Source organism: Xenopus tropicalis, chromosome 7 (genome assembly GCF_000004195.4).
Source record: "Xenopus tropicalis strain Nigerian chromosome 7, UCB_Xtro_10.0, whole genome shotgun sequence".
Classification (NCBI taxonomy): Eukaryota; Metazoa; Chordata; class Amphibia; order Anura; family Pipidae; genus Xenopus; species Xenopus tropicalis.
The window spans coordinates 39754528-39826616 of record NC_030683.2 but is presented as its reverse complement, the minus strand read 5'-3'; the positions used below and the strand labels follow the sequence as shown (position 1 = coordinate 39826616).

General features: G+C 38.2%; 1 protein-coding gene across 1 annotated transcript; it reads right to left on the bottom strand.

Moving 5' to 3' along the window:
- Nucleotides 1–15665: 15665 nt before the first annotated feature.
- LOC100216241 (uncharacterized) lies at nt 15666–65215 on the bottom strand. The gene is made up of 3 exons (NM_001142208.1): nt 64633–65215; nt 33416–33526; nt 15666–18573 (listed from the first exon to the last, which is right to left on the bottom strand). Exons 1-3 carry the CDS (start codon nt 64802–64804, stop codon nt 18377–18379), a joined length of 480 nt encoding a protein of 159 aa, NP_001135680.1. The 5' UTR covers nt 64805–65215; the 3' UTR covers nt 15666–18376.
- Between the last annotated feature and the right edge of the window lie 6874 nt (nt 65216–72089).

Sequence of the window (72089 nt, the reverse complement as noted above, 5' to 3'; positions counted from 1 at the left end):
CATTAGCAATATGTAACAATGGTTAAGAAACTTAGGGAATTGGTTAGAATAGTGGTTGGGCACTCAGCCTGAAGTCTATTTGCTCTCCTAGATACACCTAGGAGCTTAGCTTGAACCATCAGTTAGGGAGACACCTTGGATGACAACTTGATGCCCTAGCTATACTTGTAGTTATGGCTGAATAACAGACACACTTTTTTTCTAAGCTAAGGGGGAACCCATGACTAAAAGGTTGGGCCACAAAGGGTAGATTGAAGTAAAAAAGTCCAACAGCAGTATCCTCATAGTGGAAACCCATGAAGACATTTAATTATATAATGGTTTGCATACATACTGATTTACAGTCTAAAACTATTGATAAGCGACCAGTGGATACTATCTCACAGTAGAGTTGAAATGCTGACCAGTTTGGTGGTGCACAGTTCAATGCCAATGTATCAATTACAGGACCACAGTAACACATTATTCTGCAAGTAACTTTGAGCCTCTTTTTGCATTTTCCATCATAAATGAGCCCTAGTTTTGGGCAGCAAACAAGAGAATCTCCTTTGCATGGTGCCTACAGCCTGACAGTTACCAGAATCCCCCAGAGGGAAATTTAAATAGCTCCACCGGCAGTTCTAAATATGACTTATAAAATGTTAATCATGTACTAATAAAGAAGAATATTTTACATGTAGTTGGTAAATTTTCTTTTTTTTTTTAAAAAAAAATCTGAGCAATATTTTAGGTTTTTCAGAAATTGCAGAATGCCCTATACAGCTCAATAAAAGGTATGGGACCTGTTATGCAGAATGCTTGGGACCTGGGGTTTTCTATATAAGGGATGTTTCTGTAATTTGAATCTCCATACCTTAACTCTTCTAAAAAATAATTTAACCATTAAATAAACGCAGTAGGATTGTTTTGCCACCAATGCTGCTAAAATACATCTTAGTTGGGATCAAGTAAAATCACTGTTTTATTATTACAGAGAAAAAGAAAATCATTTTTGCATATTTGAATTATTTGATTAAAATAACGTCTATAGGAGATGGTCTTTCTGTAACTGTGGATAACAGGTTTCTGGAAAATAGATCCTATACCTGTACTTAGTGCAGTTGACCTCCGCTATCCTTAAAATGTAAGGGAAATCCTTATCACCGGCAAAAAACTGACTTTAAAGTTAGGCCTCATAAATCCCTCATGATTCTTTGAGCATGATTAGTAAAAGTAACTGTAGGTGCAGAGAGAGATGTTACCTTCTCTCCAGGTGTGACAGATATTCTCCAGATGCAGTGTGTGTAAGATGGATAACCCAATGGATAACCAGGGGCAGAAAAATTCCCACCTGAGTCCTGTAATGTCTCCCCGCATGCTAAAACAACAGACAGAACATGACTACTACTATCAACTGAAATAATTTAAGCAATAAGCAATGCAAAACAACATGAGAAATCAGTTACATTTCCGAGTCAAATAAATTCCTGAATTTAAAAAAAAAAAAAAATCAGTTAATATATTTATTTCTAAGAATATTTCTTTTTTCCAGTGTGCTTTATTTAAGCATACTCATATTATAAGAAGCTGAACCAATGAAAGAGTATTCAGTTGCAACAGACACTGGCTTTTTTTCTCTTATTCTTTTGTCCAATGACAACTTGGTAGAAAGGTGATGACCTTACTGTGGTCTATTGTGCTCCTTTTCCTTTTCACTTTTTATTCTGCAAAAAGCTTTATCATACCTGAGTAAACAGCCCTAGAAGCTCCCTTTTTTTTTTAAGATAGCAGTTGCCATTTTAGCGCGGTCACAGTAGCTTCTGTGCTGCAACTCTGGCTGCTGGCAGCCAAGATTACACAGCATAGTTTGGAGAGGGAGTGAATTCTGATGGGAGGCGGGAGCAGGAGAAGGGAGAGAGGAGAGAGCTACGCAGACTCGGGCCTGGGGAATGAAGGATTTTTCTGAGAGAGGAAGTCTGATACTGAACATCATGTTTACACAAAAGAAGGCAAAAAATCCTGTGTTTCTTTTGATAGAGGATTCAGTGCACATTTTCTGTGAGTGCTTATAGCTGTATTTACATAAACCTTTCTGATAAAGCTTACTTAGTTTTTACCTTTTTCCAGTGAATGTCTCAGGGAGAGCCATTCACTGGAAAACAAAGTCTCACCTATAATGGGTTTAAAGAATGCATCTGGGAGATCTAGGAACTCAAGGATGCTGATTATTACCATTGTCTCTACAAAACATGTTTCCCCTAACACCCATTGTTATGAACACAGTAGGCAGCATATGTGGGCGTGCCATCTATACATGTGGGGCAAATTTACTATTAGTTGTAGGTTGTGTTGAAACAATGATATAAGAAAATGTGTTAGGGATATTTATCCTTCTCATATATTAGATTGCTTTCTTTTTTCCTATCAGATTTTTTAATAAAGGATATAAAGTTTGCTAAGTTTTAGGTGGCAAGCATTTTCTTACATTGACATGCCTGAACCTGATCTTCTATTTCTACTAATAATACATTTGTCCCTTACTGTGCAAGGCCCAAGGTGTGGGGCAGGGGATACAAAGAAGCCACCCAGAGGAATGTCAGAATGTGTGAATGAGAGTCCATGACATTAAGTTGTGCATATTCTGGAAAGTGGAAGAGCCAAATAAAGTCAAAGATGCTTTGCAAATACCAATTAATTTTTTTAGACTGATCCAGTGAATGATATTCAAGATACCAGAAGGGAAAGCTCCAACATGGGTGCCTAAACTGACTTAGACAAAAGAAAATACAACCTGTGTGCCACAAAGTGTAAAACTCAGTGAAGGGGCTCAATCAAACAGTGGTGTAAGTTTTGCCAGGTCCACTTCAATAAGTACCATGTAAAAATAAAAAAATCAACTGGAGAGCCAAATGCGTTCTGTGTTGTTTATTGGTTTAGAGATGCATAGCACAGTGGTATGCACCTCTAAACCAATAAACAACACAGAACATTTGGCTCTCCAGTGGATTCTTTTATTTTTACATGGTACATATTGTTACTTACACACACAACTACCCATGAATACAGGGTTGAAGCAGCAGTTTTGGGGGAGGTTAGATCTTGGATGTTAAAGAACAGTCATTGAATCTTTAATTCTAAAGGTAGGAACTTATGTTTGCCAAACAGCAAAGAAGGGTGCCAGTTCCTATTTTGGGATATATCATAACTGCCGGTGATTAAAAATATGGTGAAAGAAATGGGGGGAAATGACTCACGCTTATCTCTAAGCACCAAACTGAAGGAAAGATCAAACAAAGGTTTTCTGGTCTTCACTACAATGTTACAGGAGATCAAAATATGTTCCCCATTAGGGATATAAAGGTTGGTGTGTTCAACAAGAGAAGAAACACTGCTGCAGATATGTGGGATTTAAGCTTACCCAATCTGTAGATTAAAGAGAATGAACCTGACAAAGAGAGGGTTGTGCCTCCAAAACATTTATGCACAAGTGGTCAGTATAAAAGGGGTAAGCTCCCCACCTGTATGAAACATGGTTTGAAAAGACTAGTTGCTATGGGTTACTGCTCATGGGCAAACTTAGTGGCTTTTATTACAAAATCGCATACAAATCTTTTACTAATGCTCTTCAGTAGAAAGGTATTTTGGGGCTGCAGGGATACAGAGATTCCAATGCTCTTCAAGAATAAGTAAGCCTTTTTTTGTGATACAGTTTTCTACCTGTTTGTTATTATTTAATTATAACAAGTACAGAACAATAACATTCACTTTAATGGTAAAATTGTGTATTATGTAGCATTGTAATGGGCTGAATGCATTATTAACAGCCTTTTTTTACTCTCTCTCTAAAATAACTGGTGGACCAAACACCTAACACCAAACACATATGGAACACCACAAGTCTGTCTACATATATACCTGCACCATGCAGTAATGTGCAGTAAAAATGGATGTAGTTTACCTGGACATTTATAGAGTTTTTTTGCCTGTGCAATGTCTCCTTGGCTAAGACGTATGCGTTGACCAATTGTGGGTCGCACAGAAGTGTCAATTCGTCGAGGAAGTATAGTATCCAGAAACACACCCCTATTAAAACAAGAGAACAAAGATGTTAAAGGAAAAGTAACACTAAAATTTAAAAGTAAAAGTAAAAAATCTATTCTACCCATCCCCAATAATTGCCCTATCCTGCACACCATTTATTATTTTGAATGCTTTATTAGAAAATACCTGCTAAAACTTGGCTTCCAGTCATTTGAAATAAGGTGATACGACGATGCAGGGAAGAATCCACTATGCGACACTCGTTTTATCGATCCTAGCCTGACTCCCATACAGAAGGAAGGCTAGAAACGATCAATCATTCGTCACATAGTGGATTCTGCCCTGCATCGCCATATCGCCTTATTTATAAATGGTGTGCAGGTAGGATAGGGCAATTATTGGGGCAGGGTAGAATAGATTTTTTTTCCTTTTCCTTTAATAAGAGAGAAACAGGATACAAATGTTTAAAAGATCTCCACCCAAAACATTCTGGGTAATGAAGGAAAATTTATTTCTTAACACCTTTTCAATATACATGAATTTAAAGTTGGAAGTGTAAATGATTTTGAAAAAAGTATGTTTTTCTCATTCTCAAGTGTTAATACTGCTGCAGGTCAGCTGACTTTAGGTACACTGTTTCAGTCACAACCATGAGAGCAGAAAATATAAACCAGCCTGCCACATACTGCTGCTTTTAGTTGCAGCTACACATTGCCAAATACATAATATTACATTGTGTTTCATTAGACAAAAGACATTATTTGTTGTAAGTGACCATTAATGTGCCTAGCTGTCCAGTAAATCTTTCTGGGCAAAATTAATACTTTCACTGCAGAGTGCTACAGTTTTCTACCTGTTTGTTATTATTTAATTACAACAAGTACAGAACAATAACATTCACTTTAATGGTAAAATGGTGTATTATGTAGCACTGTAATGGGCTGAATGAATAAGACAACAGCGATGTCTAACCAAGACTAATTTTACATCCATGTATTCAAATAAAACTTAGTTTCTATTTCAGTTATTTTGTATAATATTGAACATAAAAGGTCTTAGAAAAATCTGAGCTGAATGCTGCTAAGAAAACAAAAAAGCAGTGAGGTAATTAGTAAATCAGCAGCCTACGAAGGGAAAAAATATACAGTTGTACATTTCAAAAATACCTAAAAGAAAATTATACAGACACAGTTCAAAGTGGCATACTCCTAACAAAATCAGCAGTGCTCTAAAATAGTAAAGCAACAGTCCAAAAAGGTTTGGAACAACATTTAATATATTTTCAGCATTGATTACTGGGTCACATATTGTACCAAACTATTTAAATATCTTTTTTTTTTTTTTGTAACTTAGATTTTTATTAGTTTTCACAGGTTTTTACAGAATAGCAAAATAAAGACAATGGGTATGTTACCATTCAAATAAACATAGATATAGGAGGAGGGGGAGAGAAAGGGAGAAAAAGAAAAAAAGGAATAAAGGAAAGCAGGTATATTTAAATATCTTTTTTATATGTGTGTGTATATATGTGGTCCAAAGGGTGCGCACCATATGTAGCCACAAAACTGGGTGCTAGTACAAAAAATACACAGGAAAAGGGACAGCAGTCCTAAGATTTAAAGAATTGCCAAACAAAAATGTAAAACAAAAAAAAACTAAATATAAATAAAAAAGGTTTATTACTCAATGTTTCGACCTCACACAGAAACCTTCATCTGGACTGAAAAATAAACAAACTTTAAAACCTCGGTACAAAGGAACAGACATAAAGTAACAAATTTTGGTGTGAGCTATAATTTAAATTTCTAGCAACATAAGAGTGGCAACATAAGATATAAAAAGAATAAGGAATTCTGATATCTGAAGTTTGTATATTCCTATTCCCAATTCAAATTGAGCCTTTTTCATTAATAAAATAACAGCCAGTCTTAATTAACCAGCAAAGGACATTGCAGGTGCAGTAACCTTTAGGAACAATCTATAAAAACAATAAGGTGGGCAACTCCATAAATCCACAAAAGCCATGGGAAAAAAAGGTTTTGACGCCATTCTTGTAGCCTTACACGTTTCATGCTCAAAAAGGGGAATGCAATTTATAGGACTATTTTTTAGTCTGTGCATTGCCTACAAGATCTCTCTGTAGAGGCTACAAGAAAACCTGTTGCAGAGACTCATTTAGAATCAAGTTTTAAAACTATTTCAGTAAAGTTACATTTGAAGGAAAACACTTGAAATAAATGAAGGACTGGCCGGATGCCATTGCGTTGCCAGTCAAAAAGGTTATGATACATGATTAGGAACTGCTGATTTTTTCCCAATAGCTCATTCTTCTGCTCTTTAATTCATTCACATTATGTCTGACTAGACAATGCCTCATTCATGGTCAATTCTGACAGTGTTGTCATCCCCAGAGATGATTCTATTATCTCCTTTCAAGCCATAGGAAGATTAATATCTTCAACTCCTTTAAGTCCCCTACTTGATGGGTGATGAATTGCTGGGGTTTGAAGGCTTGGACACAGATGGGTTGTAACACTAGGTAGAGGCTCTTTTGTTAGTTTACCAAAAGCAGGAGGTCCTAAACATTACATGGCTTGCTAAATGTCAGTTTTGAACAAGAATAGATTTATATTCTGCTTGCTTTGGCTTTTCATAATCTTCAAAGAGTCTGAAACTCCCACCACAACATGATTAGTGATTTCAACTATAAAATGTTAATGTGTCCCACATTTTTCACATTTTTAGGATGTCTTTTCTTCAAAAAACGCAGTAGCTATCACCTATATTATACTGAGTTCTAGCAAGATTTAAATATTATATATGAACTTATGAAAGCAATTAGCCCTAATATATACCTGCTACTACCATTATTTAAACTAAAAAGATCCAAAGTACTGCAGGGCAACTCTTAAACATTGTTGTTGTCAGACAAAAAACAAACCAAGTAAAGCTATAATACAAAAATAGATATCAATTTTATACATTTTATAATAAACACTCAAAGGGGATAGGGATACTTACAGCATTATGTTTTAGAAATATGTCCTACTATTATATCCCTGTGGTTACACTGATTAGCGTTTGTGTAGTTTATTTATCTAACTATAGTATTTCTTGGACAAATGGAAACAACAAATATATCTATAATATATCTATTTTTAACCCTTTCTGCGTGTGTGATATCCTGGGTATGACTTTGGATATGGGGCTTAAAGGCTACCCCTGCTTTCTCACTAAAGCTCCTGAGTTAAGGGTAAGTGCAATACTGTCTTACTACTCAGTCACACTGATTGCTGGGGGACAAATAATTTTAAATGCACTACAGACTTAGAAAACTATTAGGCAGTACAATGAGGGGCTGTTATGTGGCACATAAGCTTACATATTTTGGCCAAAGTGTGGTACTAAAACCCATTTTCCAACGCAACCAGTAAACTGGCAATAATTCTCCTTTTTTTGTACAAATAATGACTTTTTATTGTTTCTAGCAGCTGGTCAACTCCAGAATGTAGGTTAGACTGATCGCTGGCACAAGCGGGCTTCTAGCAGCTCGTCAGTGCCACAGCATGGGTTAGATTTCTTTCTATGACTTTGGAAATGCCCTATTTAAATCTTGGATTGTTTATTGGCAAGATGCGAGAGACAGGAAACTCAGAAGTCACATTCTAACTGGGCAGTTATCATAATACAAATACAACTGAATGATACCTTGGCAAAGGGTCTATAATGTGCAGTGGTTCGGACTATACAAATATGTGTGAACACACACAAACACACATAGCTTCTGAATATTTATTACTGCAATATTAATTTGTGTCTTAGTAGACAGAGGCAGTTTTACTAAAAAAAAAAAAAAAAAGAAAACAGAAAAATAGAAAAAAAGAAAAAAAGAAAACAGAAAAATACAATGAGTAATTTGAGTTTGAATGAGTAATGAGGTTTTTGATTCCCTTTTTCTATTATTACTACGTACAGTATATCCCAGCATTGTCTCCAGTAGCTATCTACAGTTTGTACATTTATATTAGGTACTGAATATGTAGATTCCTCATTTTCTTTCGATTAAAATGAAAGTACATGTTGTGGTGTACACAGAGGACCAAAAATTCCAGGTTCTTGGTTACTATGTGCATTAGAAACACACTGAAAAGATAGTAACCACTCAAGCATTTTCATGCCACATTAAATGAGGAGCTTCTAAGGCAACACAAAACTGGCATTGAGTGAAGAATGAACCATAGACTTACATGGCGCCACATAAAATGTAGGCGTCGCGCTTAATTACACAAGTATAAAATAACAAATTCTATGAAGAACATAAAGGACATAACCTTAGATTCCAACCTTGAGAATGTGTTCCGGGCATAGTGCATGATACTGTCAAAATCATAGGTTTCTCCCAAAGAATTCACTTCACCTGGTTCCATTTTTAGAAAGTTATATTCCTGACCTGCAAAGATAACCACTTGTAAACACAATATGGATAATTGTTAGGAAGTTTTATTAGGAAAGCCTTAAATCTGTAGATGTTTTTTTTTGCAATATGTCAAACATAATAAACATTTTGGATTCTTTTCCTATAAGCCTAGTATATTTAAAAATGGTATAATATTATACATATAATATATTAAATAACCAGAGGTACAGACAAGTTGAATAAAAAAAGCACATAAGATAAGCTATGTTGTGCTAGGATTACCACATTTGAGAATGTTAGCCTTAAAATTATTTTTTTTTAAATTACTTAATTTTACAGGGAATGCTGGCAAAAGACATACTGAGAGGCAACAATTAGAAATGATTTTAGATGACAATCCCCTAGTGGTTGCCTACATAATAGAAATGCACAAGACACATTGTGAACACTCACAAAATATGGGTTGTGTTACAAATAGCTAAATTCCCTGCACTGATGTAAAAAAAAATGTATTTATGTATTTAATGTGCCTTTATAAAGTTACCAAGATTCATTGTGTCCTTATGATTCCTAAATGAAAAAGGAAAAAGCAAATGGCTTGTTGGTCAAAGCAGTGCGGTATGGTGTCATTGGGACCCGTATAACCAAACTAAGCACAACTGGCACTCTGCATAGCAGGGACATTTTTCTGGTTTCCTTTTAAAGAAAGATACCAGGTCTATTCTACCACAGATATTACCATTGTCTAAAGGTCCCCATACACCTTCAGATCCGCTCGCTTGGCGACATCTTCTCCCGAATTCCCCCACCTACGGGTGGGCGATATCGGGAGAATTCAGGCTAATTCGATTGTCTGGCCCTGGGGCCAAACGATCGAATTATGACGGGTATAGGCAAAGTCAGTTCCCTTAGACTGATTCGGCAGCTAATCGGCCCGTGTATGGGCACTACAGACGGGCCTGCCCGACCGATACCTGGGGGAGATTTCAGGCCAGATCTCAGTCAGGCAGGCCCATCGGTAGTGCCTATACATGGGCCGATTAGCTGCTGAATCGGTCAAAGTGAAAGGACAATAATACAGTTATGCTTCCTGAAAATGTTAGGCAATATTGGACAAGAGAAGAAATTAAATCAATTAAGGGGTGTGTATAGGAAGGAACAGAAAAAAAACATACAAAATAAATTCTATTAAATAACATAGTTTCTTATGCTACAGTTGTGTAATGTTTTAGTCTTCTAAAATGCACTGCTGAAACATGGCATTGGCTGTTAACTTTCCTCCAGCAGAACTCTAATTCCCACAATGCCTTGTATTTTTTCTGATTAATAGACCTGAAAAGAAGGAATATCAGAGAATTGTGCAAGTCACTGTAGGAACGGAACTCTTGGGTGATGGAGAGATGAGTACCTCAACCTACGTTTGTATCTCAGAAAACAATACAAATATCACTTAGCACTACGCAACCTTATTTACTGCACAGCTGCAGATAGGTGATCTGGTTCATTTAATGTGCCAGCCTGTATGTACTTCCCCTTTAAACTTACTCACCTGGCTGTATGTTCTCTCGTATTATTGACACATGTTCATCCCTGTCTGGCCGGGTGTGTTCATGCCAAAATCCAACAACATGTCCTAATTCATGGACCACGATGCCAAATTTGTCGCAGTTTTTGCCTATGGATATAGCCTGGGGGCCTCCTCCACGACGACCTACATATGAACAGCAGCTTAAAAAATTTTAAAAACAATTATCAAATAATTCTCTACATTTAGCGCCTTGCGCATATTTTGTGTCTTACAGGTACAGTAGAGATACTATGCTTTGTCAGACTAAGTACAAATGAAAATTACAAGTTTGGCTTTTATTTCCATTGTCCACCATGCCTCTTTCAGAGAACAAACACGTCCAAAAACTATACAGTCTATTTTTATAAAATAAAAGTTTGAATTATCATACAAATGCAACAACAGCTACCTACCAACATTTCTTGAAATTTCTATGTGAGTTATAAAACCTATAATTGGCTTTGTCTCATATCTGCTGACTGTCAAAAAACCCCTACCATATACGAATAAATTTTAATGAAGATACTGAAAAGGATAACTAGGGTGAAATATTGGCTGAATCATACAGGAATTTAAAAAATACATATTAATAATTTTATTATTATATATAGCATAGTATATAGTATTATAGGTATTATAATTTCATAAATATTTATTGAATACTTGCACTTACTTCCCCTTGCCATGTCTTGGTTACCGCTCCTCAAAAAATAATAACTGTACATTTTTGGAAATACACTCATGTTAAATTAGTACTAACAGTGCATTTATAGGGTATAGTTTATTGTATGCCCTAAACATATCTTGAGGACAGATGTTAACCTGCTAAGGTGCAGTACAACATATCTGAAAATCTGATTGAAAAATCTTAATGCTACAAACAGAGACAACCTGACCTAGGCCTTGACCTAAACCCTGCTAGCTTCTGGTAAAATTACACTCCTTTTCAGGACCATAAATCAGTATTGTCCCCAAACTAAAGAGGGACAATCTGGAAGGTCTGATATAGCACATACTTAAGGCAAACTTTTAGCAATAAGGAGAGTTTCTGTAGAACATGTCCCTTCTTTTATACTTTTATATAACTTTATTTTTTTAATGAAATTAAAAACAAAGTTTATAACCTTTGGAGAATAAACTTAAAAAGAAAATCTTCAATATGTGTCATAAGTTTAAAAACATGGAAACCAAGCAACACAGTTTGGCATTGGGAAGAGAGTCTTCATACTTACCCACATGGTCTGTATGTAAATACAATGAAACTTTCCTCATCAGTTCTTTCCACAAAAGTCACACAAGTGTGTTTTTCCCAGTGCCTCATCGCTTGCTTAAAGATTGCTCTCTGAGTGCCTAAAAATGTGAAACCAGAATTAAAATGTGAACAGTGTTTTGTACAAGTATAGGATCTACTATCCAGGATGCTTGGGTCCTGGGATTTTCCGGATACGGGATGTTTCCGTGGTTTGGATTTCAATACCTTAATTCTGTTAAAAACATTTAAAATTTAGATAAACCCAATAGGATTGTTTTGCCTCCATTATGGATTCATGCAGCTTTGTTACCTGGGTTACTAAGATGGGTGGGTGCCGGAACACCTACAGTGAGGACTAATTGAGAAAATATACTGTATATACTCGAGTATAAGCCGAGTTTTTCAGCACTAAAAATGTGCTGAAAAAGTAACCCTCGGCTTATACTCGAGGCATGGGCAGCTACACGTTACCTTCTGGCTCCTGTCTGGCAGAGTTAACGCGCTCCTTGTCCTCAGTTCTCATGACGTGCTGTCCAGCACTTCCCACAGCGCAACGCCTTCGGAAATAACTCCGACATCTCCTCGGTCTCCGGCCCTCGTTACCCTGGCAACAGTTACTTCTGGCTCCTGTCTGGTGCAATGTGTAGAGTTAACGTGCTCCTTGCGCGCACCCCAAACCCCCAAACTTCTGGCTCCTGTCTGGTGCAATGTGTAGAGTTAACGCGCTCCTTGCACGCACCCCAAACCCCACGTGGGGTGCACGCAAGGAGCGCGTTAACTCTACACATTGCACCAGACAGGAGCCAGAAGTAACTGTTGCCGGGGTAACGAGGGCGGGAAACCGAGGAGACGTCAGAGTTATTTCAGAAAGGCATTTCACTGTGGGAAGTGCTGGACGGCACGTCATGAGAACTGAGGACCGGGTAGGTGTATACAAATATGTACAGCGCAGTTACACTGCCATCACAGCTAACATGGAGATTCTGCTTTTATAAGCAGCCTGGTAGTGCTGACTCAGCAGCAAACAATTAATTAATAACTTTGGCATCAGGCTTCATTTTTACCAGCCAGGGGGCAACCCTAGTGGAGCTGTGGCATAGGCATACAATGTATAGTGAAGGAATGCTAGGTGAGGGTAAGGTTGGGGGAAAGACAAAGTCCTGTCCTGATTTCTAAATGTGTAAATCCTTATAGGCAGTTTTGGCCCCAGCAGCTCAGTTTTCATAAGGCCGGGCAGGTTTCAATTCTAGACACAACAAACAGGTCCTGGACTGAGAGAGGTGAGAAAAGGTAAAACTGGGACTAATTGTGAGCTTAAATTGGTGATCCAGGGGCTAAGTGTAAGGGTATTACAGCCAATATACCAGCCAATGCTGGAGCCAGTATTACAAATTGACTTATACCACAGTTAAATACAACAACGTGCCTTGCCCTTCACCCAGGGAAAAAAAATGTCACAACTCTTTCTTCATTAAATTATCACGTAAATCAGTTTTTCATGGACACTCACCCCACTGATCCATTCCAGCATCAAGAATTATTTTGCCCTAGTAACTACTATTGTAGTACTGTGGTGGGACTTTTACACTGGGGTCCACTGAGTACACCCCCTCACATGAACTGATACTGGTACTTGATAATTAGTATGGCAGCTTCCTTAGCCTTCCCAAACTTGCTTTTGTCTGCTGCTGTAGCATTTTTCTTTCCCTAAAATTATCTATTATTTATTTATCAGTTATTTATTTGATTATTGAAACTTAGCAGTAGCGGCTGCATTTCCCCCCCAGGCTTATACTCGAGTCAATACGTTTTTCCAGTTTTGTTAGGTAAAATTAGGTACCTCGGCTTATACTCGGATCGGCTTATACTCGAGTATATACGGTAGTTTAGTGAGCTGTCTAGAGGGCAAGCAGACCTATGACAGGTGAGAGGTTTAATTAGAATTGACTTCTTTCTTGCTAAACAGTAAGTAAGTCCACACAAAAATTTTTTGCTTTTTTTTTATCAAAAAACTTGAGACCTCAGAAGAACCTGTGCCTGTGCTATTGTGTATGGTATGGAAGCTTATGATATAAATAATAATGTGCATGTGATGTAGAACATATACCCATGCATCAAAATAAACACAGGACTGCACAAAAATGTAAACTCCCTGTTACCTGTAAAATTTCCCGCTATGGCATATGGTATGACTCCACCAGGCCAAATCCGTTCTGTTCTTGATGTGGCGGCCCGGCGAACTCTATCATTAGATTTTTGCACTTCGAATGTATTGTTTATTTCAGTTGCAGGTTTCTCTGTAATGAGTAGTTTCAACCTGGAACCTAGGAGAAACACGTAGAAAATGGCAAAAATGTCTCAGCTTTTGCAGTGACTTTGGGTTTTAGCTGTAATGATAACTATTAGAAATCGAATTAAAACAAACAATAACATTTTTTTATGCTACATTTTTCTATTTTGGTAACATTTTTCTGTTAAGTGTTTAATCTGGGGGTATAGTTTAAATAAAGGACTTTAAAAGGACTGTGTGGATATCATTTTGTGGATTTTTCTGAAAAGTGACAATTCCCTTAAAAGGAAAACTTGGGGCAGGACAGCCATATGTAAAATAACGAAGTTAAAGGGTAAGGAAGAGTAAGTAAGGGTGTGACTACCTTTCAAGCTTATTATTTAATGTTTTTGCCTAATTACATTATGTATGTATGTCTCTATCTATATAAAGCATGCGCAAGCTTTGATACACTTTGATAACAGTCATTCACCATTTTGGTTACATATCTTTCTTTCTTGATGGAAGACATCTAAAATTCTCCCCTTAGGGAGCAATGATGTTAGCAATATCTACAATTTTGCAATATGCCATTTGTAGGAACAAAGCTCGTTGAACTTGATGGACTTCAGTCTTTTCTCTTCAGCAGCTTGCAGAGAGAAAGAAAGTTCCTTGTTAAAATACAAATAAAACAAGTTTGTGCTTCTAGCGTTATGTTTTTGAGTCCTAATATTACGGAGGAGCTGAGGTGAAGTTCTGATCCATTCTGTCCATTAGCTGCATTGCATCAAAAGAGAACTACAAGCCTTTGCGTTGTTACTTGTGTCAATACCAATGGCAACAGATAACCAGTATATAACTAGATATATATATATATATATATATATATATATATATATATATATATATATATATATCTACATAGAGGGTAGGGTATGTCTCTTCCAGAATGCAGACGAGGAGAAGACACGTGCTAAGTTCAGTTAGGCTCAAGAAGCCACAAGTACTGGAATTAAAGAAACATCACCTGGGAAAATGGAGGGTGGCTTGACAAAGCTCTTTGTCTAGGAAGGAGGAAGTGGGGAAAAATGCCCTTTTGTTATTGTTCATACCTTAAAAATATCTTTTAAACACTAATCATATCCACTAGAATTGTTTTGTCACCAATAAAGATTTATTACAGGTTAGTTAGGATCACGTACAAGGTACTGTTTTACTATTACAGAGAAAAAGGTAATCATTTTTATATATCATTATATATATGTATAATTTTTTTAACAATATATTTTCAATAAATTTTTGATAAAACATTGAAGGGTGTGCTGGCCACAGATGATTATTTTCTATATATACATAATTTTGGCTATGCACCCCGCAGAATATTGAGCCTTGGAGTGCGGACACCATTTGGATTGATATATATATGTATATATATATATATATATATATATATATAGACATACATACACACACACATTTGTATTGTAGTTTATATCTAGGAATGTGTGACAAGAATACTAACAGGGCAGGTTGCATTAGTCTTCGGGGGATTTGAAGCAAAACCATTTTCCATGGATTTTCCATGGATTTTTTTCGTTTCCTTATTTTTTCGACATGCTACCCATAGTGGAGGAAAACACAATCTTTAATTAATACTAGGTATTAAAATTAAAAAATAAAAGTAACTGAGTATTGTTTTTAAAATCTAAATGGTTAATTCCCCTTTAAAGCAATACTGTTTCCTGTTTTTAAAATAATTAAAAAAAAAAATCATCAAATAATAAAAGCATTAAGTGTAAATTGTAACAGTAATTCAGGGCCTATTGTATACACCCTGTGTTCTCATTTATCTCCCTTCTTATAAAATCTTTCAAGTTCACAAATTACTTCCTGGAGCCAAGGAGAACCAATGATTGAAACCATTTAATTCAATTATAGACTGATTTTATGAACACTGAAGCATTCTTCTTTAGTTGGTGACTATATTCATCCAGTCTTGCTGAGTCAGTCTTTGCCACACAAACTGTCTCATAACCTACAATACATTTTGTTGCTGACTATGGATTTTTTTTTTTCAGAATTTAAGGGGCCAGCCATTTAAATAGCTTACTGAACTAAATTAAATAATGCTTTTTTTTTCTTTTTTTTATATTTTATAGCAAGTTAAACATCATATCACAATTCTCTAGATTGCTGGAATAAAGAATAAATAAAGAAAGAAGGTGCAAAAAAAAAAGAAAGGAGAAGGAAAGAACAAAGGCATAAACAAAATATTAAAGGTTTTATTTGAGCCCGGGGTCAGTTTTTGCTTTATCAAAGATAGTCCTGTTGAGGAGGGCATTAGCTCCAGCTAAATTAATCCTACATGTTTGGGACTGATAAGGTATTTCTCCATTTAAGGTGGGCGGTCTGCAGCAGTCGATTGTCTGATTGGTGGCTATAACAAGTCCCATAATAAACAAACTTTGTTAAAGTTTGTGATTGGTGAAGGGCTGCTAAATATTCCGTGCGGCGGATGTCCTGAATTGCAGTTTCTGGTTCTGTTTTTGTTGGTTTCTTCCAGTTCCGGGCAAGTAGCCATTAGGCTGCAGTTAGTATTAAGTTAGCCAGTTTCTGGACATGATTTTTGAGTTTTGAGAATGGGAGGGTCCAGCTGCAGGTTTCTCCCCAGTAGCAGTTCTTAGAAAGATAGTACAGTTCTCCAGTAGCCACTTATAACAGGGCAATTCCAAAATATATAGTCTATTGTGCCTTCTTGTCCACATTGCCTCCAACATGTGGAGGAAGTATTTGGGTATATGGCATGGAGCCTTGTGGGAGTCATGTAACAGTGCATTAGAATTTTATAACTTGTTTCCTTATGTATGACACAAACTGAAGCATTTCTAAGATCCCATATCTCAGTTCATGTGGAGAGTGGTAATTCTTTTTCTATAATTTGTTCCCATTTAATCGTATATCCATGCTTAGCAAAGCTCTCCTCTGGGGAGGTATTAAGCAAGCTATATATAGAAAGAAAAGGCCACTTCTGGAAGTTCAGGTGGCAACAATTGCATCAAATGGATAGCGTTCCAGTGGTAGTTGGGTTCCTCCCAATTGCTGGACAAAGTGACGGATCTGATTTTATTGATAAAATAAGGTATTGGCAATGCCAAATTTTGTCTGGAGATCCTGTAATGTGTACATTTTGCGAGTTCTTGCATCATAGTAGGGATGTGGTTTTCCAGACTGTAGAGTAAGATTTGGCAATGCCCGGAGGAATTGGATTTCCAAACACTGGGGTTAGTCTATATGGTTTCTGAGTGACGTTATAAAGACTATCTACATATTCCATATTGAGAGAGTCCTTTTATGTCAGAAGGTATATGTGTGTTCCATAACAAGAAATATTGTATGATGTTACATTGTCCTTTTCCAGAGCCACCTACTTCCCACACTCTGCTCGCTTTGACCATGCGCAGCTTGGTGTAAATGAGCCTCTAAGTAATATTTGTGTACATCAGGGGCACCCAAACCCCCGCGCGAGGTGGGGGTGTTTAAGATTTTGTGGGTAATTCTATGTGATTTGGAGCCACAAATAAATTTTGTTATTCTCTTTTGTATCATTTTGAGTATGGAAAGGGGGACTTGTACTGGTAGCGTTTTGATGTAGTAGAGCAGCCTAGGGAGAGAGTCCATTTTTACTGAGGCTATTCTACCCAGCCATGAATAATGATTTTTTTAAACCATAGTTTATTTTCAACACTTTTATCAAGATTTGGTTGGATAAAAGTTTGGAAAGCCCTGATAAAATATAACCAACAACTTTGTTTTCTCTAGATATGGAGAAGTACTAAAGGATCAGGCTGTATATATACAATCTCTGATTCTGATTAAATACTATATATTATTCTAATAGGGGGTTGCCAAATATAGATTGTGATCTATCAGTAGATCTTGAGGAGCCCAACATTGTCTATTTATAACTAAGTCCATAAGAACATTCTTCTGGATACATCTTTAGTTTTATAAAACAGTAAGTCAAAGAACAAAAAGAAAAAGAAAGCAAAAAGGATTACAAAGACACACTAGGCAATTAGTCGCCCTGCAATAGATCACCTCTATCACCGTCGACTCATCTCCATATGTTTCCACACTGGTGACTAGTTGCCTATTGTGTCATTGCCCTAAATGGAGCACATTCACAATAACTTTTGCAAGTTTAACAATGGAAAACCCACACATGGTAACTTTACAAAACAAGACTTGCTACAGAAATCATGGGCGACTCTGTTCTCATATATTTGCATTAAACAGGGACTGGCAAGGTTTTATTGAATGTTTCATTAAATGACAATTTTTAAGAATAAGCCACTAAAATAATAGATTATCACTAAATGACCTACTTCCATGATAACTGCTCTTGAGAATTTTGCAGAATGTTAATGTTATTTTGCCAATAGTAACTGAAACCCTCCACAGGAAAATGATCAGTTTCCAAACAATGGACCCAAAGCACAAAAGCATCGGCAGTAAAATACTGCTAATGTTCACTTTTAGCCAGATAAATTGGCCACTGACTTACTTCTGACATAAATAACTTTCTGGTAAGCATCAATATGAATTAATTTATGTAATCTCATGGCTGAAGTGTTTAGTGTAATTTACAGGAGAGTAACTTTGTGTTCAGAGGCTGTTACCAAGAAGCCGATGTTTTATGAGTTGGAGGAATTCAGTTATGGTTACTGTTAACTCCCAAGCTCCCCCTTTCCAAATGTTCTGGCCTCATGTTTGTTGGTTCTATTCGTTCCCTGACAGGCCTAACTAATAAAGTGAGAAATAAACTAAAATAACAACTCACACATAGTAAAATTACATAATTTTGTCATGATGTATTGTAACTAAAAACCACACAAAACATTTAATTATTTGACAGATTATAAAAAAAGGAAATAAAGATACCCAAAGGTCTGGGTGGGGTACCACATTACCCTTTTTGACTTTTTTGCGACTGAGGTTTGATGAGGTTGCATTCTGGTTTCGGGTCCCCACCTTTTCAGGGAAATTATCTAGGAAAAAAAATACATTGGAATAATAATATCATGATGTGGGTTTACATCATTAAATACAACTGTTTTTAATTTATTAATTGCTACCATTAAATATACCATAGAGAATAGTATTTTGGATTCATTTGTTAAAGTACCAATCAGATCAGGCTGTTTTAAAGCAGGCAGGTAATATAAGCCACCCCTCTCCCACTCACAACATATGTTGTATACATTGTATAATATAAGGAATGATTTCAATAAATCATTCTATTAAAAAAAAAACATCGATTTGCTAAAGAATCTTTCATGTTTGCTTTTATGCATATTCCTGAGAAATGCTGCAATGGACACTGTTTCGTTCACGGATACTTTTAGCCTTTCCATGAGTGTAGTCTAGTGATTCCCAACCAGTGGGGATCAAACAACATGTTGCTCAAGCTACCCTTTAATGTTGCTCCTAGTGATCGCCGGTGGGATGGTAGTTCGGGGAGATTAGTCGCCCGTGACAAGGGAGATTTGTCGCGGGCGACTAATCTCCCCGTGTGCCAGAGCCCTTAAGTGTGCTGCCTACAAAACCTCTAGTTAACTCATGGCAACCTATCAAATTTTTGTTTTAATTGTTATACTGGCAGATGGCTTTAAAAAAGTTCATTAAGTTAGTTGCTATGTGTCCTGTTGAATGAGCCTCATGTTCTGAGAGCAACTAGTTTTAAATTATGCTCCATTAGTTTGGAACATGCAGCCCAAAATATCTGAAATTTATAAGTACAAATGCATACTGTAAGTCTGCAAGGTAAGCTTTAATTAAAGATTCTCTTGTGTACAAGATTATGAAATATAAAACATAAATGTATGTTTGCAAAGTAAAAAAACACATGCAATCTGTTTATTTGCATTGTTTTTAAAATATATTTAAACATTATGTTCCTCTGATTGTGTGTTAAAATGACAGCATGAAATGAAGTGCTTTATTTCAGTGACAATAGTTCTGAAGATTAAAATCAACCACTTCCAGCAGGCAGACTCCTGAATAGAGAGAATACAGGGAGGGCTTGAGTGTAACTGGTTTCCTTGGCTATAATTCTTCCATTCAGAAGGGTTCATTCACAATTCTCATGACTACTAGCATTACCATTGTTTTTGTTCCACTAGTTCATAATCCACAACCTGGTGAAATCTGGGTTATACAGACCTCCTTTTATTGGAAATTTAGACATGATCTTGGATATTCTTGGGCTACAAAGTAATACGTAAATAAATATATAAAATACAAACATAAAAAACATGTTCTCTCTAATGAAAATACAAGCATGTTTGTGGTCAGGACTCTACTATTTAATTTAGCTTAAGAAAAGTAATCCTTTAGAAAACAATAGGGCTGCTATCTAGAGGACATAGAAGGCTGCTGCAGGGAGCCCAATGAATTTCACGTCTGGACAGCAGTTTTCTAATTTTTTTTTTTTTTTTTATTATGCTGCAAAATCTTGGCCCCCTAGTACCTGGGCAGGCAAAGCAATACCTAAAATCTAGCGTTGCTTTCAAATGGCCAATTGCGTTTGTCATAGGGGTGATATAGGGACAACTATTTTGTTTGGCGATGCCCAAAGTGGCCCTTCTTGGTCTCTCTTGACCACAATTGCAATCCATTTTTAGCCAAAGAAAGAACTTACTCTTAAGGATATTGTTACCCCATAATTGTATCACTTTGTTTTCTACAAGCTTAAATAGTTTTGTGTTATTTCTTCAACATAAGAGATTCAGTGCAGGACAGACCCATCTGGAAATATACAACTCCACAGCCCAGTGTAGTCCTTACTTAATGAGATGTAAGTTTACCGCTCAAAGTGATTCTCAATTACATATACTGTATATTAAGGTAGTCAGTAGTTTGGTATCATATATGCCAATAAGCTGCCAGTCAGATAAAAATGGGCATTAAGGGCAATAACTGATGGGCTGTTTTGCTGCCCAAGTCAAATTCATGGACAACAAAACATCCCAAAATACCTTATCTTGGCCCACAATTTATAAAGTTACTGGGGGGGGGTGGGGTTAGTGGTTACATTTCCTTTAAAAGGGTGGTTCACATTGGTATCTTCTGGCATACTAGCAACTGGTCTTCATTTTTTTTTTTTTTTTTTTAATTATCTTCTACATCCTTCCAGCTTTCAAATGGTGGTCCCTTACCCACTCAGCCAAAGAGCTAGTATTTTATTATATAGCTGCTGAAATTCCAAACTGGAGAGCTACTGAATAAAAAACTAAATAACTGAAAAGTCACAAAAAAAATTTAAACGAATTGCAAATTACCTTAGAATATGTTTGTCTATGTCATACTAAAAGTTAATTTAGCAATGGACAACCCCTTTAACACTATATATGTATATATATAAAAAGTGACTGGATGCACAGAACAAATAAATTATATGAAATATGAAAAAGAACGATGTCAAGGCTTTCGTAAAAATTTAACTCAAATACAATAAAAGTGATTATTTTATTCCGTAAAGCTTACTTAACTTTTTCACTTTCTTTGGTAAATCAGATGCAGGTTTCTCGAAGCATACTAATAAGCTTGGTGATGTAAAGAGTAATAGATCATTCATACCTCCCAAATGTCCTGATTTTCACAAGACAGTCCCGATTTTAACAGCTCAGCCCACAGTCCCGAGTTCTTATTGAAAAGTCCCTCATTTCCCTTTGATTTCCTGGGGGAGCGTGGCGTACCACGTGAAATGCGTAGGGAAAACTGGAACTTCTGCTTGAATGACTACTTGTACAACGTTATTTATTATGTTTGAGAGTATACCCAATTGGGATTTTTTTTTCTACTAAAAAATACTTATTTCACTATCCAGTATTCCTGTTTTTATCCTGAATGCTTTTGGAGACTTCATGTATTTATTTGGCTTATATCCCCCACATCTGGTGAGTAGGCAATCTGCACTGCACTTTCACTATTTGACTTTATATAAGGGAATACTTCACATGCATCGAAATGAAAGTTTTAGCAGCACATTTACTAGAATCTGATTTGTTTCTGGGCTTAAAACACGATATGGTAAAAATGTGGTGTAACCACGATAATTTCCGAAATTCGAAAATGTCACGAAAATGCTTTTATCGTTCGTACGAATTGCGTTCCGAAAGTCACAATATTTTCGTGCTGAAAAGTTCTTTAAGCCACCAAAACCTTTCTGGTTTTGATGCCTTCCATGTCTGGCTATGAAAGCCTTCCATAGGACTCAATGGTACTCGACAGATCAAACCTGGCAAAAAGATAGTCTCGAGGAAAGTTTAACCAAAGCTTTAAAGAATTCCAGAATTTTCGTAGTCTTTGCGCAAAATACGTTTTATTTGTGGAAATTTAACGAAAACTGAGAAAAACTTGTGGAATTTTAACGAACTTTTCCCATACACGAAATTATCTCAAAATTGTTTAGTGAATGGGCCCCTTATTATCTTCTGAACCAGGTGAATTATTTTGCACTTCCCACAGAGTTTGTTTTCAAACTTTAAATAACCTGCCAAATTTTTCAAAAATGGGAGTGGTATTTAGAGGGTGTGGTTGCAAGAATGGGCATGGTCAAAAATTTTTACTGTGCTAGGCATGCCATTTCTTTTTGTCCTCCTTTATATTTTTATATCTAGTGTTGGGCAAAACACAAAACCAAAGATAGAGATGAAATTTCCCCTCCCAGACAAACACTTTGAGACCAATTCATTAAAGCATGAAAAATTAGCATTTTTTCTAATTTTTAGAACTTCTTGTATCAACCACGATAATATCGTTACAATTACGCAACTTTTTCGCGTTTTGCACTAATTTGCACAAAAAAGTCTACAACCATTTTGGAATTCATTCAAGCTTTGGGATCGTGACTATCTTTTGGGCAGGTTGGAGCTGCGGAGTGCTATTAAATCCTATGGAAGGCTTCCAAAATAATGCATTGAAGTTTCAAAGCCAGAAAGGTTTTTGAGCCGTTTACGATCGTTCAGATATGAAAATTTCTGGGACTTTGGATCGCAACCACAATATTTTCGAACGACCAAGAAAATAATTTTTGCAAATCAGAAATTATCGTGGTTACTCCAAATTTTTTTCCAGTCGTGCTTTTAATTGGTGAAAATTCGTGCTTTAATGAATAGGCCCCTTTATATACTGCAGGCTTAACTAAAAGGTGTGTTTAAACCAATAAATACATTTCAAATTCTTATTTTACAGGGAAACCCACTGGCTGGAGCCTCATTATGGGGTTTGCCCAAGCAATCACATAAAATCTGGAGGCTTACACTTTTATTGGAAAATTAGACATTCTCTATCATTTCGAGGCAGTACCAGAAATTGTTTACACAATTTGTGTAATATATAATATAATATATATGTATATGTGTAATACTGTTACTGCTCCAAATGCTTAGGTATCAATTGCTTTACCATAAATCAAAAGACGGCTCCAAACGCATTAGACAGCAAGGATATCCACTTGAAAAAAATTGGCTTTATTAATCCATTAAAAACATCATTTGCTTTAAACTAAACCATGTATTCCATGTACCCCAGTTTAATTTCTTCATATGTATGCTCTTATTATGATAATAAAAAATATTCTCAACCCTAGGATAACTGGTAGATCAGCCACTTCATCCTCTCAGTATTCAGCAGTTTCGCAGATGAAACGCTTACTGTGCTTTATACTTCTTACACTGCTTTTCTGAATTGCATAAAAAGGACAATTTTTATGCCAGAAACAAACTTCATATAAAATTGCTCATTGTTTTCTTTTTTATTTGCTATTAAGCAGATTAATATCTCTCACAGCGTGCAATCTTAAGAAGCTGATCTAATACATCAAAAAAGCAAATAAGACGTGTGTACATTAGTCATGCTAATGAGCTACCAGGGTGTTAATTGCTGGAGTGTATCCAATTAGCATAATAATGCAAGGCATGTAACATACAAAATGGAACACTGTGTCACAATATGACCCATTACAATAAAACGATACTCCCACTTGCCACTATTTGGCACATACTGTGTCTATATATTTCATACATGGGTGGAAGTGAAAAGCTGAACAAAATAAACAGTTCTTTGTTAGAGTACACAAGCATTTCAGTGGCATACATATAATGAAAACAATTTGAAAATAGTAATACACTGAAGTGACCAAAACTTTAGGATTTTGAACAAAATCAACAGTTCTTTAGAGTACACAACCATTTCAGTGGCATATACTGTGTATAGTTAAAACAATTTGAAAACAGTAATACAGTGACCAAAACTTTAGGATTTGTAATTATAGTGATGACAGAGCACCTAATGTGTGAACTTTGTCTATGTCTAAAATTACTTTAAAGTGTTCAGCACAACATACCTTTCTCCCTGCATTCAGTTTTTATTTTGTTTCTAAATCACAAGCAGCACAACTAAAGTTCTTTTAGCTACTTCCTGGTCTAGCTTGATGCTCCGCCCCCTTTTCTTTTCTGATCTTTCCTCTCTTTGGCTGTAAAAATGGTCAAAGAGGTGCCTACTGTACATGCCTCTGATTTCCATTGGAGAAGCGACAGTAAGCATGTGCAGTGGGCATATTTACAGTCAAAGATGGAAGGAGAGCTCAGAAAAAAGGGGATAGAGCTTCATGCTAGAAAGTAGCTGAAATTAGCTACTCTTAAGCTGCTAATGATTAAGAAAGGACATACTATTGGCTGTTGTAAGAAAAAAATCTGTTTTTTAATTCTTGCACTAAACAGGACAAAGACTGAAACAGAGAGCTTTATATTCATCTTCCTGGTTCTTGTAAGCAACTGCAGGAGGAGGAAAATCCTGATATGGCATGTGGTTGGGAAAGGAAAGGGGTTTGTTGATACAGAGGAAGAAAAAATTAAAACAAAACAATGATCAGTGAGTGCTTTAAAATAGGAAAGAATTAGGAAAACAGAGATGAGAATAGGAAGAATGCATTTTCAACACAAGTCCCATTTATTATGCTCATTTTATACAAAGACGCAAATAGATGTACACTGTCCCCTTACATGCCAATAACATTGCACAGACACACTAATCAGCTCATAGCAGGACATCTCCTGTTTACCTTCAGGTTGTGTTTCCTCATAAGTGTAATAGCAATCACACTCAAATACGACCAATCAAATACAGCTGCTATGCGACACATAGTACCCAACTTAAGATATGAAGGCGCAAAACATAAAATCTTAGTTAAGACATGAAGTTGTTCCTTTTAATATTTTTTATTCTAATCTTATTACATAAAATATGTACCCATGACTTTCTAATATAATCAATTATTTTAGTTCCTCTTATACCAGAGGGCTGTTGTATAGGTTCCCATGGCCAGCAGCTCTATGACATATATGATAATGACGTACAAGATAGAACCCGCCTGTTCCCACAGATCTTCCAAGGTGCTACAACCTGACACAGGATACTTTATGCAACTAGTGTCCTAGATGCTCAGGCAGTGCACCCAGTATGGCCTACGAACCACAAGTGTAAAAATAGGAGGGATACAGTGAAGGAATATAAAAGGTAAGTGAAGATTAGGGGGCTGTAATACTTTAGCCCTTAAATTCAATATTGTTCTTAAATATTACATTTAAACATACTATAATAATATGAACTTTAAGACAGACAATAGACTCTTCAATGACACAATTTATAGTTTAAAACATTATTTTCTGAGAATCAAATCTTCAAACAGATCTTGAAGGGAACCATATTTTGAAATATAAACCAATTATTTGTCATCCTTAAGAGTCTTAAGTGGATTTTAATGTTAGGCCCCAAACAAATTAGCTGATTAAATTACACAGTAAATTAAAAATCTTTTGCATGTCTTAAATTGTGACATAAAATGAACCGGGAGATTGAATTGCAAATTAGCCAGTAGCGCACATTGCAAGCCTGACCTTTGTACTATTGTTTTAACAAGCAGAAAAGCTCTTTTCAGGCCTGCAGTGGCATTCTTTCCCAGGGAGCTGCTTAACTCTTTCCAACAGGGCCGAAATTAGAGATGTGGGGGCCACAGGCACTGCAGAAAAGCTGGGAACCCAATCTAGGAGAAAAAAAATACATTGAGGAATACCCAGCCAGTGACACTCAAGCCGTAATTTAATACAACTCCCAGAATCCTCTCTACTGCCTTCAGTTTTCAGTGGGATGCTGAGTTTTTACAACAGCTCAAACAGAAGAGTGGACATCCCTGATATGTATAGAATTCCACAATCTGAACAGTATAATATGTCTTTTGTACTTTTACCACCCCCTCCTAAGGACCACTGTGACAGAAATGCCCACTCTGCCCTACCCTGAAGCCTATGGCACACCCAGCTGTGTATGCAATGGTATGCAAAAACTCGGGGCAGATTTATCAAAATTTGATAACATTTTTAATTTTTTTTCTCACCAGAAAAATGATTTGGAACCAAAATTGTGTGATTGTATGCTATATTAGCACCACTATATCCTTATTAGTATTTTATCCACTATATTTCTGAACATGCAAGGCTTATTTACAAACTCCTAGGGCACAAGAGAGCACCCCTTAGTGCTTACATAGAGAGCACATGCACTCACGGGGTTGCTGCTCTTTGTGCAAAATCCAATGCTCAGGGTCAGGAGGTGCAGCTCAGCCCTGTCCTTATACCTTGTGCCTCTGAATGAGGAACAATGTACAGGGCAGGGTGGGGTCATCTATGTGCCTTCTCCAACCCCTCACTATTACAGCTCTAGCTATTACACCTGTACGATTTCCCTGGCAGTTGTCTGACAGTGGCACAGATTTTACAGGGACATGCCAGCACCGGAAGGGTGTGCTGCAGCTGTATGATTTTGCTGGTCTCAGGGGAGAAGCGCACTGCAGCAGTACAAAAGATGACTTATAATGCAGAAAGATTTGACTGGAGAGGACTTCTGCAGAGAGAATTCAACCCAGAACTGGGTCGAACTGGGTTTTTATCCTTTTTTGCAAAAAAACAAAGAAAGGTTAAACCATCAGGGGGTGCCAAAATGTTAGGCACTGCCCAAGTGATTATAATTGCTCACCTGATTGCAGTGCTCTTGTTGACTAAAAACAGCACTGGCCTGGGGTATTTCAATAGAAGCTCCTCATTACCATCTTTTTCCTCTTCTAATGCCTTTTCTTCATTCCAGGCAAGACCAGTAGAATGAAAAACAAACTTAGATGGAAAAAGCAGACTCACTATATTATGCTTGCACTCATCCATGCGAAGAAAAGAAAACAGAAGAAGGAGATTGTGTCGAAAAAGCTTCTACAAAAATACCCCAGCCCAGTGCAGTTTTCTGCTAACAGGAACACCCGCCCAGGGTAAGGTAAGCAATAATAAGCACTGAGGGGTGGCAAACACTTTGGCACCCCTCCTCATCAATTCACCTTTTGTTCACATTTTGTAAAAAAAAAAATAATAATCCATGGGATACTGTAAGGTGCTGTCAAAATCTTGCAATAGTTTTGGTGTCATTCCACAGAGAAAAACTGGCAGTGCAATAACACTTTTATTGATTGCCTATATTATGTTATTCTTGGGACTTTGACTCTTTTACTTTTTTGAAGGGATTGTGTAATTTAGGATTAATCTTTGCGTGTAATGATTAGCGCCAAGCACTCTTTGTAGTGCCATTTTAGCAAATTGTATTAAAAGATGGCTTAAAGGAGAAGCAAAGGTCAACAAAAGTAAAAAGACATACATGATGAACACTATGCACAGAGTTTATTATACCTTGTTGGCAGTTTCCCTCTAGATGCCCTTTTTTGTGGTCTTTTTTTCCTGACAAGAATCACTGGAAATATGGACCAGAGATCTCTTATTTTCAGCTCTGTGCACCAATGCATATGTACATGATTTCTATTCTAATTTTATAGTGTCCTCCATTCTCCTTTATGATAGCCACCAATGAGACAATTGTGCTCTACAATTATGTATTTTCTAATCAAACTGTGTAATAATCAGTGTTGAGCCCCGACAACCAATTTTCCTGAAAACGGTGGGTACAGTCACATCAATAATGTATGTGTGCCTATGCATGTGTAGGTCAAAGATTATAACCACCGCCATAGAAATGTTCATGGAACTTATTATCAAACTTAGAACTGTGTTTTTAAATTGTTAATCTGCCTATTCTAGCTCTTTTTAGCCAGCAAATGAAAATGAATACTTTCTGGTTGTAAAAAAAAAAAACATCTAAGTGTAACATCTGTTTCTTCGATTGCCAAAATTCTGACCATGTGGGAAGTGCCTAATTGCTGGAAGACAGACCTGGCAGAAGCCTAATATGGAAGGAGATTATCTGTGCCAAAGGCAACATAATTATCTACTTCAAAAGGACCAAACATGGAGTAGTCTCCATAACAAATAACAAAAACCATAGATTGTTAGTTATTAAAACAATAGGCAAAACATATGTTAGTATCAAAAATTGATTCTAATTAAGTCTTTTTGAACAATCATAAAATCCTCCCCCTCATCAAAAGAGGTGGAGGATAGTAGCACTGACAGCAATTAGTAACAAGAAACCTGAATTAAGGCTGTTAGGTTAAGTAGCATGAAGACCAATGATCCATTTTACATCTTTCATGTTAAGATGGCCAGTTAGTTTACCGCCTAGATGAGAAACCCTCTCAATTTCTAGCACTGAAAAGAAGCTGAAATCACCATCAGAACACAAAATACAATGTTCTGCCACATTTGTTTCTTTCTGATAACATATATTAGAAATATGCTTACAGATGCGCTACTTTAGCAACCTAGAGGCTTGCCCAACATGTTTTTTGAGCTATGTATAAAAGTTATTAAGTAAATAATATTCCTCTGGTTACAGTTAATATTAGGGATGTACCAAACCCACTTTTTTGTGTTTGGCCGAACCGCCGAACCTATCCTGATTAATTCTGCTGAATCCCGAACCGAATCCTAATTAGCAGTTGTCGAGTGCCGATTGTGCGGCAAAAAAAATTTCCCCCTAAAATTTAACACTTTCTGAATGCTAATTAGCATATACTAATTTATGCTGATTAGGATTCAGTTCAGCCAGGTCTGTGGATTCGTCCAAAACCGAATCCATAAAAATAAAAGGCTGGATTCGGCCCAAATCCCGAACCAAATCAGAGATTCCATGCATCCCTAGTTAATATATTGCTTAATATCCATAAAACGTGTCCCTTATAGTCACAACAGTACACATAGATAGAACATCTAGATGACCCTCATCTCTATATTCCCTAGTGTGTAAGCTATGTCAGAACAATTTACTTGAAAGCCTTTGTCAGGAGGAAAATAGGAGTTTGTGCACACTTCGATTTTTATGTACAGTCACCATTTCTCCTGCATTTTTTTCTTGTATTTACCCCTAATTACAATGTTTCTACTAGTGAACTTCCACTTTTAACCATATTCATATACTACTAGCAATACCACAAATTGATTTGTAATTAGCAAACTGTTTCACTTTGGCACTGTAAATCTACGTATTCAAAGCCATTTCTATAAATCAGTTGCCTCAAGACCCACTGACATGTCCTGTTTTAGGTTTAAATGGTGTTAGAAAGGCACAGCCAATTCATCAGGGGTCTATTCCTTTTCAAGAAAAACATAGGCTTATTTTTAAGTGTGGGACTTATCACTGGGTCAGCACATAAAATGTGCCAATTCTTCTTAAAAGGCCCTTATACCCACCCTCTAAGCCAGTGTTTTTCAACCTTTTTTGGGCAAAGGCACACTTGTTTCATGAAAAAAATCACGAGGCACACCACCATTAGAAAATGTTAAAAAATTTAACTCTGTGCCCAGCAGCAGTGCCCCCCTAGTACATTGGTGCCCAGCAGCAGTGCCCCCCTAGTACATTGGTGCCAAGAGCAGTGCCCCCCTAGTACATTGGTGCCCAGCAGCAGTGCCCCCCTAGTACATTGGTGCCAAGAGCAGTGCCCCCCTAGTACATTGGTGCCAAGAGCAGTGCCCCCCTAGTACATTGGTGCCCTGCCTACGGCACACCAGGCAACATCTCGCGGCACACTAGTGTGCCGCGGAACAGTGGTTGAAAAACGCTGCTCTAAGCTGTATGCCGCACTGCCTCAGGCAGCCAAACCGATGCCACCCCCCCTCGTGTTCAGCTTTTTTCAGAACCCTGCAAGTCTTTATGCATATCAGTAACAGAAGGTTACATATATTGATTCAGCTCTACAAAAATATTCCAACTTCAAATTCTACCTCCAAAAAAAGTTACAAAGGCAACACTTATTCATTTAGATCATGCTTCATTTTCTGCTCTACAAACAGCCTGCAACTGAATGGAAATTATTCCCTACATTTAAAATTCTATCTTTCAAAAATATGCAACATATATTTGATGGGGTACCTTTTAAAGCAACGTTTACATCATTTCTTGAACTACCATACATCTACACCTTCACATAATCAGAATAAAATAGATTTTTAATGCCCATGATTCTTCTTTTTCTTCCCTTTAGAGAGACAAAGTCTTTATAGCAGCAGAAGGATATACACAGGGTGAAGCTCACTTTAGGTCAGGAATGTTGCCCTAATTAGTTTTCCTATTCCTTTTGAGGGTTCTGTAGTTCTGTTATGTGAGCTGGATCTGACCTTAGGATTGAACACATCATTGGTATTTTTTAGGCTATTACGAGTATTCAATGTGCTGTTCTTTTTCCCTACAGAACTTGTTTGTGAAGTGCTGAAGTGCGACATGCCCTCTGAACTGTCAAGTTTCAGCACTTTGGCCTTTGTTGAAAGTGTACAAAATCTTCCTGTGTTCTGGAGAGTTTCCTTAGTTCCACTCTATACCCCCTCCAGATTGCTAAGTTTTGAGCTCCCAAGCTCTTTGTTTGTTCCTCTGCTGGCGGTCTTAGCACCTTTGTGTCTTTTTAATATGCTTTTGAAGGAAAACTCTCGGGAGATAGGCAGCAGAAGAGATAAAGATTACATTTTTTTTGAGCACGTCTCCCTGGTAATGAACATATATTAATATCCCACTTTGAAATATGAATACACTTATAACAACAAATAAATATACCACCTTAGTGGTGGATTATGGAAAACCTAGTTTTATTCATGAGAGGCATAACTATAGGGAATTAGAAAAATCTAAATAATTCTGGACTCTAATAGAGAACAACAAAGGCCAACAACTTTGGCCTCTAATATACAGTTTCTTTGTATAATTGTATCACTCCAACTTGCAGCTCAGCAGTAAAGTGTGACAGAAGTTTACCAGAGCACAGGTCACATGGCTGTGGCACCCTGGGAAATCAAGAATATGGGTAGCCCCATGTGAAATTTCAAAATTAAATATAGAATAAGAATAAAATCTGTTTGGGTTTTTGAAAAACAGATTTGAATGCAGAATTCTGCTAGAATTAAAGCAATATTTTCATGGGAAAACATGTATTTTTAAGTTTTATTTACATTTTCATTTTACATTTTTACAAGCTTTGAAGTAAATATGTTACCTTGTTGGAATGATGAATTACCCTTGCAATCAGGGAGCAAAAGGAAGGAAAATAAATGAAAAACTATAAAAAATAGAAAATCAAGACCAAATGAAATGTTGCTAAAAACAGGACTTTCTATCATATGCAAAAAGTTAAAAGGTGAGCTAACCCTTAGTAGATGATTCAAATTAGAAGCAGAAAATTTAAACATGTTCTCATTCTCTCTTTATAGTTCCTTTTTATTTAATGTATTGCAAAGTATTATGGCCATCTGGATCCTGCAGTGTTACATTTTTGTAATAATTGGAGCCATTCAATATACAAATGGTTTCAAATCTTTGCATTGTGTTAGTAAATCTTTGCTAATTCGGCCAGCTGCTCACATTCCTGCCACCAATGGCTTTTAGCCATCTAACCACATTCTTTTAATACCCACAAAACAAAATTTCTACAGCAATTTATTTTATACAGCTCCTAGGATTATTTTATCCAGTAAAATGTTATTATGCTGATGTTGTTTTGTACATACACTGGAAACAGCAGGTGCAACTAAGACTACAGTCAAAATCAACTTCATAAAGCAGAAGTTATAATGCTATTAAATTTATAAAAAAAAATTCTTTATATACAGTCCATTTCAAAGTTTAGAATATTTTGCTTAAACAAACTGCATAAACTTGCACATATAGGAACCAACAAGTAAAAGCAATAACTGTTTTCACACTGATAAGTAATTGAGGCATTGGATTTTCCCATTGTTCTTTTTCCTAATGTTTCTAATCCCCAGGTCTTAGTTTAAATTGAATTAATGCAAGTTAAGACATTCCAGAATTATTTAGCAGGTACAGCAAAGCTAGCTCAAAATGCAGCCACAATTCACAATGCTGCCATGTAACCTGCATATACAGTAGACATCATGCCAGCCCTCAAGGATTCAAGGAATTTCATCCAGACTGCTCAGTTTTAAGGCGAAGACACAAAGGGCGATTAAGCGGCACAACTTTTTAAAAAGCCGGTCGCGGCAACTTTTCAGCCATATGTTATTATAAAAGTTGTTGTGACTTTTCATGCTGCGTTTCTGCTATGTGGATTAGTCGCCATGACTTTTTAAAAAGTCATGACTACCAATCATCAGGTGTGTCTTCGCCCTTAAACATGTGTGGGTATAGTTCAGAAAGTCATTATAATATAATGCAGGGGTCCCCAACCTTTCTTACTCGTGAGCCACAGTCAGATGTACAAAAGACTTGGGGAGCAACACAAGCACCATAAAAGTTCATGGAGGAGCCAAATAAGGGCTATGATTGGCTATTAGGCAGTCTCTATGCACACTATCAGCTTACAGGGGGCTTTATTTGGTAGGAAATCTTGTTTTTATTCAACCAAAACTTGCCCCTAAGTCAGAAATTCAAAAATCACTACCTGGTTTGGGGGCACTGAGAGCTACATCCAAGGGGTTGGTGAGCAACATGTTGCCCCTGAGCCACTGGTTGGGAATCACTGATGTAATGAATTATAAAACTGTCTAACTGATTAAGAGAACTTTTGACATACATTTCAATAAAGATGCAATAGGAAAAAAACTGCTAAACTAAAACTGACACTATAATCATGTTCTGCTTTGGAATGTGTTATCTAGCCAGAAAAGCATGTGCTTGCTAGCCTATTAAAAATGCTTACAATTTCTTTTGTCATAAGAAAATTTATTGACAGGTTTCAGGATTAATTTAACATTCCTAAAATGTGTCACTCTTCCCCACTCATGTTGGAACCACTACTGCTCAGGGTCTGTTTGAAAACAAAAGACACTCAGAAAGAAGGGATCAGATTTATAATCTAAATCTAATCAATTGTGTAAACAAGTAATTCTGTACTGTTTCTAAAAGATTAAATTGCTACTCTTTATTATACCCGTGACAGCAATCTGTTTCTTCAAGCATTGTCGATAGAGTTAACAATGTAGGCCAATATATTTGACCTACCTCTCAATCCATATCCATATCCTGCTTGTAAAGAGACAGATTGTGAAAGGAAATAAGTAACTTTCAACTGTACCAAATTTAATTGATTATATCTGGAAAATTCACTATCTTTGGGAAATACATCCTATAGGCTATTTCAACTATAATGTTCAACTTTTCTTCCTTTATTTTAATCAAAGATGAAGACTTTTGTGACATTTTCAGGGGCTGTAAAGGTATAGGAATACCTTTACAGCCCCTGAACTATGCTTTAGTATGTTTAGAAATCCTTAAATAAGCAGGCACATTGGAGGCAATGCATATCCCATCACCATGTTGAAGCATTACTGAAAAATTATACAATGAACATTTTGCTGTTTTGCAACAACAAATATACTTTTCTCTCTCACCTACCTGTGGTTGGTTGTGTTTGGTTATAGTTAGTATTCCTCAAGTCATTGGATTTGTTTTTGAAAAACCACCTCAAGTCATCTTCATCCAATGCGATATCTCCCCAGTAAGCAGCTGTGAAGACCATGACAAAATAAATCATCATTAGCTTTGTTGAATGTATTAAAACAACATGCTGCAATCTCTGGCATCAATCCCCCAATGAAGCACCTGAAGTAACATTGTAAAAATAACATTACATATGCATCTTGTGGAAATAAGAAACGTCCTTCTATTACAAATTCTGTACCATTTCTGAAATAATGGTATTAATCTTCACTTCTACATTTTGGAAATTTGTTTTGCTACAAGCAGCTTTGTGTCTGAGTTGGTTATGCTGAATGAGAGTTAGCTCTAATACACTGTCTAGAGAAAGGGAGCAAGTGCAAATCCAAATAAGACTTTTGAGTGTAGAAACAGTAAGGATTATTTACATTTGGTAAGTTCCTTATTCCCATAACATAAAGATTATATTACACATTTTTTACAATAATTCTCTTTTAAATTTCAAATCATTTACACAGAAGGCAATAGCACTATTTTGGGTACATTGGCTCTGCACATTTGCCCAAAATTCCAACGCCTGAAGAAGAAAAGCAATCTGCTTCTCTATTTTGTAGAGAGTGAATAGAGTGGTCTGTTTCATTGTAACCTGGTGCTTTTGTTGCAAATGCCATTTTCAAACAAAGCTTCCTCTGTGGACATCTTTGCATACTCCACCTAGTGGCAAAATTATAAATATTTATTAATATTTGTTAATTAATTTAGAAGTTGTTACTTGGGTTAAAAATGAAAATAGAATTGATAATTCTTGGTAGCACATTTATTAACACTGAGGAAAAAAAACTCTCTCTCTCTCTCTATCGCAACCTTTTAAAGGTTTTGCCAGCAGGTTGTAATGGTTTTACAACAGTCAGAGCTGAACAGTTTTAGCCAAAAAAAGGAAAATTGGATATATTTTTTAATTAATTTCAAAGAATTGAAATTAATAAATCCCACTGCAGAAAGAAGTAAACACACAAATTTACTTTGGGAAAAAAGTTACAAAAAACTAAGAAAAATTTTATTTTAGTTCAATTAGTGAACAAAAAGAGGGATGCACCAAATGCTGAATCCAGCAAAATACTGAATACTGGATCGAATTCAAACCCCAGCTTACATATGTAAATTGCAAGTACAATCACGAGACTTCCTGCATGTGAAGAAAAAAAAACCCTGTAATCTGAAGTTGTCCAATGGTCTGCAGCAGTCGCATATTCTGGTCTGGTACTTCCCTAGGCAAGGGACCAGTAAGTACCCATCACAATTACCTAACTAAATCTGGTACTATAATATTGTGCCAGCATGGTTTTTTGCATAACAGATCTTGCCAGAATAATTTAGTTGCCTTTTATGAGGAGGTGAGCAGGAGCCTCGATGCTGGGATGGCAGTGGATGTCATCTACTTGGACTTTGCTAAAGCATTTGATACAGTACCTCACAGAAAGTTAATGATAAAATTGAGGAGTATTGGCCTAAAACATAATAATTGGAAAGATTACAATGAGTAGTGGTAAATGGAACATTTTCTAGTTGAGCAAGTGTGTTGTTAGTGGAGTACCACAGGGGTCAGTCCTTGGTCCTTTGCTTTTTAACTTGTTTACAGATGATCTGGAGTATCTATTTTTGCTGCTGATACTTAATTGCGCAAAACTATAAGTTCCATGCAGGATGCTGCCACTTTGCAGAGCGATTTGACAAAATTGGAAACTGGGGAGCAATATGGAAAATGAGGTTCAATGTGGACAAGTGCAAAGTTATGCACTTTGGTAGAAATAATATAAACATGAGTTATCTACTAAATGGTAGTGTGTTGGGGGGGATCCTTAATGGAGAAGGATCTGTGGGTTTTTGTATGTAACAAGTTGTCTATTTCCAGGCAGTGTCATTCTGTGGCTACTAAAGCAAATAAAGTGCTGTCTTGTATAAAAAAGGGCATTGACTCAAGGGATAAGAACATAATTTTGCCTCTTTATAGGTCCCTGGTAAGGCCTCACCTTGAGTATGCAGTGCAGTTCTGGGCTCCAGTCCTTAAGAAGGATATTAATAAACTGGAAAGAGTGCAGAGACTGCAACTAAACTAGTAAAGGGGATGGAAGATTTAAGCTATGAGGTTAGACTGTCGAGGTTGGGGTTGTTTTCTCTGGAAATAAGGCGCCTGCAAGGGGACATGATTACTCTGTACAAGCACATTAGAGGGGATTATAGGCAGATAGGGGATGTTCTTTTTTCCCATAAAAACGATCGCACCAGAGGCCCCCCTTTAGATTAGAGGAACGGAACTTTCATTTAAAGCAGCGTAGGTGGTTTGTCACGGTGAGGGCAGTGAGGTTGGGGAATGCCCTTCCTAGTGATGTGGTAATGGCAGATTCTGTTAATGCCTTTAAGAGGGGCCTGGATGAGTTCTTTAACAAGCAGAATATCCAAGTATTGTCATACTAAAATCTACATTTAGTATTGATGTTTATAGGTATTGTTTATGTACGTAAGTGTATAAATAGGTAAGTATAGGTTTGTGTGTGCTGGGTTTACTTGGAAGGGTTGAATTTGATGGTCTTTTTTTCAACCCTATGTAACTATGTTACATGTAACTATGCTGGAAAAAAAAGTCAACTAAGTAAATGTAAATATTCTGTCCTAAAGTAATTTATTACATTCTTATATTGTGTAAGTTTATTATACCGTATTCATTTCAATCCCAAACACCCAGGACAAAAAATTAAAACAAGTGAGGAGAAATTATATATTTTCTTATGTATTTTTAGGTTTAGCCATTTTTATTCTTTTGCAATGTTTTAAGACAGCGATCACTTCTTTAATGCTCCTTGTTCCAAGCAGTGCCTGTCTTGGGAAAATATTAGAACTGGAGAATCTGTGGCTGAAATACATAGAGTATGACCTGATGAGCCCTACGCAGATGCTCTCCTGTTGCTTGGCTTCTCTCTCCTACTATGCTAAAGATGAAGTGGCAATAGCATATTTTATTGGAGCTCAATTTATTAAAATGAAACCTTAAAATGTCTCTGACAGCTGCAAACATATTTTCTTCATCATTCGGACATTTACAAGCTGCTATGTTGGCGCTTTAAGCATTTTTTTTAGATGCATTCTGCAATTGCAAACATTTCTCTTTCCAAAACAAGGGGATGTTCTTTATGTAACTAGGGCTTTAACAAATGTTGTGTGAAAGGAAATACTTGCAAATACCCCCTTTCAATAAAAAAAAAACTTTAAGTTTACTCGTTATTTTATTGATCCACTTACATTTTAGCTGTGAGTTATACACTAGAAGGGAAAAGTCCACACATGCTTAAAGGGGAACTATTGCAAAAATAAAAATGTAATATATGCTTCATCTCATGGAAATAAGACTTTCAAAATAAAAAACAAAGTTTGCTCCATTTCTAAACTATTTTAAGATTTTGATCTCAGATTTTGATTTTGAAAAGTAGGTCTACTACTTTTTCAAGGGGTGCTCCCTTTCCAAGCAAATGTTTTAGAGCAATTTTGAAAGAGTGAGCTTTAATACTCTTCTAGGTAAAAGGAACCCTCCCAAAGGATGAATTTTACAAATGGCATTTCTGGCCCGAGACAGCCCCTGCGATGATGCCCCCCCCCTCCCTTGCTTACCTTTACAGTGCCAGTGGGGGTCCACATTTCTTTATGTGGAATCACAGGAATGGCCAAATACACTTGTGTAATCCTTGAAAAATGTGCCCCCTTAGAATTTGCTAAAACTTTTGATATAGTACCACACTGAAGGTTATGGGCTTAATTAAGGATCATCGGCCTTGGACCCTATAATATTTATGCTAGAATAGAAAACTGACTAAAGGATAGATTACACAGATTAATGGTAAATGCAACATTTTCTAATTGGACCAATGTATTTAGTAGAAAAAGGCAGGGGTCTGTCCTTGGCTCTCTGCTTTTAATTTGTTCATAAATTACCTTAAGGTTTGACTTTGTAAGTGCTGCCTATTTTTGGAGCTGATGCTTAAGTGGGAAAAGCCATAAAACAGAGATGGTTGGAAGCTGCTTATTCTAAATTATCATAAATTATCTTCTACATTAAATAACAACTAGAACCCTTGGCATCTTAACCAGCTACAACAATTCTACAAAATGCATGAGAGATATCCAACCTGTGGGCTAAAGAAATTTAACAGGCAGGTAAGAGATTTATTTATGACTAAAGACTATACAAAAATGCCTGAGAAAGATGCTTACTGGTCAATACATGTGGACAAATTAACCTCTCCAACCAATACTGGATTGTATCCCAGAAGAAAATTCCATGGAGTGAAAATGTATCAGGTCATGAGTGTGGGCCCTTTGCAACAGGTCTGCAGTGCAATCCACTTAGGGGCCTGGGGTGAAAATAATTCCAAGTTCAATTTGGACTACCATTTGAGTAACTAATCTATGTAAATATTCACTTAAATATCAGCCCTGCTAAACAAGCATTGGTTTGTAGAGGGTGGCTTAAGGAAATCTTGGTGCATCTGACCAGCAACCCACAACCCAAATTTTTACTACCTATTCACCACACCAAACACGCTAACCAATCTGGCCTGCAACTGCTGGTCCCATAAACCTGGAAGGAAAATCCTCATAAGTTCGGAAGTGAAAACCCCTTGGGGAGAGTATAACTGAAGGAGCAGAGGAGTGTAATATAATGCCTGAAACCTACCCCTAAGAATGTGGGTAGTTTAAAGGGATTCTATCAATGGAAAACATGTTTTTTTTCAAAAACACATCAGTTAACAGAAATCGTCCAGCAGAATCTTCCACTGAAATCCATTTTTTAAAAGAGCAAACAGATGTTTTTTAATATTTAAGTCTAAAATGTGATGTGGGGCTAGCCATATTCTTAATTTCCCAAGCGCATTCAACTATGTGACTTGTGCTCTGATAAACTTCAGTATCTTTTTACTGCAGCACTGCAAGATGGAGTGATATCATCCCCTCCCTTCCCCCACAGCAAGACAGCAGGTCCCTGACACCTTTACTGCTAAAAATGCCCTCCTTTAAACATCTTCTGGAAGAGGTTTCTTCACTATGAAAGTTCACTTCTTCACTAAGTATTTGTGAAACTGCTTCACTAAATAATCCACAATGATGAGTTAGGTTTGTGACTTGGCTACCCAAAACCATACAAGTGATTATATACTGAATGCTATTTTTATAGTGTAGGTATTGGTTCTCAGTTCCAGAATTCTTTTTTCCCAGGGGAGCACATTTTGTGGCAGATGAACATACAGTATTGTTCGCAAAACTTGTTTTGGTTTCTTTTATATGATTCGTTCCCATGAACCCTTGAATAGCAATTGACAAATGTCAAGTAAAAATGTAAGAGAAGACAAAAACTGGTTTAAATTCTTCTAACTGCATTTTCATGGTGATTTCAAAACTGTGACCACTATGGTTTAAGTTGTCACTGTTTCATTCAGTATTTATTTACACTGGTACGGATACAATTATCTGGAACCTTTCCATACTACATTTTATGTGGAAGGAAAAATCACAGGAATGGCCAAATATTTTGTTTTTTCAGCTGATACAATCTGGGATAACTCCAGCTGTAGCATTTGGATAACCTTTCAAATCTATTTCAACCCCCTCCCTTTAATACACTTTGCAGTTCTAGGGGATATCCCCATCCAATAAATCCTTTTAAACATTTTTAAATGATTTTTCTTCCAAACCATTTTGCTTGAAAGCAGTGGGTGACTATATGCCAGCTAGAGGGAATTCATTCCATTACCTTTTTTCATGGAAAAGCAGGAATTTAGACAAAGCAAACCAAAATACTCTAACAGACTTTACATGGTTTTAATGCCCCTAGCAATAAAACAGCCCCAAAGGAGCCAAGATTGTCTGAAATTAAATATATCCAAAAATGATCAAAATGGAAAAATATTCATCTGCACAAAAGGACAGAGTTTTCTTTTCGACATTTGAAGGAATTAGCAAAGATTAACAACTTTAGTAGATTTTCTTTCACTCTGGTGCAGATATTTTACAGCAAGGTTTGTACAATTATTATAAAAAAATATTGTATTGTGTAATTAGGCAGCCTTTAGGCAGCCACATTTAGGATAACTATACAAAAGCGTACCCAATGATTACTATTCTTACTCTTGTGTGACAGAATTGGTATTCACATTCAGAATGTGTGAAAAAATGATAAAATACTGCCATAGTATAATTACTCCATATTTCTAAAATATGGACACATGGACCACTTCCACTTAAGCTTTAAAAAACATTTTTTTTTCAAGTTTTAATGTTTCCTAAAGAGGATAAAACTTTGCATTTCAAATGGATTACACTGCATGGTTATCTATAGAGAGAGAGAGAGAGAGAGAGTAACACACTCCGAATTATGGTACCTTAACATAATTGCACTGCATTAGGAGGAGGTTGTTGAATTTTAACTGTATACTGAGAGAACTCTACAACATCAGTTTTTTGGCACATTGCACTCTTTGATGAATCCTCCATGAATTTGTTTATGAATTGAGCGGTCCAAGCATTTTGTAATTAATTGATTCTTAAGTAGACTGGCCAGTCACTAATGAATTATATGTGTTTATGATATGAAGTAAAGGGTATGTAAATTCCACATTGAATTGTTTATGTGTATACTGTTCCCTATTACTTTTATTTTTGCTGGTTTGAGCCACCAGCAAGTGGAAACCAGTTAGACAGAATACTGTAAGAGGGTATTTTGTAAAATAAATATCTGTAAAACTGGCGATTGAGAGTTAGAGTAGACTGCAGAAGCTAAGATGAGGTTTAACCTATTTAGATTACGTGCCACACAAGAGATAATTTTAATTCTATAATGTAAATACTGCCCAATAATTCTTATTCATCTACAATGTTAATATTATGCAATTATTATAAATTACTTTCTGTAATTATTACGAAGGTGCCTACAGAGGTTGCTAAACTCAGGCTAAAACCTGACCACCTGATACTGTCAAATGTCTCGGATACAGTAGGGCATACTTCATGGTATCAGCAAGTGGTTGGTGCACTGCTAAGCAATCTGTTTTTTCTAATATTTCCAGGGGGCATTCAAGGACAATCCTGTAGAACCACAAAGTTTGACATTTTAGATCATTTATCAGCTATTTCTGACTTAATAATAATATAATAATAAATAATATATTTATACCAAGTTACATAAATATGTGCTCGAGGTTTGTGGAATATGTAAATCAAGATCTCATAAGTTTAAAAGAAACTATTAAAGCACGACGCAATATTCTCTTTTCAACATTATACTAATACAGGTATCAGACCCCTTATCCGGAAACCTATTATCAAGAAAGTTCTGAATTAAGGAAAGGCCATCTCCCATAGACTCCATTGTAATCAAATAATTCACATTTTTAAAAATGATTTAATTTTCTCTCTAATAATAAAACACTAGCTTGTACTTGATCCCAACTAAGATATAATTAATCCTTACTGGAGCCTAAACAATCCTGTTGGGTTTACTTAGTGTTTAAATAATTTTATTAACAGACTTAAGGTAGGAGATCTGAATTATGGAAAGACCCCTTATCCAGAAAACCCCAGGTCCCGAGAATTCTGGATAATGGGTCCCATACCTGTACATGATTCCATCGGCAAGACTGAGCATTTGCAGACAAAGCACAATTCTAGTACCTGTCTCAAAAGACAAAGCAGGCCCTTTTTTTCACCCCATTTGACCCGGGTACTTGGACTGTGCTACATTGTTTAGCAGCCAGCATTCTGATGGTAATGATAGGTATACCCCTTGCCTTGGTCAAGCATTTTGCACATGCAGCAAAGGGCACCTGAGCCCTTATTTCCATTCCAGTTGAATTTAGCCATCTTCTATATATAATCAAAGCACATGACAGTTATAATATTGTTAGTGCTAACTTAATACAAGTGTTCTGATCAGCTTTAAACTGCATATACAGCTTAAATGAAATCTAAATAGTGCATTCAGTTTTGTCCGGACAAGTCCTGAAATGCTGTGCATTTACCATTAAACCTCTGTTTTCCACATTCACACTGATTTCATGGCAAGCGCATAACTGAACAACTGCCATTCACTGTAATCGCCATGTAAAATGTTCCATTTTCAACAGTGCGGCATTATGTCCGGCTTGATGCATATGGATAACAGAGATTGAGCAATCCTTTATGGTGAATTACCCAGGCCGGAGTTACCTAACATGACACAGTAACAAGAAACCGTTTTGCAATTGAAGCACGATATAAACTAAACTAGAAAATAATGTACAATACAGCATGAAACTGCTAAAATTGTTACTATGCGAGAGAACAGGAAGCAGCAAGCGTACAAATCAGTTATTAACATCCAGCGCTGTATACATTAGCTTTGTACCTTGGTGCTAAAAAGTGGAATATATTATTACATAGCACTACAGGCTGAAATAATTTTATACTTTCTGGCATATCTCCAGTTGTCACCATTCATTCTGGCAAGAGTGCTCTGTATTTTTAACATTACCAGCATGTAGTCAAGGGGAAATCCATTCCTGGATCCAGCACTAACACGCAGATCATTGCCTTTCTGGAAGGTTTTTAAAGGGAATTAGTAATGCAGGTGTTTGGCTTCCTAAAAGACTTTAAGGTACATACACAAGGAATTCATGCAGAAAAGCAGTTCACTTTTATGGAATTGGAAATAGAGGTCTTACAGTAATTAAAATATCATACTGAAATTTTAGTGTGTAAAAGAAAGCCTAGACTTTCAATAAAGTATTTTTTGAAAATATATTCCCAGCAGCCAGTAGCGTAACTAACCTCAGCTGGGCCCCCTTGAAAAATAAAAATTCAGTGCACCAATCTGCTTTGTCTGCCGAGCTCAAGCCCCGGTTTCAACCCCACCTTCCGCGTGTGCATTTGCTTGCACTATTTATGGCAATTACAAAAAATACCACAGAGCTTTATGATGGGTCACTCCACCATAGCAATGCATGGTGTTAATTCACACTTCTGAACAACAGAATCTTATAAACATGGTGTTTATTTTTCACCAACTTTTCACAATTATTTAGTAGTCATTAGAAGGATCTTATTTTATTTCAAATAAGAAACAGATGTTTCTTCATCGACTGGAAGAACTTTAAAGTAGAATAAAACCATACCCACGCCATTGTAATCAGAAGTCCACTGCCACCTACCTACCTGCCTTCTCTTGAATCACATCAAGCCAGGACCCTGAACCTGCTTCCAGTGTTTGCATACCCCTGCTTGGTGGTTAGGGAAAGGGGGGGGGGGGGCTGAAAATCAGGGCTTTCTTTCCCCTTAAAGGCATCTCTTTATGCAAAAATATAAATAAATTGGACAATTTAATTCTTTAGAAAGGAATCCTCATCTAGGTCCTTCCCTACAAATACATACAAGGCAGACTGGGCCATTGTCAACAGAACTGGAAGGTACCACTGCATTGAAACCCCACCCCAAGTACAGGAACATAAAGAAAAAAAGATGAATGTTAAAAATAGGTTCACACTCTAGTAATTGCCACTGCTGAAATTTGTATGTGGGACAGAAAAAACCTTACTGAAATGGGAAATTTTAATGGATTCCTTGAATAGATCTTATCCTATGTGGCCCAGTCTCAGGGTACTTCCAAAGTGCATTTACAGTTGAGATCCTATGCAGTGGCTTTTTTAGACTTCTCTATAAAGATCGTACCCACATCCCCATGCTATATGTTGCGTCTCACATGCATTCGCCATTTCAGAGCACTCCCATGGGTACAGCCCAATGTAACGGAACTGGGTCAGTAAACTCTTAAAAAGCCACTGCATGGGACCACATTTATTTTTTACATATTATAGCCTTTTAATTAACTTGTTATCAGAGTTAAAAAAAAACTAACAACATTCCAATCTCATGGCATGATGACATGCTGGTTTTCCAAACACTGTATTAGCACAGCAAGTCAATAGGGTTCATTTATAAAAGCAATTCAATGTTTCAAAGCTCTGTGTTTTTGGAAATGTAGCCATTTTTAACATGAGGGCAGCAAGTCTGACATCCTGTACTTAAATGTTTTCTTTCCATACAATAGCATTTAGAACCTTGCCACTCCTTTAAGCTTACACTTGTGTAACCCCTCATAAAGTCACTATAACAGAAATGATAATCCGAGGGACTTTCCCTGGGGTACACAAGCCATTTAGCAAGCAGCCTCCTAGTAAAAGCCCAAGTGGACCTTGGCTTTAGAATTCCTCACTAGCCATTCTGACTTCTCCATAAAGCAATAATGCAGCCACCTGGACTGCGCATTAATTCAGATTCCCTTGCACACACTATCTAGTGACAAATCGACACTTTTGCATTACGTACGGCCATCCTGTAATGGCAAAACTTAATTTTGCCTCTGTGAAAGAATACACGCTAATACACCGTCTCCATAGTAACGCCAACGTACCAGAAACGGCACTTCTATGAGACACACAATGTATGCATCTGAATCAGGTTTCCTTGCCAGTGGGGAAACATAACCCTGAAAAGCCTGCCTAGGACAAGTCTGCAGAACTTATAGTCTATTTGCCAACAGATAGAGAGTCCCTAGCTTTTGTATAAAAGCTCTCACATCAACAAAAAGATCATTAGGCTGTTTTACTTTCTTTAAAAGATATTTTAAGAAAATGTACAGTCTTACTATACTTAAACACTTCTTTCCTATTTCAGGTATGGCATTCATTACTCAGAAACCAGTTGTACAGAAAGCTCAGAATTACAGGAAGGCCATCTCCCATAGACTCTAAGCAAATAATTTAAATTTCTAAAAATGGTTTCCTTCTTTCTCTTTACTTGATCCCAACTAAGATATAATTCATCCTTAATAGAGGCAAAACAACCCTATTGTGTTAATTAATATTTAAATAATTATTTAGTAGACTTAAGATTTGGAGATCCAAATTACAGAAGGACACCTTATCGGTAAACCCCAGGCCCCAAAAATTGTGAATAACAGGTCCCATTTCTGTATTTACATTAACTCGAAGAATTTTTATTGGTCACTGCAGGAAAAACACCAGCCAGGAAGAAGCACTACAGATGGCATTACGAAATAAATATTATTTTTAGATATCTTAGAAGCTAAAATGTATAGATATCTTAGATGCTGTTACACTTAGGGGCACATTTACTAAGACACGAATTCAAATACGAATTGGGAAAATTCGGATTGGAAAACGAACATTTTGCGACTTTTACGTATTTTTTTTGCTTATTTTCGGCGCCTTTACGACTTTGTCGCGACTTTTTCGTTAACAATACGATTTGCGCGAAAAAACGCGAGTTTTTCGTAGCCATTACGATGCGCTCGTATCTTGTCGCGACTTTTTCGTATTGAGCGCTCATAAGCGCCGGGCGAAACTTTCAGACTTAGCATGATTTTGGAAGCCTCCCATAGGACTCAATGGCACCCTGCAGCTCCAACCTGGCCCAAGAAAAGTCACCATACTGAAGCTTGAATGAATCCGAATCTTTCGTACTCGGCGCGAAAGCTGCAAAAAAGTCACGCCTTTTCGCGCAAGTATTAACGCTACGAAAAAATCGCCAGATTTTGTGCAACATTCGGAATGGCAACGAAAAAGTCGTGACAATTATCCGAAAAATCGCAAAATACCGATCATTACGAAAAAAACGCAATCGGACGCATTCGGCCCGTTCGTGAGTAAGTAAATGGGCCCCTTAGCTTGCTATGTTTTGTTAACAATATGACACTTTGCACATATAGTGAGGAACATAAGTATTTGAACACCCTGCGATTTTGCAAGTTCTCACACTTAGAAATCATGGGTCTGAAATTCACATTGTAGGTGCATTCCCACTGTGAGAGACAGCATTTAAAAAAAAATTCAGGAAATCACATTGTATGATTTTTAAAGAATCAGTGTTAATATTTGGTACAGAAGCCTTTGATTGCAATTACAGAGGTGAAACGTTTCCTGTAGTTCTTGACCAGGTTTGCACACACTGCAACAGGGATTTTGGCCCACTCCTCCACACAGATCTCCTCTAGATCTGTCAGGTTTCAGGGCTGTCGCTGAGCAACACGGAGTTTCAGCTCCCTCCAAAGATTTTCTATTGGATTTAGGTCTGGAGACTGGCTAGGCATCCAAGGGGTTGGTGAGCATGTTGCTCACAAGCCACTGGTTGTGAATCAGTGGTTTAAGGCAGTGCTATCCAACTGGCGGGCCGCACGCGACCCCCCTCTGTGTGGCCCCCCACCTGTCTGGCTGTTTTGATGGCTTAATTTTGTGTAAGCTTTAAATGGTATCAGTACTGTGATTAACTGGCCCCCTGCATGGTTCTCACCTCAGATTTCCAGCTGTAATCCTCCTGTATTGTTTAAACATGTAATCCCCTGTGTTGTTCACACCTTTTAATACCTGCATTGTTCAACCCCTGCAGTGTTCATACCTCAGGCTCAGGCTGCAATCACCCCATTGTTCACCTTTTCATACCTCAGACATAGGTACTGTAGGTATGTATGTATATATCTATGTATGGCACACACAGGGAGCATAGGGTAGGCAGAGTATGGCACACACAGGCAGCATAGGGTAGGCAGAGTATGGCACACACAGGCAGCATAGGGCAGGGAGGGTATGGCACACAGGAAGGGTAGGGCAGGCAGAGCACGGCACACACAGGCAGCTAAGGGCAGGCAGAGTATGGCACACACAGGCAGCATAGCACAGACAGAGTATGACACACACAGGCAGGGTAGGGCAGGCAGAGTATGGCACACACAGACAGCATAGGACAGGCAGAGTGCTGCCTGTGTGTGCCAACTACAAAGTTGTGTAGTTATGTGCTGGGGGTTGCTGTGCTATCCACAGGGGAGGAGGAGGCATATGGAATTTAAGGGTATATCTTAATATGACATAACATATAATTCTTTCACATATGAATGACGGTTGATATCCCCACAGTAAGGACCAAGCATTTGGGATTTTTCTGTGCTACCACCATTGTGATGAAATAGGTGTGGTTTGAAGTGGTTGTGGTTTCAAAAAGGGGAGTGGTCAAAACTGGCTTCCATTAGCGGCCCTCCACCATGTATGCTAGAGAATTTCTGGCCCTCGGCACCGCAGAAGTTGGACAGCACTGGTTTAAGGGATACAGTCATGTTTTTATGGAGCAGTTTTTAGTACTTTATTACACTATGTGGCTTGCAAATAATTCATTTAATACAAATTAATATTTAAACTAGTTAATGTTTATTTAAGTGTGTTTGGGGAGGCATTTGAGTTCACTATGTACTATGTTCACTATGATATCATGGGCTGCATGACAAGAGATCTGAATGGCTAGCAGTCATTAAGATTAAGGCAGAGAAAGTTGGGCCGGGGAAGGGGGCTGGGGGGGCAGAGAAATAGAGGGATATGATGTCGGGGGAAGGTAGAAACATCACACCCACTCTCCCCCTTTTTGCATATTTTGCAAAAATGTCAGGAGTCTCTTCTCCTTGATGTTCTCATTATCTATTAATAACTGAATGTAGGATGTTTTCCTGAATGCACTGTTATGTTGTGCTTTCTGTGTCTTTATAGGGTATAGAGAATAAGCATTGTATTATTTCATGTTAATTCCAAATGCTTGATCCAGGGAATGGTTCTGATCACCATTGGGGTCATGAAGGAATTTTTTCCCTCTTGAGGCATAATTGGCACTGGTATCAGGCTGGCTTCCTCTTGCTCAAAACAGTGGATATATATAGCAGTAGAACCTTGCCAGAGTACTGCACAGGTAAATTTAAAGAGGTTCTCTCCTGTGACTGCACGGTGGATTGATAGATACAGACGCTACTACTGCTTGTGCTAGGTGACAGCCTGCTTGGATTCCCTATAAAGACACTGCAGATTCAGGACCGGCTGCTACACTTCTCTCATGCAGCTCCTGCTGGTAACAGAGTTTGGGGCCATCTTTTCTGTAGGTAGAGGAAGTCTAATACTCAGTGGTGGATATGACATAGTGCTGATCTGAAATGGCAACTATGGAAGTTAAAGTCAAGTCTTCAGTAAGGAAAGGCAGACCATAGTAGTGATCTCTTATGGAATTCTGGCTTTGAAAATTGCCTTGGGTTTGGCTGGCAAGGTCCAGCTGATATTGTCCCATATTTTAGGTCAAGGCACATGGGGCGGATTGTCAGCCTAATCCTCCCCTACAGCTAAAATAAAATCTTCTAGTTGGATTGATTTAATGCTTCTAGGTGCAGGCAAAACTTTTTGTCAGCTTGCGTTTTTCCCGCAGGTCTGCCCTTGCACATTGATAAACAGGCAAAAAATTGGTTACACTACTGCTTCAGAATAATTTAAATACACTGTGGAAAACCTGCCCCATGTGCCATTAACCTCAATTAGCTTGTACAGTAAAGGATATATAGATATACACACATAGTATGCACTTGTCACTAATGGAACATTGAGTTCTATGAAAAATACATTATACAGTGACGGATAGAAGTAGTGGTACCCAAAATAAACTGAATACAGGGAGAGACAGAGGGCAGTTGCACCACATATACATTAAATACAGTAAAAAGTAGTGGGAACTTCAGCCTTAGAAATGATTGCCTGTCATTGTGTTTGACACACCAGACCCCCTTACCCTTCCAAACAATATGTTTTCTGAGGGCTGGAGAAGATTTCAGCATTATAGAAATGTAAATAAATAAATAATCAAGAATTGTTTGCATTGCTAAACGTGCTCACATGCCCCACTTAGTGGTAGACATGAGAACAGCACCCAAGCAGGAGCAATTCTGTTTTGCCATTATGCGACTTGGATCCTGTTGAAAGTATATTGAGCAGGAGAAACAATAGCTTATCTAAAAGCAGTTAGAATCTGTTGTGTAAAAAAATACATTTGTTGGTTCAAGAAAAAAAATTAAATGGTAGAGTAGATTATTTGCTATGTAAAACAGTGACTATTCCCATTTTGGTTTTCTTATTTTATAACAGGGATTCTATTGTAGACATTCAAAATCAGAGACAAAGAACAGGATGACTTATCCTTAATCTAAAAGCTTCATACACTGCTGCCTCTGGGGGTCATTGTCCAATCAAGTTATAAAATCAGATAATAAAAAGAAAAATATAGTGAATAAAAAATTCTATTTCAACTTCAATTTATAAAGGGGGAATAACGTTGAACTTTTTAAATGTTTATCATTCATTAATTTCAGTTACTTGTTATCATTTCCCTTTTTGTTAGACAGTAACCTAAGTTCCTATGTCTACATAACACATCTAACAAAAGTCCTAGTATTAATTTCACTTTTTATTCCTGGCCAAGAAAACAGAGGTAACCAAATCTATTTCAAGAAAAAATGTCCAAACCATCCTATGACTCCAGTGGGCCTCATTGTCATTTACAAATTTTCCTCTTTCTGCTGTTCTGTTGTAATTACTTCAGCTGCCTTCTAGCTAGATTAGTTTTATTATTTGCCTGTCTCCACTCTAATCCATTCACTTTAGTGCCAGACCCATTCCCCCTAGGTTTGCCTCTTTCACAGCACTGCACAAATTCGTATCAAACAGGTTTTTTGTGAAATCCATAGGATTTAAAGCATACACACACAAAAAAATTGAGCAATACACAGGAAAATAACTGTAATGCCTGCTAAGAAAAGCATGATCATCTATAAATCTTTTTTCTGCAACATGTATCCATTTGCTTACTAGCTACATGATTTTAAACTTAATCCTGTTTTCTAGCACTGCACTCCCACACCATTTGCCTGTATATGTTGACACTTGAATTTATCCTGCTCTGGTGGGTGTGGGTTTTTGGGGTTTTTTTTTTACACTGGTTGCCATGGTTACTGTGGCCGGGTTTTGGCGCCATTTTATGTGGTGGTGGTATTTATTGTGGGTGTTGGGACATGGTCTGTTGGTTTGTCCCTGAGGAAGAGCACTGGTCGTTTTTCGAAACATTGGAATTTTTTCAATTAAAACATCTTTTCTTTTTCATCAAGCCCCTGTGCGTGCGGCACTCTATTATATTTTTGTTTTTGCCGGTGCAATACGGTACCGCGTATGCCATCCCACCAGCAATTTACATTCTCACCGGTGCTTCCTGTCTGAAACTGGCTGCAACATACTCCCAAAGCATAAGGGTTTCAACCACAACTGGCAAAGTGCTTCCTCGTCAAATGCTGCTCGTTTTTTCTCTAAACTAACCTTTGGTGGCTGTGGCCAAAAAGCTCATTTTTTTTATTACTTCATTAATCCACGGCACTTGTTTCCAAATTCATCCAACCAAACAAAAGGCCATTTTGTGTACCTCAGATATGAATTTTCACAATGGGGTTGCTGGTAAGGATTCCTTCTCATGAGCATCATGTGAAATGGTGCAACACCACTCCTGTGTCAGACGCTAAAGGTTCTCTACAGGGTTTGCCTGCCTTTGCCTGTTTGTGCAGCAATTACACAGTTCCTTGCCCTTCCAGATTTTTTCCTAAAATCCACAGTTCCCTTTAAGTGCGATTTCATGATACAGGTATGGGATCCCTTATCCGGAAACCCATTATCCAGAAAGTTCCGAATTACGGAAAGGCCATCTCCCATAGACTCCATTATAAGCAAATATTTCTAATTTTTAAAAATGATTTCCTTTTTCCCTGTAATAATAAAACAGTACCTTGTACTTGATCCCAACTAAGAGATAATTAATCCTTATTGGAGGTAAAACAAGCCTACGGGGTTAATTCAATATTAAAATGATTTTTAGAAGACTTAAGTTATTGAGATCCAAATTACGGAAAATCCCAAGTCCCCAGCATTCTGCATAACAGGTCCCATACCTGTATTACGGACAGTGGAAATTGGAAGCTGTAAGCAATCTGCAATCTTTATATAACCTTTCCCTGCATAGATTAGCTTTTAATTTCAGATAACTCAGTTTCTTAGGGAAGCCCATAGAGGTTGAGTAACAGCCCAAAGTTTTGGGTGTAAGAAATTGTATTAAGCTTTACAATAATCAACATGTGACAACTCCTAGTGGCTATTAAGGCCTAATGAGGTCATTAAGCTCTGATCACTAGACAAGTGGAAGGGTGCCTAAAATGTTGCCTATGTCCCAAGTACTATTCTCTTTGTTCCTATGTTTTAAAGATTGTCAAATAATATGTAACTGTGCATTAACATTTGCAAATATGCAGTTTTTAACCCTCTGATTCCTACAGTGCCCATTTACTACTTTTCATTTACAAAACAATAAATAGATGCTCTATGTGGTTTGGCAATAGGTGTCAAAACTTTTGCATTCAACTATATATATATTATGCAAAACACAACAGAGTAGTAAATGTGTATTGCTGAAAACTGTCATCATAGAGTATATAATGAAGTTTAGTTAAAGGGTAGGTAAAGCCTTGTCATGACATTTATGTTAGCAGAAATGCATAGGAGTGCTGTATGTATTTTAATTGCATTAGTAAGGCACTCCATTTTTACCAGTTTTCATTGATGAAAATTAAAGAAAATGATTTTTTTCCCCCAAAATGAGACCCATATCCACAGCATACACAGAAAATTTAGCAACCGTGTTATGTAAGTGGATGCCTTGGGAGGCTGGGTTAGTAAGAATATAACAGACATCTGTTACTAAAGTGGGAAAGAGGAAGATATTTTCTTCCCAAATCTATTTATAATCAGTGATTTCACATGTTATAGGTATTGTAGTTAACAATTCTAGGGTAAATCTTAATAAAAGCAAAAACGATACAAAAGGTTCAAAATATGAATAAGGTTTTAGAAACTGAACTTATAGGTTATATCAAAAAATTCTAAATCAGCATTTTTTTATTTTTTTTAAAGGGAACCTAGAGTCTGTACCAAAAGTGTTCTTTTTTAATTACTAGGGCTCAATGGCATACAGCTGGAACAGTAGATCCATTACATATTAATTTGAGCCCCCACTACTCGCCTTCTCTTACCATCTGAGAACCAGTGTGGTCTTGCTTGGGGTGGCAGAAGGCTGCAAGCTGATGGAAAGAAGTTCTATGCCATAAGCAAAATAAAAATATTGCATAAACAAGCTTATAAGTAAAACCCTGCTTCATCTAAATAAACCATTTTCATAAAAATATACTTTTTTTAGTTGTATGTGCTATTGGGTAATCCTAAATAGAAAATTGCTATTTTAAGATTTAAGGGCCACTACCTGAGGTCATAGGATTCACAGTGCACACAAACAAGCCAAGGCACACATACATGCTAGGCCCCATCAGCCAAATAATGGACAGATTTCCATGTTTTGCTCCCACACTTCTTCCTGTTACAGTTAGAGCTGCATTATTTCTGGTCATGTGATCTCTGAGGGAACACACAGCCCATCACTAAATGGTGGATCAAGGGAAAGGATGTACAAGGCAATATCTACTGATATATATATATATATATATATATATATATATATATATATATATATATATATATATATATATATATATATTGCAATTTGATGAGATTCTTCTATAAACTATCTCTTGTTGCTGGGCTGCAAGTTGGAGTGATATCATTCCCTACTTTTACCCCCCAGCAGCCAATCATCAGAACCATGGGAAGGTAGCAAGATAGCAGCTCCCCGACAGCTGCATTGCTAAAAATGCTCCCTATGAAACTAGCACTCAGTAGTAAAAAATCCAAGTCCGGCTTGGGACTCCTCCAGTAACATGGGAGTAGGAGAAACAATATGTTATCTGAAAGAAGTTGTAATGTGTAGTGTTGGGTCCCTCTAAAAGCTCAGACTCAGGCACAATACATTGCATTGAGATGGCTGCCTACACACCAATATTACAACTTAAAAAAATACATTTAAGGCTTAAAAATACCATTTTAATGGTAGAGTGAATTATTTGCTATGTAAACAGTGTAATTAAGAAATGAAAAGTACTCCATAAAAATCATGACTGAATCCCTTTACAAATCACAATAGATGTTCTTTCTTGAGTTTCTAAATATTGTCCAAGTCACAGAAGCAGCTGGTATTCCATGGGTTCTACTTCTTTCATAGTAGTCAGCACTTTGGTTTCCTCCCTTTATAAATCATCCCTGCATATGTCTTCTGACTTTTATGTAGAACAGACAAAGCTCTTTAGAGGGTGTGTTGAGATTTTTTTGTCTCATTTGACATCAACACGGCAGGTCAGTCCGGGTTTCTAAAGACCATGTCAAAATGGCTGTCCACTTGCTCTCGCAACTGTTACTGATTAAAAGAAGACACTTTCCAAAGGTCAAATGAAAAGCAATTTATTTTCAAAACGTCACTATACACACAAAAAAATAAGAAAGGAAAATATAAATGATCTCTTACTCTAAATTTCAAAAATATGTTGATTTGTAAGTTAAAAAAAAATAGCTTTTGTATAGATTCTGAAAACCCCAAGTAACACCCAGCCACAGTATTTTTGAGTACTTTCAGATGTATGTATTTGGAGTCCAGGGTGGCATACAACATACAAAAATGATTCAAGAATTTCATGTAAATCCTTATTCCTATGGCACCAAACATTTTAAAGTGGATACCAACCAAAGTCATCTATGCCTCAAATGATTAGGAGAATTGCTGCTGCTTTGTCAAGCAAATCACCCACCACTTCTAACCTGATCAATCGGGACCCTGGCAATCAGGGACACCCTATATGCAGCCTAAGCCTTTATCTAGTATGCTAATCACTGCCATAAAGATGCAGCTTAAAGCCTTAAGCTGGCCATACACGTGGCGATCTCACGATGTTTCGTACGACCGTCGGTCGCACGAAACATCGTCAGATCCGCCACACACCATTCAGGGCTGAATCGGCAGGTAAGGAGGTAGAAACAATAGGATTTCTACCTCCTTCTGCCGATTCAGCTCTGAAGGGAGAATTTTGGTCAGGCGCCTTCTATGGCGCCCGATCAAAATTTTCTAACTTGGCCGATCGGCGAGCCGACCGATTTCAGCAGCTTCCTGCGATATCGGTCGGCTCGCTGACATGCCATACACGCACCGATTATCGTACGAAACGAGGTTTCGTACGATAATATCGGTGCGTGTATGGCCACCTTTACCCAGCTCCCGGATAATGCAAATGCAAATTAAGTTTTTTTCTTAATTTGAAAATTCACCAAACTCAAATGTGTGCTCATTAAAAAAAACTTGAATCTCAATCAATACAAAATGTGAAATCTACCAGTGAGTCTACCAACATTCAAAAATTGTTGGGGATGTTGTAAAAATAAGCAACCTGGTCTCCTCCGCTTTGACAGGCAACCTTAGCCAGCCTTACCTTAGCAGTTAAACAAACTAAGTAGCCATCAGCCGCCCTGTTCTCTCAGCACAACCGGACCCTATTGGAACCAAGAATTTACATCCAGAGATTCTGATTGGCTCCTACTGCACAGTCCTCGGTGCAGTAGGAGACCAACCGGATCACTTTGGAATCGAAGCAGAAACTGACTAAGGCTGCCTATGGCAGCAGAGGATACCAGATAATTTATCTTTACAACAGAAAAAAATAATACATAAATATTGGAAACTTACTTGTTTTTAGGGATTCTAACAGAATCCCTTAACTTAATGGGATGACTTTTACATCCCCTTTACATTTTGACTTCTACATGAACTCAACAGCTTTTAGATGCCACATTTTTACATTCAAGTTTTTCTGCACTTAATAAATATCAAATATTTATGTTTTTGAAACCTTAGTTTGAATTTAAGAGTTTCAGCTCAAAAAAACCTGAATCACTGTAAAAATGAATTCAACATTAATAAATATGCCCCTTGGTCTTATGGAGTCCTCAGTCCTTGTAATTCTCAGGCCTATACATATCAGTGCTGGTTCCCAGTAGCTTTCCCCTCTTTTGCCAGAGGTCTTAATTTATAATACCTGAAGACATGGGAGAAAGGAATTTCAGGAGTTGGACTTGGGAATACCCAAAAGTTGACCTATTCGTTAAGGCAGTTTTTAGTATATATTTACTTTTAAAACAGTTAGAATGTCAAGCACCTTCTTTGGCAGAAATATCAACTGGATGCACGTAGATGTTTGCACATTCCATATTAACTGGCTACTTACCTTGAATCTGTAAAAATGCAGATACAATTTTGTTTTTAGTCACCTACCTTTCTATGTACCCATTAACCTAAAGCTGGCCAAATATGTAAAGATCTGCTCAACTGGCCTGCCAGCTATTTTTTAGCTGCCGATGTATGGCCACTTTCAGTCACTGATATCCATTATTTAACATTAGCAGAGCCAGTGAATGCAGTGATTATGTCTGTGCTCTTTTCTGATGAACGTAGGCAAAGTACATGTATGGGACCAGTTATCCAGAATGAACAGGACCCTGGCTTTTCTGGATAAAGTATCTTTCCATAATTTGGATCTCCATACTTTCAGTCTACTAAAAAATGATTTAAATACTAAATACACCCAACAGGATTGTTTTGCCTGTTTTATTACAGGTATGGGACCTGTAATTCTGAATGATTGGAACCTCAGGTTTTCTGGATAAGGGGTCTTTTTGTAATTTGGATCTACATAACTTAAGTCTAGTAAAAAGTAATTTAAACATTAATACAATACATTAACCAAATAGAATTGTTTTGTTTCCAATGAAGGTTAATTATATCTTGGTTAGGATCAAGTACAAGGTACCATCTTGTTAACATACAGAAAAAGCAAATAATTTCTAAAAATGTAAGTTTTTTGACTAAAATGGAGTTTATGGGCAATGGCCTTCCTATCATTAGTTTGTTTATGGATAATGGATGCTATACCTTTACCAGCAGTAGGTGACATGCTCAGAAACCACCAATAATACATTATATTGTTCAGACAGACAGACTTTTAGATACTTTAGAGCTCATTTACGTACTCAAGTGCAGTGAGCAAAGTGCAATTTAAAGGACAATTGCAATGTTTTTTCCCATAATGCAGTGTTTTTTCAAGAAATACAGCATCATTGCAGTCGCAAAAGGGCAATACGCTTGACACAGTCATGTCCAATTCAGTAAAGTTAATGCAACTGTATGCACATTTCATCTCAAGACACAACTGCGCGGTGTCTGATATAACTCAATGCTCAATTCAGAACAGAAGGCAGAAAGGACTGAGTGGTACTGAGCGCAACTTTACAAACCTGCAAGGAGTGAATGCTGGCACAAGCAGCCTAATTGAAAAGGGTTTACACTCAACTCGCTGTGGGAAAAAAATGCTTGCAGATGTAAATGAGCCCATCCATGTTTTATCCCTATGTACCTGGTCTACCAGTGGCTCCTGGAACATAATGCTAGGCCCTTACTAAATACACCCACAAAACAACCTGTACTTCGTATGGTCTGGGGTGTCAATCTGTGAGAGGTGAAGGTTACCAACTTGCTTATGTTAACTAATCTGGGCATAGTACATCTTCATTTTTTTTTATAGCCCAGCCACCTGGGGATTGACTTGAACACTGCATTACACATTGAGCAGTGAAACGTCAAGTCATGGCAGATTGGCATTATTCATGGATACAGAGGGAAATAATCTGAAAATGTTGGGAACTCTGCAAAACTTTTAAATAATTTTAAATATTTAAATCATTGTTATGGTTTTAATATAGAAATCAAATACGTAAATCAGTAACAATTTTATTCATACAGCAAAATGCCTATTTGTCTGATAGTAGGTAAAACATTTTCTCCACGGGGTGTCCATATTATGCTCCCCAAATCCTGGAATCTGATCAGCACTGTTGGAATGAGGATTTCCTCCTGGCTTTTCAGTAAGTCAGTAGAATGTTAGCAGCTGCTACTAGATTTCTCACAGCTGCTGGTTCCATACAAAAGAGGTATAAACGGATTCTATATGTTGTAATCCAAGCCTTACACTGGATAGTTTTGTGTACATCACAACCCAAGCTCAAATTGCCCAAAGCACACAACAAAATCTGTCACTTCTGCAGCTGAAAAAGCTTGTTATTATATTGTAGGACTTGGAAGAGAGATTCCAATTTATAGATAAAATTACAATTCTTTTCACAAATATTTGGCTTTATTTCCAAAATATTTGAATTCATCCTATATGAACATATTTGCTCCAAGGTTAGGGAGCCTAGGGACACACTCAAAAAATAAAAAAAATACAATTGACTTTTGAATTGCCATAAAACCATGTAACAACAATTTAATTACACACTACAAGGATACCCAATATGTGTTTCACTTCTGTGTACTAAACTTTGCAAAAAGATTTATTAAATGTTAACGGCCTCTATAACTAATCAGCATAAAGATACATTTAAAGATAGAGTGGGGAATATCAGGCTGATCTGAACATTTAGCATGAGTCAAGTGATCGGATCACAACAATGGTAAATACAAGCCATCATGAGCTGATGGCAGTCCTCGGCCCATGAGATTTTAAAACCTGCCTCTCAATATCTGCGCAATAATGCACAGATATCTGTCAGGTAGGCCTGTTGGAGGGTTCAATACACAGGTCAACTCATTCTCGCCGGTGGGTTGGCATATCAGGGGGGATTAGTCGCCCGCGATGAGAGATTTGCCAAGCGGCAACTAATCTCCCCGTGTGTCACAGCCCTTAAAGAGAACTGTGTGCATGTTTATGTAATGAAAAGTGAAGAAAATTTTAAGGATTTGGTTCGGCCAGATGTGTGGATTCGGCTGAACCCAAATCCTGCTGAAAAAGGTTCAGAAAAAAAAACAAATTTTGGTTCAGAAACCGGAGCTCCCCTTGAAGACTAGGTATATGAATATGACTATTTTTATACTGAATAATTCTAATTTTTAAAATGATTTCTCTGTAATAAAATAGTAGCTTGTACTTGACGGTAACTAAGATGCTCGAAGCCCTATTCGTGGAAAAACAATCCTGCTGGGTTTATTTAATGCTTCATTGCTTTTCTAGAGGTATGGAGATGCAAATTATGTAAAGACCTCTTCTCTGGAAGCTCTATGTCCCAAGCATTTGATATAATAGATCCTATACTTCTAATCCACAATGCCTGGCCCCTGCTTTACTGGTAATAATGACTTTCTTTTTTTTCTTTCTGTGTGTTTACAATAGAGTACTAAACACTTTGTTGTGAATCTACTGGTGGTAGTCACATCTGGCACACCCTGATCCAAATATTCCAGCCACGTTGCCAGCTAACTGAGAAGAGTGGCATGTGCAGAGGACAACTTTGTCTGTGCTTTAAAAGTATAGTATCAATGTTACAAGTAATAAACTTTACAGGAGGTTTTGTTTTGCCATCGTAACTTATAAAACAGCTATGGCAGCAGGACGTTTAAAGAAGGTTTTTGGTAGGGAAACTGGAAGAGAATAAGGAGTAAGGACACCAAGTCATTCCTATAATTGCACAAGTTATGAAATCCCTATGATGACTATCCCTGTGATGTTAAGCTGGCCATACATGCACCCATATTATTGTAAAACCAGGTTGCGTGCGATATTCAGTGTATGTGTATGGTGGATCGATGTGACAGCCGATATTGGCAAAAGCCTTGGATATCAGGCGTCTTGTTGATCAGACGGGACAAAAGATTTTGATAGGGCGCCCGAGAAAAAGCTGCATTTAGGGCCAAATCTTCAGATAGGAGTAGAAATCCTAATGTTTCTACCTCCATATCTGAAGATTCAGCCGTGAATGTCAGTGGAGGGTAGGAACAACAGTAATTGTAAGGTGTATGGCCACCTTTAGGCAATAAAGTTAACAGACATTTGAGAAGAGGTCTATAAATAGGGTGCAATAGCTTGCAGGTTTCTCACTCCTTTTTACAGATGGACAGGTGCTAAATGCCATCACTAAACAAAAGATGAGATACTGCAATTCATCATCCTTTTCCTGTCCCAAAATCACTCTACAAGCTGGGATTCCCTTAACTCTTTTATAAAGTGCAATCAGCTATGGAAGGAGAATTTCACCAGTTTATAATGCAAAATATTGTAGTGTGCAAAAAACACAGAATTTTTGGAGCTAGAGCTGCCATCCCTCTTGCCTTGACTAAAGCTTTCTTAAAATACCTTAAAAATGAAAACAATAAGATACTGGCTGCCCATAAGCAAAAAGGGCTGTCCATGGCCATCAGCCTACATTCATAATACAAGGCAATCATCCTTCTGGTGGCTCTAAAGCAGTGATCTCCAACCAGTGGCTCGGGGGCAACATGTTGCTCACCAACCCCTTGGATGTTGCTCTCAGTGCCCCCAAACCAGGTAGTTATTTTTAAATTCCTGACTTGGGGGCAAGTTTTGGTTGAATAAAAACAAGATTTACTACCAAATAAAGCCCCCTGTAAGCTGATAGTGTGTATAGAGGCTGCCTAATAGCCAATCTTAGCCTTATTTGGCACCTCCATGAACTTTTATGGTGCTTGTGTTGCTCTCCAAGTCTTTTTACATTTGACTGTTGCTCACGAGTAAGAAAGGTTGGGGACCCCTGCTCTAAACCCTTAATACAGATAATCTAACTGGAAAATGTACCCATGGCAATTATTGCCAGGCAATAACCTGGCAATACTAAGCAGAACTTCACATACCCTGACTGCATTACTGTCACCTACATCTGTTCCACATAACACAAGGTGTTCACATTTAAGATCTAAATTTAAGAAACATTGGCCTCTAGAGGATAAAAGTATAAAAATGGCTGAGTACTTGTTTGCTTTGTCGAGCAGCAACTATTGAGCAGGACATCTCCCAGATGTAGTAGTAGTAGTAGTAGTAGCCCTGATTTATTCAATAGAAAACAACTAGTATTATTGCTTCCTTATCCCCTTGTACCCCTTATCCCCTTGTACCCCGCCCCCTGCACCAGCCTAGGGTACCTGTAGCAAGCGCTTCCATCTTCCTCTTCCTTCTGACGGCGAATTCCCTGAGCTGGTGCATGAGCAGTAGAGTGAAAAGCCAACTTTCTTTCTTCTACTGCGCAAGTGTGCAAAATAGGAAGGAGGAAGCACTGCAGCTACCCCAGGCTGGTGCTGTTCTCTCCTATCAGGGGCACCAGCCCAGGGTAAAAGGTAAGCGATTAAAGTCACTTGGTGGTGCCTAACATTTTGGCACCCCCAAGTGACTTAGCCTTTCCTTTTTCTTTAAGTTTGGTTGGCAACCAAAGTGCATAATGGTCAGTTCATGCATTTCCAACTAAACCATTTGGCCAATCCAACTTTGGTTCAATTGCACCCAAGCTAAATCTAAAAACCTGATTTTGAAACCAAATGACTAAATAAATATTAGGTCATTGGTTCACTCTGAAAAGCATCAGCCACACTTCCATCACTTGAAGGCAGCTTTGCTATCTATATGTTTGGACATCTTCCGCTGATATCTTGCCAGGACAATCAGTCAAATATCCTTCACTTCAGTGTGGGGGTGGGTAACCAAGATAGCCCTAAAGTAAAGATCTGCTAATTTTGCCAAGTTTGGCCCATAAGGGCTGTGACATACAGGGAGATTAGTCGCTGCACGACAAATCTCCCTTGTCGCGGGCTAGTAATCTCCCTGAAATGCCATCCCACCGGCTAGAATGTAAATTGCCAGTGGGATGGCATACACGGCGGCGCGAAAGTCGGCTTGAGAGGAAACTTCCACGACTTCGGCAAATCGTGCCGTTGCGTATGCCATCCCACCGGTGATTTACATTCTCGCCGGTGGGATGGCATTTTGTGGAGATTACTCGCCCGTTACAATCTCCCCGTGTGTCACAGCCCTAAAGGAGATGGAAAGGTAAAAATCACTGGGTGGTGCCAAATGTTAGGCCCCCCCAGTGACTTTTATTGCTTACCTTTAAGCCCGGCTGGTGCTCCTGTTAGGAGAAAACCGCACCAGCCTGGTGTAGCTGCGAGTGCTTCCTCTTCCTTGTGAATACCGGAACCCACGCATGCACAGTAGAGTGAAGAAGTCAGCTTTTTTTTGTTAAAGTTTGGCTTTTCACTCTACTGTGCATGTGCAAGTGAGCAAAGACAGAAGAAGGAAAAGGAGACACTCGCTCGCAGCTTTCCCGGTTTTCCGGTGCGGTTTTCTTCTTAACAGAAGCACCAGCCTGGGGTAAAAGGTAAGCAATTAAAGTCACTGGGGGTGCCTAACATTTTGCCACCCCCCAGTGACACAGCCTTTCCTTCTTTAAAACAGGGCTGGAATCAAATGGCTGGGGCCCATGAACCACTCTGATACAGTCTTGGTTGACAGCATTTCATCATACTCAGCTCAGATATGGGAGAAAGGAAAGAGTATAATTTGGGGCCCCAACAGAGAAAAAAAAATATGTACTGGAATGTACTGGCACACAAAGTGATGCAAGTGGGTGACAAGTCCCTTGTGTTTATTTAGTCCCCCAACAACACAACTTTTTGGGGGGGTGCAGCTTCGTCGCCTGGGTTCTTGCACCCGTGGGGATTGCTAAACAATGAGGACTGGGTGTGCTTGTGTACATCTCTACTGGGCCCCAACAGAGGCCAATAGACTGCTGACATGTTAAAAAGAGGTGAAGATGACAGCCAGGGTACCCTGGTTTCTATTCAGGCTTGTCTGAGTGAGCGCTATTGAAGTGGACATTATGCTGTTTCCGTACATGTGCAATAGCTGCACTATACATAAAGTGCCCCAGTTAAAGGTGGCCATACACGCACCGATATTATCGTACGAAACCTCGTTTCGTACGATAATCGGTGCGTGTATGGCATGTCAGCGAGCCGACCGATATCGCAGGAAGCTGCTGAAATCGGTCGGCTCGCCGATCGGCCAAGTTAGAAAATTTTGATCGGGCGCCATAGAAGGCGCCTGACCAAAATTCTCCCTTCAGAGCTGAATCGGCAGAAGGAGGTAGAAATCCTATTGTTTCTACCTCCTTACCTGCCGATTCAGCCCTGAATGGTGTGTGGCGGATCTGACGATGTTTCGTGCGACCGACGGTCGTACGAAACATCGTGAGATCGCCACGTGTATGGCCAGCTTAAGCCTGCAGAGAAGGCCAGATTTTTCCAGAAAGTAAAGGGTTGAATCATTAATCATCTGTGTTTGATCTTGTCTCTCGCTTTAAGCTTGGCCAAACACAACTAAGTAATGAAAGAGCTCTAAAAGGACAAATAACCTACAGGCTTCCACAACTAAAACTCCCAGATACCCTTCCACTGCCTGAAGTGCTGGGTGTGGTACTGCAAAAGCTGCAGAAGGATGCTGGGAGTTTAACATTGGATGCAGACATCAGGTTATTAATAGGATTTCAACTAGTTGATATGATGATATGATCTGTAGAGGAAGAAATGTTCCCATAAGAGACTAGCTAAGTATCTATTCAGCCTTGATTGGTTATTAGTTACTCAGCAATACAGATATTGACGCTCCATTGGTAGTTTCTAATCAGAGTTGGCATGGCATGCCAAAATCCATGTGAAATCCATCAAAATCAAAATAGCCATGTGTGAATGTAAATAATCCACCTTGCAAGGTTAAATTAGTTGCATCCGGGGCTAGGACTTAATGGGACTATTAGTGATTTAAATGAGGGAGAACCAAGTACTCTCTGAATACAGTAAGAGTTAGCTCTGCCCATCAAATTACTATGGATAACAAGCATTCATAATCACTGAGTCACAAAAACAAATAGTTATCATGTCTGAGCAATGGATGGAGGCCATCCAACTATGTCAAGTGCTGAGCAACACTATCAGTAAGCGACATGGTGATTCTTCATATGCACAATGGACTCTCCCAACAAAATTTACAAAGAGCAAACGCAAAGAATCGTCACACTCAGTTATAAACTGCAGCAGGCGGAGGTAGATGGCATTCATGCTAGCTTAGCAATGGCAATACTACTTAGTTTAGAGCAGCAGAATCAGTTTCTGTCTTCACACTCATATAGAGATTAGCACTACTGGTGGTGGTGGGGGGGTTCTGTTTACTTTAAACCAAATGTAAAACTTTGTTAAGGTGGCCACACACGTGGCGATCTGACGATGTTTCGTGCGACCATCGGTCGCACAAACATCGTCAGATCTGCCACACACCGTTCAGGGCTGAAACAGCAGATAAGGAGGTAGAAACAATAGGATTTCTACCTCCTTCTGCCGATTCAACCCTGACGGCAGATTTTGGTCAGGCGCCTTCTATGGCGCCCGATCAAAATTTTCTAACCTGGCCGATCGGCGAGTCGACCAATTTCAGCAGCTTCCTGCGATATCGGTCGACTCGCCGACATGGCATACACGCACCGAATATTGTACGAAACGAGGTTTCGTGTATGGCCAGCTTTAGTCTTGGCTTAATTACAGTCATTGTTCTGCACTTAACAATTATTTCTTAAATGTTAATATATAAATACATGTATGTTTAAAATAATTTATTTTTATTATAATAATAATAATAATAATATATATTATATATATATTATAAGGACACGCAATGAAATGGGAAAAGTGCGCAAATACGAAGAGAACTCCCACTATATTTAACCTCTTACTCTTTTATCATCCAGGGACCTTTCTTTCACAGAGCCACAATTATACCTATATTTCCCACTGCTCTGTTTTATCTCTTTCACATTACCAGACTTGCACATACTCACAATGGTCACAATTTCTATTGGTACTATCCTGTGTGTGCACAAGACTAGAAAGTGGTGAGGAAGCCTTGAGAAACCTTAAAAAGATGGCAGCACAGTGCTAGGCAAGAGAGGTCCCTGGCAGCTCCCAGTACTTTATCCTTTCCTTGTCCTTTAACCCTTATGACTAGGACTACAGCATTGGTGCCCATGCTGTACAGCAGTGACTCTCAGCCTGTGGGTCTGGACCCAAAATTGGGCCCCAATGCAGTCCCCACGACCCCCTTTAGGGTATGGGACCTATTATGCAGAATGCTTGGAACCTGGGGTTTTCCGTATATGGGATCTTTCTGTAATTTGGATAACCATATCTTATGTCTACAAAAAAAATCATGTAAAATATTAATTAAGACCATTAGGATTCGTTTGTCTCCAATAAGGATTAATGATATCTTAGTTTGGATACAAGGTACTGTTTTATTACTACAGAGAAAAAGGAAATCATTTTTAAAAAAGTGAATTATTTGTTTATAATGGAGTCTATGGAAGATGGCCTTTCTGCAATTCAGAGGTTTCCAGATAACAGATCTGACACCTGTAATTGAAACAATAACAGAATAATTTTGTAACCAATTAATGGGTTGCGAAGCAGAGTCCCAGCCTTATTTCACATCCCCAGGGATAAAGACTGCTGCATAGGACTGTCCATCATGATCAGTCTGAATAAAGGGGAAAAAAATGCCCTACTCAAATACAAAATAGTGGTGTATAATTGATTCTAGAGTACTTTTTGGGTCACAAAGTTGATTTCAAGGGTCATACTGAGAGACAAGTTAAGAAACCCAGCTAAAAAGTGAAAACAGTATTGAAATAAAAATGACTCTAGCCCTGCAGCCTACATACTATGAATAAAGCAGGCAGGGACTTTGGTCACATGATTAAGAAATTAAGAAAAATTACAAAATTAAACTAAATAACTTTATATAAAATATGTAATTCAAACAACAGGCATTTGTGTAGATGCATCTGTGTCTGGCTGATATGGTTGCCTTAACTACACTGCTATACAATACACTAATACCAAACAAACACCAGGACATGCACTTGTCTGCAAAACCCCTCTGTGTAGCTTAGCCCATACAACTGCAGCTTGCACAAAGAATTAACTTCCCAGGCAATGGTATATTTTAAAGGTATTGAATCCCCATCCCCTGGAATAATGGTTTGAACAAACTTTGCAGGTTATTTGTAGGGAAACCTTTTAAAGTAAATTAGACATTTCGCATTAATCGCAGATGTACCCATCCTTGTCTGTCCCTGGCATTCACACGTTACATAGAATCACACGGAGTCCTATGTTAAACAGTCTGTTACCATGGCTGTGTATGCATTCCCATCCCGGCAGCAGAGCTCAGCGAACTGCCAAGTTGCAACAGGATCCAGGACAAGTTGCAGTCGCTGTGTCGCGATCGCTGTCCATGGCCGTAATGTGCAGCAATGAGTATCGTACAGTATAGAGCAGAGAGAGTCTCCCTATAGGAGCGATCATGATTCACTTACCGGCTTTGCAGGGATCCTTGTAGTCAAACTCCTCAGTGGTGTCTTCAATCAGGTAATCAATTGATTCCAAGTCATAATCCAGCGCCAGGCTCAGGCGGATCGCCCCCAGCAGGATGAGCCCCACGCATGTCAGGGTCCAGAGAGCCATCATCACCTGGGACCTACAGCTCATTGCTGGGAGGAAAGTTAGTGGGGAGGGGGGCTAAGCCAGGGCAGCCAGTGGGAGGATAACGGGGGTGCCACTGTTTGGGGGTGCTGAGCCAATGTGAGCGAGTGTCGGGGGCCCCAGCGCGTCAGTATATAGGATATATCGGGGCGCGGCTTTGCTGGGGGGGGGGGGTCTCGGTGCTGTGCAAGTGTCCTGCTCTCGCCTGCCCCGCTCCTTCTCCCTCACTCCGGGCTGTTCCACTCGGGCCGCTTTATCCAATCAGCGGTTCTATGTCTCCCTGGGCCGGTCTCTGGCCTCAAACACTTCCCACTGGGGAGACTTGCTGCTCTGACGCTGCGGCACACTCGCACGCACAAGGGGTGACAGCGGCAATGCATCCAACTTCGTACAACCTGTGGCGGCTCCCACTGCTCCTTACTGCTGCTACTGTGTGCGCGCTCCCGCCGCTACTATCACTCGCACGGCGGCGCGCTCATTGGTGGCCGCACTGACCAATTGTCTCCCTCTCCTTTGCTCTTGTCATTAAGGATTGCGCTGAGGGCTGCACGGCGCGCCGCAGTTAGTAGCAGTGCAACACAGGGGCGTTACCTCACGGGCACTGAAACCGCACAGGAAACATTTGTGTCAGGTACAGATACTAAATATAAAGTACCCTATATATCTACACATACACATGTAAAGCTCCAACCAGGGCTGGCTGGGCCTGTGGGCCGAATGGCAGAATGAATGAAATGTATTTATCTCTGGGGCAAGCAGCTTCCATGTGGGTGATCCCTGTCCTGTCATGTGACATCATAGCCTACTATAGAGCTACATACAGGGCAGTGCTCTTCAGTCTTTTGGGATTGGGCCCCTGTTGGATTTTACCATTCATTCATATCCCCCCCCCCCCCTTAGTTTATAACAAAGTCTCTGACTTTTGGTAGTGTGTTGGGGTCTAGGGGTTTTTGTTGATAACAAGTTGTCTAATTCCAGGCAGTGTCATTCTGTGGCTACTAAAGCAAATAAAGTGCTGTCTTGTATAAAAAAGGGCATTGACTCAAGGGATGAGAACATAATTTTGCCCCTTTATAGGTCCCTGGTAAGGCCTCACCTTGAGTATGCAGTGCAGTTTTGGGCTCCAGTCCTTAAGAAGGATATTAATGAGCTGGAGAGAGTGCAGAGACTGCAACTAAACTGGTAAAGGGGATGGAAGATTTAAGCTATGAGGTTAGACTGTCGAGGTTGAGGTTGTTTTCTCTGGAAAAGAGGTGCTTGCGAGGGGACATGATTACTCTGTACAAGTACATTAGAGGGGATTATAGGCAGATGGGGGATGTTCTTTTTTCCCATAAAAACAATCAACGCACCAGAGGCCCCCCCTTTAGATTAGAGGAAGGGGCTTCCATTTGAAGCAGCATAGGTGGTTTTTCACGGTGAGGGCAGTGAGGTTGTGTAATGCCCTTCCTAGAGATGTGGTAATGGCAGATTCTGTTAATGACTTTAAGAGGGGCCTAGATGAGTTCTTGAACAATCAGAATATCCAAGGCTATTGTGATACTAATATCTACAGTTAGTACTAGTGGTTGTATTTATAGTTTATGTATGTGAGTGTATAGATTGGTAGGTGTGGGTTAGGTGTGCTGGGTTTACTTGGATGGGTTGAACTTGATGGACACTGGTCTTTTTTCAACCCTATGTAACTATGTAACTAACTAACTATGTAACTATGACTTGCCTTTTTATAGTGTTCAGCAGAAATGGAGTATTGACCCTTACTTTTCACCTTACTTTGTTGGGCTCAGCCCCTTTAATTTGTCCAAAAACACTGGACAAATGCAGGCAACAAGTCTTTATTCAGATGATGTCATTGGGAGATTTTGGAATATGCAGTGTTTTTTAGGCTTATTAGGATTTTGTATGTTGGCAAATTTAAAAATGGACAGATTAGCGAGTTAGGCAGGCACTCCATGAAGTGAATATAAGGCTCAAATGATAAGTAAAATCAGGAGTAATTTATTGAGATAATACACATAAATGAATGCTTCTAAGCCTTACGTGTTTCGTACCATTCTGGGTACTTAATCATAGGCTAGGTAAAAATGAAGTATGCCTTGCATCCCTAAACACTAAAACCAACTGCTGCATCACAAAAAAACTTTTCAACATCAGCCAGAAAGCAGTCCAAGCCATTCCTAGCATGACTGTTAACATCATACAATTCATACTACAAATTTCAGAAAGACCTACATGTAGCAAAAAATAATTATTTATCATGGTAGTGTACAAGAAAACACAAGCTGCAGTTTGCCTTCATGTGTATCATTGTGCTCCCTAGAGCAAAGCATTGTATTATTCCTCTTTATGTAATAAAGTAACCTGTATCAACTACAGTGTAGTAAAATGTTTGCTTTTCTCAAAAAGGTGACAGATAAATGCTACCTGCTCATTGGCTGCTACCTGACTTTGGATGAAACCCTACTATTTTTCTTCATGAGTTTGGCTAGCCCAGAACACCATAAACTGTCTATGACATTAATATTCATTTAACTGGATATCACATGTATATCTATGGGTATAAATATGTATTGTTTGAGTGTATTCATTAAATACAACTCCCTATTGTCAGTGGGTTACCATTTATAAGGTCAAATGATTAGTGATTACTGTTTAGGTATATAAGTTTGTGTTTCCAACATTTGTTTAGCAGTAATTAGAGCATTTGTTCAGGGACTTACGTGTCTGTATTGTCCCTTTGTCTTGCATGTCACTTCTGAGCCTGTGTGTGCAGCTGGCCGTGGGTATTAAGGTCTGGTTAGGTTGGCAAAAACGGCCTAGTTTGGTCACTGAGAAGTGGTGGACCAATTAAAGCATTAGTTTGGCCCTTGATAAAATCATTGAACAACAAGATTGTCTGCCAATCAATAGATATTAATCAAATAGTACATCCAATTGAGCCCATACACAAACCTATAGTCGCTGGTTAAGAGCGACCACACTTTGCAGGCAGTTTCTATCTGTATAGGTGTCATGTGTATGTTTGCAGGGGATATCCTTCTTGCAGTGTTTACCAGCTTGGAGCTGTTCTCACAGATGTTGGTGCAACTAAGCAGGAGTGGTTGGAAAAATTCCCTTAGAAATAGAAATGTTCCAGCAGTATTGGGGCAAAATAAATCAATTTGTGTTGCTAATATTTGTTTCTAAGGCCCAATGGCACATGGGGCTTTGGGGAAAAAAGTGCCCACAAATATGCCTTCAATTACAGTCAATGGCAAGGGTAGCAGGTTGTCCCCGACATACAATTATTGCCCAAAAGTATCTCTTCAGAATGTCTATTTCCAGGGATAAATGAAATCCAAAAATGTTTCTTGTATATCCAGGGTGTTCACTAAACTTATATTCTGTAAGGGCTTTAACACACAGAGCTACTTAGAACAACTACTAAACACCAGAAAAAACCCTGCCATAGACTATACTAAGGGGCTGATTTACTAACCCACGAATCCGACCCGAATTGGAAAAGTTCCGACTTGAAAACGAACATTTTGCGACTTTTTCGTATTTGTTGCGATTTTTTCGGCTTCTTTACGAATTTTTCGTTACCAATACGATTTTTGCGTAAAAACGCGAGTTTTTCGTAGCCATTACGAAAGTTGCGTAAAAAGTTGCGCTTTTTTCGTAGCGTTAAAACTTACGCGAAAAGTTGCGCATTTTTCGTAGCGTTAAAACTTAAAAGGTGCAAAGTTTCGCGTAAGTTTTAACGCTACGAAAAAAGCGCAACTTTTTGCGCAAGTTTTAACGCTACGAAAAATTGCCAGATTTTACGCAACTTTCGTAATGGCTACGAAAAACTCGCGTTTTTACGCAAAAATCGTATTGGTAACGAAAAATTCGTAAAGTAGCCGAAAAAATTCGCAAAACATACGAAAAAATCGCAAAATACCGATCATTACGAAAAAAACGCAATCGGACTCATTTCGACCCGTTCGTGGGTAAGTAAATCAGCCCCTAGGAATTGCTAAAACACACATAAGGGTTGATTCGCTAAAGTGCGATAAAACGAGCGCTATTTATAGCATGTGGTAAAAATTTTATTGCGTCTTATTTTTCGCGACTTAACACGTGATTCACTAAAAGGATACTTGCGTTAATTTAGACGCGATGCTGTTTGCGTTATTTAAGTCGCGAAGACTATTTTCGTGCGGTATTTTCGTGCACGCACAAATTGTCACCGCGTGTGAAAAACCGCACGCCATATTAGCCATACACGCCATTACTTTCAGAAAACTACTGTTCTGAAAATGACCACAAATATACCCTTTGGGGTTTTTTTGCCCTGAAACAAAGTGATAAGCTTATGAAACAAAGTCTGAAGCATGCTTCAGGTTGCATGCCAATGTGCAGGTAACTTTAACAGCCAAACCTTAAGTTTGTTGCTTTTAGTATAGGAGAGTGCAGGAATGCTCACTACTAGTGATCCCTTATGGAGGTTCTTACTTTGCCATGTAAAAGGCAAAGCAGAGCTCATTCACCTGGTCCTTGTCAGAAGTCATGCTGTTCTATAGTGTATACTGTACATGTACTCTACACAATAGACAATATTTGCTAGATATATTTCTCCACAATCCCAAACATGACAGTAAAATTCCCCAACTAACTGCATATTAATCTAATTATTGGGAATCACAAGAAAATCTAGGGCATCTTGAAGCTGAGTGTGGGGAAAAACGCTTGGTTCAAAGACCCCAAATTGCTAAGAGTGCAGTGGCCCCAGGTGTTTTAAAATTGTGGCTTTAGTATGGTGTTTGTTTTCTTATTCTATATTGCCCATATAATCCATTGATGATCCAGTCTTTATATCCTTCAGTGTAATGTGAGCTTTTACCATTCTTTTAGGTGCATACATACTGAAGCAAGTGGAGCAGTGCAAGGGTTAAATTCCTTTCTGTCATGTAATATCTTCCGAGCAGCAGTGCAATGGATATATGTGTTTCATCCAGTTTGTTTATGCGCAAGTTGTTGAGCAGCAGCGCAAGTATCTATCTTGGACTTTAGCATCTGCCTGTGGTGAATGAATAGCACATAAACCAAATAGCTTCCCTGGCCCTGCGCTCTCTTGTGTTTGGCTCTTGCATCCTGGCTTGGCTTTCAGCGAAAAATGACATATCTACACTTGTTACATGGAGCAACTACTCTTTACAAAAATATGTGGAATTTGCAGATGGGTTACATGAACAACTGTGGTGCTAAATATCTCCATGGAACATTAGCTAGCTACATATGGCTGTTATTGTGTTTTGATACAACTTAAAGTGGCCAAATACTTCGCAATCCACTTATTTGTCGAGGTTGGCAAATGAGTGGATCTTCTCCTGATGTGCCTATCTAAGGTCAAATGATCAAACTAAAATGGCTGACATAGGCTCTGTTGGACTTAAGACCACATCAACAAGCTGATGTAGTCCCCAATCTGGCAGAAAATTAAACCTGCCCCGTCGAAATCTGGAAATTTTAGACCAGATATCAGTTGGGTAGGCCTGTGGGGGGTGCCCATACACAGGCAGATAAGCTGCTGAATCAGTCTAAAGGACTTGAATCAGCAGCTCAAATCTACTCGTGTATGGCCACCTTTATTCTTTAACTAGGAAAAGAACCAGAATGGCGGGCCCTATTAAATCTTAGCATTGGTGTGAGGGGGTTATTATCAGTGCATTCTGCTTTTTAGCACTCTTTCCATCAATATAAAATCCCATATCACAGTCCTTGTAAGATTATGCCTGCTAAGTATGTACGTACCATAAGTTACATGGATGTTCTCAAGTATGTTTATTGAATACATGATGCAAAAATTGTAGCTGAAATACAGGCCCATTATCCACAATGCCCGGGCCTAGGGATTTCCCAATAAGACTAATGCCAGACGAGGCGTAGGACGGATATTTTCGGCAAGGGGAAAAGCGCTTGCTAAAAATCCGCCCTACGCCTCCTACATGTGCCTGCACATGAATGAATGAGATACGCTCGGGTGCAGGCACATGTAGCCGAAATACGCATAAAAACGGGAGACTTTGCATTATCTCGCGTTTTCATAAAGAGACTCAGGACACAAAAATTAGTTATCAACCACCTGTTTATTTTACAAAACTATGCTGTAAAACAATCTTTTCAACAAACCTGTTCCTCTGTATATACTGTGAAATCTTCAATAAAAGTTTTAAAAAGCAAAAAAAAATAAAAATAAGGAAACGATCAATGGAGGGTGCTAGCAAAATGAACAGAACTATGCACAAAGTGCAAAGTGCCAAAAACTAGGTCCAGTTCTCCTAAAGGCAACTATCATTCCCAGAATCAGTGGTGAATTAGCAAACCAGGCTATTGCCTGGAACCCGTTGTCTTCGGGGGACCCAACACTATGGAGAAGGCTGGGGTGGAACCAGGGTGTATCAGTGGGAGGGGCAGAGTAACACCTAGTGCAAAAGCCAGTTAATTTGCCTCTGACCAGAATTCCAATGTTCCAAAGTCTTGTCTGTAGGTCACTGCATCATTTTGTGCATGCTACAATGCACAAGAAATGCTATTATACAGGAACAAGCCTTTCATATACAAGTATAGTCTAGCACCGCACCATAATAGTTCAAGGAGTGTGTATCTGTGTTGCAAAGTTTTGTTAGTACATAGGGGGTAATAGAATTTTTGTAAGCAAGAAGAGTTCAAGATTCAGATAACTACAAACGATGTTGCAGCAATGTGAATATATACTCTACCTTCTCTTTATACCACTGGGAAATCAATTAATAACAACAAATCTAAGTGGAGGAATATTGTGCTGAAGACAAAGCAGCACCGAGGAATGATACCATGAAAAGCTGGGCAGGATATGCAAACGGATGGCCAAAGAAAATTAAACAAGTGAAAGTGAAAATGAAACAAGGGTTTGCTTTCTTATATGAATTTTGGCTAGTACCTAACTCACACTCAGAGCTTGGCTTGATGAACTGCTAATGTCTGGTGGCTTAATCTTAAGGAGGTAAAATCATTATGTGCCCTGTATGTCTAATGACACTGAAGAAATGCTGGAAAATTAAACAGCCTGCCAAAACGCAAAGCAGCCAACCAGCTCTCCTATCACATAATATTCTTTAACTGCCAAGAGACAAACTTTCCACAGAGAATTTGACCTTAAAGGGCATTACTATGGTTTGTGCAAGTATTTTTTTTTAAATGACATATATTTAATTCAGCCTCCCGTGATATTCTGGCCATACAAGTAGATGACCACGTTGTACTGATCTGAGGAATTGGCCGGCAT

Bases quoted from the DNA above. Each gene is read 5' to 3' on its own strand.
- LOC100216241 (NM_001142208.1), bottom strand. From the start codon at position 64,804: ATGAGCTGTAGGTCCCAGGTGATGATGGCTCTCTGGACCCTGACATGC. The intron at 33,527-64,632 runs GTAAGTGAATCA...TGGTCTTCACAG, and splicing joins CAAGGATCCCTGCAAAGCCG to CTGCTTACTGGGGAGATATC. The intron at 18,574-33,415 runs GTAGGTGAGAGA...TTTTTTTCCTAG, and splicing joins CCAAACACAACCAACCACAG to ATAATTTCCCTGAAAAGGTG.